Here is a 71,018-nt window from a genome sequence, read left to right as displayed (position 1 = left end):
CCATCTCTCCAGCCCCTCTGTGCCTCTTTTTACTCATCTATAAAGTGGGAGGAAGGACTATGTGAGTTACTAAATAAAAACCCTAGAACAGCGTCTGTCACACGGCAATGGCCAGCAGACGTGATTTGTAGAGCCAGGGAACCCTGGTAGCACAGTGATAGTGTAATCATCTTTGCTACTGCCCCACTGGGTGACAAGTATCACATCCTGTTCATGGGTCCATGACGTCTCCCAGACCTGACCAACTTCCACAGCTTCACAACTTTTCCTCACCCCTCACATCCTTTCTGGTCTCTCGGCCTCTTCTGCCTCCCTCCCTCTCATGGGCATTGAACACCAGGCCTCGGTGGGAGGGACCATTTCTTCCCACTCCCACAGGACTGCCAGTGGGTGAGAGGCTGAGCATTGCAGGCAATCTTCTCTGACTCAGAACCAGCACTTCAGCAAGGGCCAAGAACACTAACTTTGCTTGGTTTTGTCCCGAGCCCTGCCTGGGTTGGGATGGCCCTAGTGAGAGTACGTTGTACATCAGATCACTGGAGTGGTGCTTGGCCATTATATTGATTATCAGGCTGCCAGAGTTTAAGACCATAGTCTCCCTTCACAGACAACCTGCCAAAAGGTCTACAGCGAGGAAGAGATTGGGACGTGGGGGACAATCATGACCCCTCTCCCTTAAGTGCCAGTGTAAGAACCCAGCCTCTCTCTGCATCTCATAGAAAAGATAATGGATGCAGCAATGAGCTGATCTCGTTCTGGAAACTCAAGTGAAGGGCCCTGACAGGTAATGTGAAACTGGATAGGTCTGGATCCAGACCCCAGGGACATAGAAGAATGACCTGCCTGGGGAAGCCAGAGGGAGATTTCTGAGCCTTGCCTTGAGGAACCAGGAAGAAGGAAAGCACGTTCTAGAAGGAAGGCACATCCTTGTGCAGGCATAAACTCATGATGGGGCTCATTGGTGAGGGTAGTGCTGAATGATTAACATTTAGTATTGATTTATATTTTTGTAAAGCAGCGGTTACTCCCTAACCAGCTACATACCCAAATAACCACACAGAGGGGCTAGGGTTTATTTAATTGGCCTAGAGCATATTGATGCACAATAATTACTCCATCCTAAACCTCTAAGCTACTATAGCTTCCTCCCATTCAGATTTCCCACATTATACTTGTTTTTTAATCATAACCTGGGTTCGGCTCATTTCTCCTAATGTTTCCCAGTCCTATCATCATGTATCCATGCTCCTCTCTCCACCCGTTTTCCTTCCCTCACCAGACCAGGATGTCCCACCCTGTTCTCTGTATTGCTCAGCATTGGCTAGTTGGCTTTTATTGGCAATGCAGAGAAGAACAAATGGTGGCATGATTACACAAACTTAAGACAGGAGATGCCCTGTCTGGATTGAAACCAAATAGTGGGGTACAGGAATCAGCACTTGAATGAACAAAAATAAACTGTACACAGTCCATGAGAAGAACATTATGCCAAAAGGGATGTGTAGGGATTTACGCTCAGAGAGACAGAATCTCAAGTGTTCAGAGTACACAGGCTGGGGAGAGATGAAGCTATGAGGAGAGGAAACACCTGAGACATGAAAAGGCAGACGTGGATGGAGAGAGGGAGCTAAAGAAGAAGCCACCAAGCAATATGTGGGGTTGACGCAGCTGGGCTCCGAGGGCAGGAGTGGGAGTCTTGGTTGGAACTTCACCACTTGGCCTTTCTTTGCGGCCTCCCTTATCCTAAAATGGTGGCCTACTGTCTATTTTGAACTGCTGTGACAGAATGTCCCACACTTTGTCATTCACAGTATGCAGAGAGGCACTGGCTTTCAGTGCTGGAGGTTGTGAAGTCCAGGATCTAGGGCCACATCTGGCAGATGTCATCTCAAAGCAGATGGTATTGTGTGTGTGAGAGAGAGAGAGAGAAAGAGAGAGAGAGAGAGAGAGAGAGAGAGAGAGCGCAAAATCTCATGACCAACATTTCGGGGGGGGAGAGTTGAGACAGGGTTTCTCTGCGTAGCCTGGGCTGTCCTGGACTCACTTTGTAGATCAGGCTAGCCTCGAACTTACAGTGATCTGCCTGGCTCTGCCTCCCCAAGTGCTGGGATCAAAGGAGTGCACCACCATCTCATGACCAACACTTCTTAAGGGCCCCACTTCTCAATTCCATGACCATTAAATTTCAACGTGTGTTTTGGAGGAGGCAGACATTCAAACCACAGCAGCAAGGACTTAAATCAGTGAGCTTCATTGTAATGGTTCACCACATGAATACATTCAGATTTCTTGGAAGACAGCTTGGTAGATGCCTACACTCAGGGCTATTTTGTAGCAGAGATGACCAGTGAACACCAAACACTCAGAACTTCTCTCTTGGTGTCATTTTTGGATAGACTCTGGCTGCTGGAGAACCAGTTTTACAACGATCCAAGCCTTGAGATGGGGCCACGTGACCAAGTTCCATCCATTGGAATGTGGGTCGCTGGGATGGACGATACACCCCATCCTGGCTGAGAAAATCTCCTTTGGGACACACCACTCTGTCAAGTAACTCCTTTCTGCCAGCTTGTTCAATTCATTGCATGTCTTCCATCTGGCATGGAAGAGCTGGTGTTGCCAGAGATATTAATTGTCTGCTGTATAAAAGAGATTGGAGTCCCATTTTTTATTTTGATTGTGTGACCTTGACCTTGAACAAGACATTCAAACTTGCTGAGCCTAAAGAAGAGAAAGGGGATAAGCTTCCTCACAGGGCTACTGAGAACATTAGAGCATGCATCTGAGTGCTTTTAAAACTTACATAAGGATGGGTGATTTTCCCTTAAGATACAGGGCATTTAAAAGCATGCTCATGTGGTGCGCCTCATGGTAACAGTGAACCCCAGAGATCATTTTAAACGTGGATGGCCCAGCACTGGCCCAAATATGACTGGGTGATTGCCTCTGGACTTGAAGCATTCGCTTTCCCTGAATGGCCCCATATTGCTGTGTAATTGGCATCTGTGGATTCAACCAACCATGGCCTGAAAATATTTGGAGGAAAAAAAATTGCATCTGTACTGAATGTGTACAGATGTTTCTTTCATTACTCCCCAAACGAAACAGAGCAGCCACTATTCATACTGCGCTCACTGTGTGGGTAAATAACCTAGATCTCAGCCTCTTCAGCATAGGCTCCTCGCCCCTGAAGGGTTTGTGTAGCCAAGTGTGGGGGGGACATGAAAGAAACTAGCTCAAAAATCAAACATGTCATCCAGCCGAGCTCACCCAGACTCTTCTTCGCCCTCGGTTCTGAAGGATGCACACACACAACAGGCCGTGTGCATAGTCATTGCACATCACAGCACCCCCGAACGCTGCCTGGAGCACCTCAGCTCAGATCCCAGACTGCCACGTGCTGTGAGCCGCAGCGTTCCTACTGCGCAAAGCTCTCTGCTCCCGTAAACGCATGACGGCTTAATTAAAGACAACAGACACTTCTAGTATTTTTTTTCTGCTGTCATCCCTCAGCATGTTTTACATCAGATCAGTACTTCTCTGGATGGTATGCTGTTAAGGTATCTGGTTTTGAAAATTGCTGTTAGAGCTGCTGACTTGACTGTCATCTTAAAAAAACAAAAAGATCACCAAATTAATTTTGCCGTGGGATTAGACACAATTATGAACAGTTTCTGAAATGGCTCTGGTTACACTCCTACCATTTGTTGGACATGTTTATGTGCGGTGGTGTTCTCAGCACTGATGATCCTAAAATCAAAACATCAGTCAGCTCGGAGACACACGGGTGATGCCCTGTGCCCCTTCAGTGGCAAACAGGCAGCCAAGAGTCAATTCTTCATGTGAGTGGTTCTCAGTCTCCACAGTGCTGTGTCCCTTTAATACAGTTCCTCATGTCGTGGTGCTCCATTGCTACGTCGTGACTGTAATTCTGCTACTGTAATAAACTGTAATGTAAATACGCGCAGGACATACGACCCCTGTGGGGTCGAGACCCACTGCTTTGGGTAAAAATAAAGAGGCATGGGGCTGTAGAGGGGCTCGGCAGGTTGAAGACTGCTCCTGCAGAGGACCTGGGTTCAGTTCCCAGCACCCATGTCAGGCGGCTCACAACCACCTGTGTGAGCCTCTAGGTCCAGGAGGCCTGATGTCCTCTTCTGGCCTCCATGGCCATAAGTGCACATGTGCTGCACAGACACAGACACAGACACAGACAGAGAGATAGACAGATGGATGGATGGATGGATGGATGGATGGATGGATGGGTGGATACATACATACAGACATACACACATACATACATACATTTGTAGATAAGTGATAAACAAATATATGTGAAAAAATAAAAATAAACAAGCACATCCATGTCATTGGCATGTGAATTTGCTTCTGTCTTTAGCAAATAGTAAAATTATATGTATACCAATTTTTGAAAATAAATTTATTTATGATTTACTGACAGTAAACATTTGACCTGTCTACTTTTCTTTATTGGTCTGTGTGTACATGTAGTTGTGTTTGTGTGTGTATTTGCGTAAGTGTGTGTGTGTGTCATTGTGTGTGTGCATGTGCTCACCTGTTAAGGTCAGAGGACAAATCTATGAAGTCAGTTCTCTCCTTCAGACTTTACAGGGTTTCTGAACGTCAGGCCTTTAGCAGCTGAGCCATCTCATTAATTCATGTATACTTATTTTACATACGTATATACCCACTGTCCCCAAAAAAATTTTTCAGTAAAAAGGGTTAACGCAGTGGAATTTTTAGTCAGGTTTGGTGGAGCACGCCTGTAATCCCAGCACTCAGAGAGGCAGAGGCAGGTGGATCTCTGTGAGTTCAAGGCCAGCCTGGCCTACAGAGAGAGTCCAGGACAGCCAAGGCTGTACAGAGAAACCCTATCTTGAAAAACCAAAAAGAAAAAAAAAAAGGTAGAAAATGTTAAGAAGCCTTGATCCAGAAAGGATTTAAAAAAAAAAAAAAATACCAGAGACATGCATCTAGATTATATGCAAATGCTACACCATTTTATGTAGGGAACTTATATATCGATGAGTCTAGGGCCCTGTGGGGGTTGGGGGGAGTGCCGGTTGGATCTGGTCAACTTGACACAGACCTAGACATATCTGGGAAGCGAACATCTCAGCTGAGGAATTGCTTCTATCAGACTGGTCTTTAGGCATGTCTAGGGGGCGTTTAAAGTTTATTATTATTATTAATGATTGATGTGGGAGGGCCCAGAGCATGGTGGCTGGTAGCACTCTCAGGTAGATAGTCTTCAGTTGTCTAATAAAACAGGCTGAGCAAGCCTCAGGGAACAGCCTGTAAGACTGTAAGAGGCCTCCGTGGCCTCTGCTTCATTTAGTTCCTGCCACCAGATTCCTGCCTTTGACTTCACTAGGTAATGGACTTAACTCTTGCTTTCCCGAGGTGCTTTTGGTCATGGTATTCTGTCACAGAAATAGAAACCCTAACTGAGACAATGTGGTTCCCCATACGGATCAAGACATGATTATGTGGCACACATTTATTCAAACTTTGGGTCTGTGTGACACAAAGATTCAGCCATGATTGCCACAAACATCATGTTGCTGCCAGGGTGACCTGGAAGACCCTTGTCCTCCATCAGAACTCAGCTCCAGGGTGAGGTCCGAGAGACCGGTCCCTCTCTCATTGCCATGCTACAGGTTTTCTTGACCATGAGAGCCCTTAGTCTGTCATAGTCCACCTTTTCTATCAATCCTCTTGCTAAGCCTAAGGCACGTACTTGCAGGTGGACCTAGCTTGGCTTCACCTCCAGCTGGACGGAGCACGGTGTTTGACACCCATCAGGCCCTCAGAAGACGCTGCTAAATGAGTGACTCACAGCACCACTCACTCTGGACAGCGATGAGGATTATCTCACCTCCTACGGAAGAATCCGTTTCTCCTTGTTTTTGAGTCATATTTAAAGAGTCTGAACTATTCCCTTCGTTTCAATTGCATTAGCTAATTACTTCAGGGCTTAAGTTCTTTCTTGGACGTTTTCCACCTAAGATACAGTTGCTTTCCATAAATAATTTAGGTGCACAGTGCAGACCCCATTTAGGAGTTGATGAGAGGCAACCGATGCTTGGGAGCAGGATGGGGAGCAGATGAAAAGGAAAATATTCGCCGGGGGGGGGCTCTCAGCAAGACGGGGACCACGATCCTTCTCCCACACCAAAAGGATGCTCCCAAAGGTGATGGCGGCAGTCGTCCTGTGCCAGAGCCTTCCTGTACTGTGACCTTGGCATTCCTCCTATAGAGAGATGACACCTGTTTGTGCCTGCTCACCTTCGACCTGAGCGCCGTGTGCCTTCTTAGGCCAGCAGGAATGGCTCGGCACGATACAATCGTAACTTAGACTGCTCGGCATAAAACACCGAGGCTCCTCGCTTCCCATGGTCATCTGGTTTCCACTACCCATCTGTGCTTGCTTCCCATGGTCATCTGGTTTCCACTACCCACCTGTGCTTTTTATTGACTCAAGTTCAAGAGCAAGGCTGGATCTGCCTCTCGCTGGCCTCTGTGATCCGATCCTTTTGACCTCAATGATGTTATTTCCAGTGATGTTTTCCAAGTCCCCTGATAACTCTCCTTCTCCCCCCACTCCCTTTCCCTCTCTCTGCTCTCAAGTCAACGAGGTCCACAGTTCTCATTATTCATGGAACCCTATGCTTTGCTCACCCTCTAAACCAAAGTTCTGAACCTGTGGGTTGTAACCCCTTTAGGGGCTAGATCGACCCTTCCACAGGAGTCAGCTACCCTGCATAGCAGATACTTAAAATTATGAAGTAGCAATGAGATAATTTTTTGGTTGGGGGTCACCACAACATGAGGAACTGTATTAAAGAGCACAGCATTAGGAAGGCTGAGAATCACTGCTCTAAGCCTTTGGATGGTGCCCATGATTATGAAAAGTCTTCTCCTTGTTTTTCTACCTATTTCTATATTCTCTCACTGCCCACCATATTCGTTAAGGTTGGGCAGGGCTGGTTTCCCACTGGTGTCACTGAAATGGCTGAACTGAAGGTCCTCGTCCCTTTCTCAGCTGCTCTCGCACTCTGAGGAAAGTTCGTCAGTACTCTGTCATTCTGGGTGGTGAGCATCTACGATATCTCTGGGATTAGAGTCAGCTACATTTGTCAGTAAAACAAAGAAAGAGGGAAGGGACTTCAACAGGACAGAGATGTACTACTCTGGCGTAAAACAAATGAAAAAAGTGTTAGGGGGTGTCACGTCCAGAGAGCGCAGAGACCTTATAACGGCTCCATCGTATTGTCAGAAATGCACACTCCTAACCATGTTCAGCGGACATTTTCTCTTCTTAAGCTCAACTCTCACCCCCAAAGTAGATGCTGGAGCTCAAGCCACCATGTCAGCATTCCAAACCAGCGGCAGGAAAAGATGAGGACCATGGGATTACCTTCCTTGTGGAATTAGTTCCTTTCAATTTGCTCTTCCACAAGTTCTGAATAATACTGGAAGCCTGGACTTTGTCATGTGGCTCTATGTAGCAGCAAGGGAGTCTGAAAAACAGATAGTCTCTAGTTCATTAATGAAGAGGAGGGGAATGATCAATATAAAGGAGTCACCAAACACTTCTTGACTCTCTTAGCCCTCAGAGTTTAGGGACAACTGTCCCTAGGGATGTCTTACGTCACAGGTCATTCAGAATCACAGTTCAAATTCATTGTAAGGCACACCAGGCATCATGTAATGATATTAATATTTACCATTTACTGAGCCCTGCAATGTATCAGAGACCACTGAGAAGTTTATAACTTTATCTTATTTAACTATTATTATCCAGGATTTGCAAGCAAAGAAACTAAGGCCCAGGTACAGATTAAATACTTGCCCAAGACCGCAAAGCTGTCAGGCATAGAGCCAGATTTTACTCATGAACCTGAAATAGAACCCTGGACCGCCCACAGCACCCAACGCAGAGCTCAACAAGCAAAGACACTAACAATAAAAAGACCCTGGCATTGATCTGATGATTGACTCAACAGCCAGCTAAACCTGGGACTAAGTGAGGGACTTGTCAGAAGACCCAGCCTTCCCTCCATATACAGAGCCACAAGTCTAGAAGCAGGCAGAGCACTCACTGTGGCTCCCAAAGCCAGGGGCTCTGCTAAGCAAAACCTGGCTGAGTCCAGGGCTTCCACCTTCTGGGATCCCAGGCCCATGTGCCCACTGCTGGGTCTTTAGGCAAAGTCCTGCAGGAGACTTTAACAATCTAAAAATGACCCTGGACTCCTCCCTCCAACAAGCAAAGATGTCCCCTCCCATACTTGTTTATTGCTTATTTGGATTCTTTGGCTTTGGGTTGTTGTTGGTGGTGGTGGTTTGGGGTTTTTTGTTTTTTTCGAGACAGGGTTTCTCTGTGTGGCCTTGGCTGTCTTGGACTCTCTTTGTAGACCAGGCTGGCCCCAACCTCGCAAAGATCCACCTTCCTCTGCCTCCCTGAGTGCTGGGATTAAAGGCATGCATCCTCATGCCTGGCTTTCTTTGACTTTTTATTGTGCTTTATGGAGCAACTGAAATGTTAATGAAGCCATTTCCCACATTCCCGACAGATCCAGACCTGTTGCTGGGAGTGCAATGGATGCCCATGACCCTCACTGATGCTCCCACTGGTGTTATTGCTTTTAGCAATGCACTGTTCTCTGCTTCTTTTGTAACACTTCCTACAGATTTCAGTGCTGATCTTCAGGAGCTCTCTGTATAGAGTTTCTAGAAAAGCAAATTGGCCCCTACTCTTTGCTCCTAAAAGTTTGGGCGGGGGGGGGAGGGTGTGTTTCACTACTCTGACCACTTATTTAATATTTACTTATTAATCTCTGTCTCTTTTGTCTCTCTCGTCCTCCCTCTCTTTCTCCCTCCCTTCCCCCCACTGTGTGTGTGTGTGTGTGTGTGTGTTTAAATGTCGTGGTACATGTATGGAGGTCATAGGACAACTTATGAGAGTTGGTTCTCTTCTTCCACTATGTGCTAAGTCTAGTGGCAGGTGCCTTTACTCACCGAGCTGTCTTGCATGCCCTCCTCAATTTTTTGAGATGGATGGCTCAAGGTGTAGCTCAGGCTGGTCTGGCTAGCATCTTTCATTCTTCCTTCTCTGCCTCTCAAGTTCTGGAATTGCAGAGCCTCTGACCATGACTTAAAATAATTTTAATAAAATGATTTTAATTTTAGTCAGCCCATCACAATTGCACATATTTCAAGGTATGATTACATGCTGATACATTAGTATAAAATAGGATATTTGGCCTATATATCACCTCCAGACCAACATTTCTATAGAAATACTTTATCACAAAAAACTTTCAAATATATACGAAAGGATTAGTTTGTATCCTATGAAATGGTTGTTTTGGGAGCACCTCACCCGTGTCTATCATCACCCGTTTCCAATAAGAACCAGCCAGCACTGACCTTGGTTTATCTAACCCTTTACTTGCTCTCTCTCTCCCTGTCTCCACTATGGATTATTTGAAAGTTCATGCTGGCATCTGATTATTTCATCCATAAATATTTCAGTATGAATCCTTCAACAATCAGGCTGCTTTTAAATGATATCCCAATACCATCTTCACACTGCTCAAACATAAAAGTCACTCCCAACATCACTAACCATCTGGTCTGTTTCAAATATTGCTAGGACTCTTGGGAACGCTTTCTTTCTGGTTGAGGTAACTGTTCTGTAGTTTGTCACTGTGTAATGTTTCTTTGATGTTTCTGTTAACCTCTTGCTTTCCCTATGGCTTTATTTTTCATAACGGCCTTGAACTTCTGATTCTCCTGCCTCCGCCTTCTCAGTGCTGAGATTTCATGTGTGTATTGCTCTGTCTAGTCTTTTTTTATGCAGTGCTGGGGAGCAAACTCAGAGCTTCCTGACTACCACGCAAGTACTCTACCAACTGAGCTACATCCCCAGCCAGCTTCATCCCCGCCCTTGCTGCCTTTTTATTTTATTTTATTTTTCTTTTCACAGATAAAATCAGACCCCAGCCCTAGGATGTGATTTAAACACGTCAGCCTCTTCATATATTGTCTTCTATGTTCTGCCAACAAATTTTATAGCCGGGGTCACTTCAAGAGCCTTGGTGTGATTTGGGTTGGGTGCTTCAGCAGAGTGATCTTCCATCTGACGAGACAGGATTCCCAGTACCCTGTGATTGATAATCTGTCACTGATGATCACCACCTAGACTCATTGTACTCAAAATGGCTAGCAGACAGGTAGCACAACCAGCTACAGGACCAATCCTTTGCCGTTCCCCTTTTGTTATCCCTGGCTGTCCTGCTAGGGAGGCTTGGCCTGGGCTGTAATGTTGCATCCCCTCCCCCCTTCTCTCCCTCCTTCCCTCCTACACCCCTGTGGGAACATTCCCTACTAAGAGATGACTAGGGAATTAGAGCCTCCCTACCAGGGATGGCTAGGGAATTAGAGCCTTGAGTCTGGGCCTGGCCCTGCAGATGCCAGCCTCCGAGGTTGCTGGGTTGCTAGGATACGCAGTTCCCAGAGCCTTCTCAAGCTGCATCCTTTCAGAGCTGCGGCTCATGTACAAGATGGGCAGGGTGTGATGGGGGCGGGAGTGTTCTGTAAACAGACCTCTCAGGGGGTCCAGATCCCGCCTAGAACTGCATGGAGTCGGGGAAATGTCCCCCAGAAGCAGCTCTATCCAGGAATCAATTCTACCCCCGGGGTAAAAGCCACTCCTATGCATTTTTTATAGCCAAGCCCTCATTCTGTCCTCTGTTGCTACCTGAATTTCTTCTGGACATGCCTTTCTACTTCAGAAACAGTATGTGAGTGAGTGCAAGTCTTCTCCTGGGTCTCTGTACTATGGGCTCCGGGTCCCCATTAAAGCTTACTACAAGACTTAAGCAGCCTTTAGGACCCCCTACCCCTGCCCCCAAATGCCCAGGCTGACCTCTCACCGACATCCCCCCAGGCCTCAGGGCAGTTGACTGCCATCTGTTTCCCCAGTGGTCTGCCTGCTCCTCTGGGCACTCAGCCCCGTGTCTTGACTAGGTCTGTTTGAGTGCATGAGCGAAAATGCTCTTCTTGCCAGGCAGTGGTGGCTCCCGCCTTTAATCCCAGCACACAGGAGGAGGAGGAGGCAGGCGGACCTCGGTGAGTTTGAGATCAGCCTGGTCTACAGAGCTAGTTCTAGGATAGCCAAAGCTATCTTGTCTCAAAAAAAAAAAAAAAAAGAAAAGAAAAGAAGAAACAAAGGAAAGAAGGCAAGTGTGTGTCCTTCTTGCCCGCCTCTGCAGAAGGCTCGCTCACTGCCGCAAGAAGGCTCATTATGGGTAGCTTCTAAGTTCTTGCTGTGGGACCCTAGGTGAGCCTGCCGGTGGCACGCTGAATGAGCCAGCGATTTCTTCCACCAGGCAGCCCTTTGGAGCTGAGAAGCTTTCTCCGCTGTCTTCCAAGCATCTGCCAGACTTAGTAGGTTTGGCTCTTTGGCTCCCTGGAAGTCTCCCGAAGGCCTGAGACGCCCATTCTCCTGAGCCCCCAGACACCTGTTCCCCCACCCCCTCACAGAGCTAGCAAGCACCTCCAGGGGCCACACTGTAGGACTTGGGTCTTCGTGCCAGCATGCTCAGGTAGAGGGTACAGGAGAAACCTCAGGTTTCCTTAGGGGCGAGAGTTTGCATTCTTTCCCAGTGCTGAAGCCTTTAGGCTTTAGAAGAAAGGGGACAAGGAAATAATGGGGAAATCTGCAGCGCTCAAAGTTAAGGGATGGGAGAGCAGTGATATGCCAGCATCAGAAGCCACCATGGACCTGACAGGTGCAAGCTCCCCCTGGCTCATTCACCATCATCCCTACGGTGGGAGGAGAGCTAAAACTATTCCTCAAAATGGTCTATGACGACAAGACGGCTGGGGAGGCTCCCTAGAACCACCCACCGGGTTGGGGATTCGAACCAAGTACAAGGAAGGTCGGTAGCCTCCTTCCTTTCCCAGGCACGGGGGGGGGTTAAGGGCTATGCAGCCTGACTACTGGCTCAATCCTGTCTTTCCCTAAGGCCTGGAACGAGCAGAGCTTCCTCCCACCCATCTTCAAAGCGGATCGGGGCTGCATGGAGCTAGTCTCTCGACACAGGGTGAACTCCTGGATGAAGCTCCGCCCACGCTCTGATCTTTCATGAACCGTTATGATGATGCCCACTTCACCAAAGGAGCACAAGACAGACGAAGCTGGCTGCAGGCTCCCCAGCTGTGCGCTGTGTGGGTTACCCAAACCGGAAGGCCTGGACCAGGCAGTTTCTGTCGGGTGGTGCAATCTAGGAGGGGGCCAGAGCTGAGGAAACCGACGCCCGCCGACTCTCTGCCCAACCTAGGCGTTCCCTGGCTCCCTGCGAAGCCCCCGCATCTAGGAATCCTGAGATGCAAACAGGACGGGACTGAGGCTGCGATGTCGGCCAATGAAAGCCCGAAGTGGTGATGTCATGCTTAACTTCTATCGTCATTGGCTACTCTAGACACTCTTCGGTCGCCACAGCAGGCTTTGTAGCTGAGTGGGTTCGAGGTCTTGGGGGATAGCTGATCCAGGAGCCGGTGTCCCCTCTTTCAAGAAAGGCAGACTTGAGCTTTTACCAAGTTCACGGCTGCCGGGGGAGCCGAGAGAGAGAGAGAGAGAGAGAGAGAGAGAGAGAGAGAGAGAGAGAGAGAGAGAGAGAGAGAGAGAGAGAGAGATCTAAGCACCTCCACCTCATCACCTCCTGGGGCAAAGCAGCTCCTTGCCTGCAGGGAGAAACAAACCCTAGAAGAGCCCAAAGGAGACAGGCAGTCGCCCAGCCCCGCTGTCCAGAGGGAAGCTGAAATAAAGCTCGCCATTCCAATACCCACAACCCACAACAGCCCTCTGGGATAAGCACAGGCTCCCAAATGTCTGCAGGGCTTGGATTTGTCTTGGGGACCGCTGTACTTAAAAACAAACAAACAAACAAATATCATTCAAAAGGCATGGTGGTGCATTCCAGCACGCAAGAGGCAGAGGCAAGCAGATCTCTGTGAGTTCGAGGGCTCCGTGGTCTACTGCATGAGCTCCAGGACAGCCAGGGCTACACAGAGAAAGTCTGTCTAGAAAAGAACAAACAGACAAAAAAGTTCAAAGGGCTGTGGAGAGACAGGAGTAGGTTTCTTTCTCCTCGAGCTCCAAACGGGAGGGTTCTGGAAGGGACCGAAGTTGCAGGCTGGGAGACGCCCAACCCCCTCCCCCTCCCCTGTTTTGACGCTATCTGAAAGTCGCACTGCTTATTCAGGTTACAGATGGGGAAACTGAAGACCTGGCTCCTGACAGCCTGATACCAAGGCCAGTGTTCTTCAACCCAGACAGGTAGAAAACTGAGGGTGACAGAAACTGACCTAGGCTTGGGAAGCAGCAGGAGCAGGCTTGAGCTGGGGAGAGCTGGGAAGGGGAGGGGACTGGCCTGCCTTGCAAAGCCGCTTCTTCCTGAAGCCCCGGAGGTGCGGGAGGTGCTCGTGGGAGGCAGTCCACCTGGATACTCAGGGAGCATTTCCTAAGACAACCCCGACAACCCCCTCCTCTGCACACACAGAGCAACCAACATATATGCCTAAGACCACACCTCACCTTCCCAGTTCTCCTTGACGCAATGTCCTTTCCAGCTACATAGAACCTCTGAGGAGCCCCAGGTTCCTCACCACCAAAGAGGGGTGGCAGAGGTGGGAAGCTTGACTTCAGAAGGTGAGTGTTATGATGGGATGGATTCTAGGCCTGTGGTCTGAGCCCATGAACCTGCTGCATATTCGAGGGTGACTGTTTGCTCTCTGGCCTCCAGCTAAAGTCCGGCTGAAAAGTTCAGGGCCTAGTTCAGACCTCTCCAGAGAGAGAGGCACCTCTGTGCCTGATTCCATCCTTCCTAGGTCATCAAAGTCTACCTCAAGTCCCCACATTGGCTATTAGAAACGGAAGGAGTGGCTGATTTCAGATGGCCAACAATGCAACAGGAACACGGAAAACAGGAAGGAGGAACCCAAAGTCACATCTCTACAAGGCAATGGCCCAAAGAGGTGAGAAACAGGTTTCGGGGGTTTCCAGGAGTTCTTGGATTTCCTAACACAACACTCCCAGCCACCAGCAACCAACACAAAAGCCTAGCTAGGATCATCCCTGACTCATGCCTCGGCGCAGGCTCTCACTCTTGGCCTCATAGAATCCTGGCTCTCCAACGCGAGTCTGAGCGGCTGGGTTCCCGCTCAGCCCTGTTTGTATCCCTGCACAGGAACCGGGGTAACACCATCCACCGACAGAAACACCGGAACTCACCAGGGCTGCAGAATCAGCTTTTGATGGCAAAAAGAAGAAGAAAGGAAAGTAATAAACGCCCTTCCCCAGGTGAACTTGTTTGGTAATGAACTTGGCAGACATCCAGCCTGCAGTCTGGTCCCTGTCAGCCAAGCAATCAGACCTTCATTTAATTCATCACCTGACAGCCCGTCCAGCCAGCCAGAAACAGAAGCTTTAAACCAAAAATTCAGATGTTCATTCCCTGACCCCAAGCAGTCCCATAGTTTCAATCCTCAGTGTTTGGCTCTCCTTTCCCTTCGGCCTTCATCCAGCCCCATAGCAGTTGTCTGTTGCCAATCACAGTAGTGTTATACAGCAGGCCACACAGTGGTCTGTGGCTTAAGGGTGCTTTTTCTTTTGTGGCACATTTTCCTTCTGGCTGGTTTCACCCCTGTATCTGGCCAACCAGCAGATCAGGTGTGGGATAGGCTCTCTCCCGTGTCTAGGCCTTTGTTTCGACATCTGGAATGACTGGTCTCTGTCGTGTATATATTGTCTCTCATCCTTCAAGAGGCTAGCCCAGGCTTGCACACTCAGAAGAGACAGCCAGCTGAAAATTTGAGAGCCTCTTACCACTTGGGCTTGGGGGCTGCTCACTATTACTTCCACTGAAGTCAGCTGGCATGGCAAATACCAAGGCCATCCCAAGGCAAGAGGCTGGAAGGAGATACGTAGCTCCATTTCAGAAAGCATGGATTCAGAGAGGTGCTTGGTGGAGCCATTAAAGTAGTCGGAATATGGTAAACACTGTCTCAAGCTGCTGGTGTGTTTTCTGATCTGCATAAGGAATGATTATTTGTTATGGTGTGTGTTTGTGTGTGTGTGTGTGTGTGTGTGTGTGTGTGTGTGTGCTGGCTAAAGTCAGCTGATCTAGGCTGAGGTGGCAGGTCATTCTATAAGCCTTGAATGAGCTCACTCTAAGTCTGCAGCTGGCAGGCTTGGAGATTGTGCCTGTCTTTCATCCTCCACTGTTTACTAAGATGTCCTAAGTACGTCCCTACCACAGCAATATTAGAGATAACATACCTCCAACATATATGACCTGCTAAGGGCAGGACAGCTGCAAACATCCTTGGTACTCAGCTTGGATAAAGAGAACGCTCACAGTAACCATTCTATAGCAATTCTTGTTATGAAGATGTTTCTAGTTACCGTACCTGGGTGTGGAGACATTCTCCAGCCAGTCCCAAGATTGCTCCACAGCCATTCCCCATGGCACCCGCCCCTTGAGATGCCTTCCCTTTTCTGCCATCCTCCCTGCCACTTCTGATCTGTTGTAAAATACATCCTTCTTCAAGCTACCTCTTCAAGATGCTACTACTCAAGGTCTTTTTATTTGTTGAACCTTGTGAAATCATTCAATGCCTTGTGACAATGCAGCTTTCTAAAAATGTCTCCTCTGGTTGAGGCCACTGCACTCCATATACCAAAAAACATATCACCAACAGCAGTTCCAGTTTTTCAACGCTTTTCCTAATAGTGTGTGCAGACGGAGGGGAAGAGGGAGGATAAATTTCTGAGCTTATGTTTGTTTATAGCAACTTATCTTTCAGCTTTAAGTTGGCTGATACTTCCAATATTCTGCTTGGAAACCTCTTTGCCCAAGACCAGGGGTTCGTTAGATAGATGTTGTATTTCCCCAGTTACCATAGCCAACAATTCTACCGAATGATTTACCACTGTGTGACATGGGCTGCCATTTTTTCCCCTGGTCTCCTGTAGACATTTTCTTGCAATTTATTTTTTTAGCCTCTGCTGTAACTCATTCTACCATCCAGTTCCAAAACTCAATCACCATATGTTAGGTTTTATTATGACAGCACATCACTCCTAGGTATCAGCTTACTTATTGACCCACTGTTGCTACATGATAAAAATAATTATCTCAGTGTTTTACAAATAACAATCATTTGTTATTTCTGGCTTAACTTTAGCTCAGCCAACTCCTAGTTGATCTCCCCTGGTTTTGCTGGTAAGGCCTGGGTTAACTCGGCTGGAGATGGCTCTGTCCCCTATGTCCCTTCCTGCTTCTGGGCCCAGCAGGCTCTTCTTAAGTCTCCGCTGTAGTCATCTTTATTGCCCAAAGTGTGTGGCTTAGGCCAAAATGCAGAGCTGGTGGGTACATAACGCTGAGTGTGATAGTACATGCCTGCAATCCCGGTACTCACGAGGCTGAGGCAGAGGTATCTCAAGTTCAAGCCTGAACTACATAGTAAGACCCTGACTCAACACAAAACAAACAAAACACAACAAAGAGGGAGGAAAGGGCCTCTCCTCCATGATTACCAAGGAACTTCAGTTGCAGGGTACCCAGAGACTGCTGAGAAGGCAAACGTTTGCCCCTGCTCTTCTCTCTTCCTGTACCATTGGCCTCCACACCAGGGGAGCACCCTCACTTCTCAGGAGAAATCTGGTGCTCAGCGGTGAGGCCTCTTCCTCAGAGGCCACATTTGAACCTAGTCCTGCCTGAGCCCATGTCCGGTGCTTACTAAAGCCCATCACAGCAGTTCTCCAAATCTGCAGGTTCCATGCCCACAGACCCCACCCGTGGATTGAAAATACTTGGCAGGGCTTGGATGGTAGTGGCTCACACCTTTAGTCCCAGCCCTCAGGGAGGCAGAGGCAGGCAGATTTCTCTGAGTTTGAGACCAGCCTCATCTACAAAGCGAGTCCAGGACAGCCAAGACTACACAGAGAAACCCTGTCAACAAAACAAAACAAAAAGAAAAAGAAAATACCTTGCCAGGGAATGTTGTGCCTGTATTGGATATATAGACTTTTCCTTGTCATTATTGATTACACCGTATAAAACAAATACCTTTGCATTCTATCAGGTATCATTAACCTAGTGAGACTTTCAGGTATATGAGAAGGTGCGCACAGGTCACATGTCAATACAGCATCATTTTATATGTGGAACTTGAGCAGCTTCAGATTTTGTTATGGGGGAGGGGGGTTCCCGGCTTAATCACCCACAGATTCAACTATACATGAAATGGAAGACAAATCATTCCTGTGATGGTCATTTCCACGGGGTTCTCGAGGTGTAGATGTTAAAAGCACACTCTTGTTTGGGAGCAAACTGTGTGACTCCCAGACTGGAAGAAGGGAAGGGAGAACCGGACTTCAGTGGGAGCCCGCTGTGAGGCTGATTCAAGCAAGTTCGGCACTCAGCCTCAGATCTAGGGAGTCTGTTTGGCTCAGCAGGAAGCATAGCCCCCACCCATTGGATAGGCCTTGATAAGTAGCACGAAGACGCAGACCTGGGGAGTGGGGAAGGGGTTCTTAAAAGATGTGTTGAATGGCAGCACCACAGGAAGGAAAAAGGAGGAACCTGGGAGGTGGGGGAGGGGAGAGGAAGAAGCGTATCCATTTCCTTTCAGGAGGCTGGACGCGCTGCTTCTCAGGTCGTTGGGCGGTCTGACTGCCTGGGTTTCGAATCTAATCTTGACTTTGCCACTAACTTGTCCAGGCAAGTAAGGCTCTACGCCTTTCTGTGACTCGGTGTCCCCACTGGGAAAGCGCTATCGTGCCATTACGCAGCCCCCTAGCTGGGAGATCCGTGCAGTAGAGGTGAGCTCACTCGCATCACAGACGTTGCGAGGTCCGCGCGATGGCCATTCTGTTTGCATCACCGTGTCAAGGGAGCTGAGACTGCAGAGTGATGCCTTCCCTAGAGACACAGCCCAGATGTCCAGGTGGAGCCCTGATGCCGGAGACAGCTGAGCCCCATGCTGGGCTGTGTGCTCTGGTCCGGAGAGGCGCAGAGACTGCCAGGCTGGCCATGCTCCTGTTCTCTGAGTTTACAAGAACTGGAAAACTCAGGGAATGCAGGGCTGGCTGAGGGGGTCACCCTCTCAGCAAGCTCCTTTAGAGAATGGGACAAGGGCACACTCCTGTCTCCGAGTCCTGTGTTTGTTGGCATTCCACCTGGGGTATTCTGGGTGCCAGACCTTGGCCTCCGGGTCATGGTTTCTTCAGCTGGTCTAGGATGAGAGGTCAGTATGGGGGAAACTCACCAAACACCAGACCCCGCCCCAGCAGGTGCAACCCAAGCATTCTTGCTACATGCGTTCTCCAAACTCAGGTTCACCCTCTGTGCAGGAAGAGGCTGACAAGACTCCAACCACTACAGAACTCCCTGATCCCGCCACCCAGAGCTCAACCCCAGAGTAGGGTCCAATGGCCAGGTGATCTAGGAAGCCACTTTGCTCTTCTGCATAAGCAGACATCAGAATTCGATACAACCAAAGCCTCAGGTATCCAGTCTTGTTTTCGGAACCCCATAGGAAGACAGTTCACAATGACAGGAAAGGGTGAATGAGGCCAGGCTTTGAGACCCCGCCCTGGTATTTCTGGACATGAGTACCAGGGCAGCATCATGATGGCAGGTTAAGTGGTCAGAGGATGAGATGGGCTCACCTCACTGGCTAGCCCCTCTCCATCCCAGATACAGGAAGAACAAAGTAACTCCTCCTGACCCCTGGCTCACTGTACTGCTCCAGAAGCCACTAGCAGGATATGGCCCCAGGCTGGCTGTTCCCTCTAATCTCATGATCTCCAGGAAGGAAATCAGGTTAGCCTGGCAGGCTCATCTTTTACAGAGCTGCTTTTTTTTTCTTTTCGTTTAAGGATGGTTCTGTTGCCTTGGGTGACACCAGACTGCAACAGAGTTGCAAGGAGCCCTTTGCTTCTTAAACTTCTATCAAAAAAAAACAAAGAAGGGGGTCAAACACCCAGCGTTCAAATCTTAGCTCCGCCGCTGAGGCACTCCAAGCTTGTCATTTAGCCTCACTGTGCCTCTGCTTCCCCACCTGTGAAGAGGAGACAGTAATGCTCCATTTTAAGGTAAAGTAACAGTGCCAATGAAACTGTTGGGACGTTGTCTCCCGTGAGGTAACTCAGGTGCATTGAGAAATTTTCATTCAGAACATGGCTGCTCTGGCAGGAGATCATCTCCAAGGACCTTCTAGGTCTGTGTGATCCAGCTGGGATACAAACACGCCTTTAATCCAGGAGAGAGAGGCAAGCAGATCTGAGCTCAAGGTCAGCCTAGTGTAGAGCAAGTTTCAGGTAAAGAAAAGCCTAGGTCCAGGCCTGGTGGTATACACCTATAATCCCAAGCAATGAAGGTAAAGTTAGTTAGTAAAAGGAAGCACCGGTGTTTGAAAGTGACGTCTAATTCAGTGACAGAGAAAAATGACAAATCAGAGAAAGATTTGACAAAATAGGGTACAACCAACTCTTACGAGAAGAGAGAGGAAAGGGAAGCTGCTTATGGGCGATGCAGAGACAAGGAGGCAGTTTTCACTGGAGACTGTGATAGAGAGACGAGTCCCAGCGAGAAAACTCAGGTGAAGACCAAATGAGCCAGAGATTGAGAGAGGGAACCAGAAGATAAGAACACATCGCTGGAGTTAGTTGGAGGCCAAGCAGAACAATTCAGAGGCTGAGAGAAAAACCAGATTGAGTAAATCAGCTGGCAGAGAAATTTGAGCCAGAACAGCTGAGTTGAACGAGCCAGCCCAGAGCTCCGTAAGAACAAGCAAGGGTGAGCTTATTCAGCAGTAAGTCTCAGAGGCTGAAAACATTCTAGGCCTAGGTTAGAGTGTACAGAGGCTAGCAGCTTCCAGGACTAGGCCTAGGTTAACTGATGGAGGCAATAAGACTCGGAGACAACAACCGAAACAGTCAAATAAAAGTTCTTTTTATACACAGGCATTTTTTATGCACATCTAGAGGGCTTCCCTGTCTTCAGATCTGAGCTGTCTTCTTTGCTGGAGTCTGTGGTGTTCCCGGGAAAAGCGCTGGGCCATCCCAGAAGAGGCCAAGGGAGTCTATAAAGAGCAGTTCAGATTTTCCCCAGGACAGGGGCTAAGTCAGGCTCTTGTCTTCAAAATCACATCTCCTTTCTGAGCACTCTGACCCTAGAGCTGTCTTTCTAGAATGCCCAGTCTGTTAGGTTTTGGTTTTACTTTTTTGTTTTTGTTTTGTCTAACCTGACTTGCTCCCACACTCCAGCCTCTGCCAGCCCAACTTCTTCAGGCTTCAGGTAGCCGTGTTTCTTCCTCACTGCCTCCTCTCTCACCCCAGCAACACTTCTCACGCCCCTGGAGTGAGCCAGGATGTGATTGCCTTCTACATCATCACCTTCATCACCTCCACCTTCCATTTTCACATCTTTTCGCGGCACTCCCTTAGACGGTGTGAGGGAACCAATCCATGCCGCTGCTGGAAAGTACTGGACAGTGTTTCCAAGACTTTAAGCATCTGAAGCTGAGCTGAGTGAAGGCAGAGTGGCATAAATGAGCAGTTCTTCAGGAAGGAACAGGGAGTCTACTCTGGGACTTCCGGCTGCAAGAAACGCCACAATTTTATGCAATTTTTTTAAATGAACATACTTTAATCATACAGAGCAATGGGTTTTCATTATGACATATCTATCTGTATATATAAAATGTATCTTGGTCATATATTTACCCTTCTTTATTCTCTTATGTCCCCTCCCACTCTTGTAGATAGATCCCCTTCCTCTCCCACTTCTATTTTCACATCTTTTCTTGTGTCACCCAATGAATGTGACTGGAGTTGCTTATCTGAGCATCAGAAAAGGATATTTGCAGGGGGGGCCTTGACAACCTTTATGCCACTGAAGAGAAAATGCCTCCCCCTTCCCCAGCAACCATTAACTGCCAGGATCTCTACAGAGAGGCCCCCATGAGCTCAACCCCAGAGAGGGGTAGAGGCCTCATGAGCTCACCCCCATCCATAACAGAAGGCCATAGGACCAACCACGTGAAGGGCTTGTGCACGAAGTCACAGTTTTTATGTGATGTTTGTTTCAGCCTCAGGAGCAAGAACCTATGAAGAGAAAACCCAACTTTTCCTTGAAGAAGAAACCCAGAAGAGCATTGTTTTCACCAGCACAGTCTAAAAATGTTGTTCTGCAAGGCGAGGCTGCCTGCATACCTTCTGGGCTGACTTTAACGTCGTGGCCTAACTTCTATGTGGACGTACGTGCACAATGAGGTTTCTATCTCTGGAAGGATATATGTTCTACGGAGGTCCCATGAGACTCTAAGGTAGCTCAAGAATTTCCAGGCCTGGCAGCATCAGTGCTGTGATGTCTCAGTCAGCACAAGATGTTGCTCATGTCCTTAGAGATGCTGATAGCAAAAAAAAAACAAAACAAACAAACAAACAAAAAAACAAAACCTGCTACCACACCAGTCATATAAATGCACAGAACATCCAGTTACAGCCAAGACACAGTGTACACTAGTGATAATAGATCACCATGCTACTCATTTATGTATTTACTCTACTTTCTAATTATTTTAGAAGACTTTATTACTTATTAAAAAAAAATAGGAGGCAAGGATGTTGGTGCACATCTGCAATCCTAGCACTTGGGAAGCCGAGGCCAGCCTGGTCTACACAGCAAGTTCCAGAATAGCCGGGGCTACCCAGAGAAACTGCCTTGAAAAACCAAAAAAGAAAGAAAGAAAGGGAGGGAAAAAGGAAGATAGAGAAAGAAAGAAAGAAAGAAAGAAAGAAAGAAAGGAAGGAAGGAAGGAAGGAAGGAAGGAAGGAAGGAAGGAAGGAAGGAAGGAAAAACAAAAAATAGCAGCTTAGGGCTGGCGATGCCTCCGTGTCTAAAGGTGCTTCCAGAACTGATCTGCACCTGCATGACTTCTGGCCTCCACAAGCGCCCCATGTCATGTGCACGCCCTCTGAAATCAATACAATGAATTAATGAATAATCCTAATTTTCAAAAGAAGCAAACGTGCCGTCAGACCGAATGCCGCATTGCGCTGGCAGCAGTCTCTCACTTCGTGTTTACTGCATCTCCAGATTACATCATTGTCTCTTGGGCTTGGTTTAATTTCATGTTGTTTGTTCATCGTGGCCCTAGGAGCAATAGATTATAGACACACACACACACACACACACACACACACACACACACACACACTCACACCCTGAGAGGGGAGAAGAAAAGGACCAAAAGAGAGATGACATCATGAACATACACACACAGCCTAGATATATGGTAGCCTGTGACATTTACACAATGACGTGAGTTATATAACATGAAATTTCTCAGAACATGTCTTGTCATTAATACTCATGTGACCGTCAACTAAAGAAATTGAAAATGACTAGCCTATTGCCATTGTTTGGTTCTAGAAAGTACCTCAAAGTTCTGTGTGTCAAACCCTTGGTTGCTAACACTTTGGCCCTATTGAGCGTTGGAAATTTTAGGAAATGGGGCTGGTAAAAAGGGTGTTAGGTCACTGGGGACATAGCCTGGAATCAGTTCCTAAGACCTCACCTTTCCCTGTCCCTTTTGAAGTGTTCTTGGATTTCTGCTTCCTCAAAGTTGTCCCCAAAGCAACTAGTCGAAACCTCTGAGACAATGAACCGAAATAAGACTTTCCCCTTTTTGAGTTGAACATCTCGGGTATTTTTTCACAGTAAGGTTGACCAGCACAAGCAAAGCTGAAGGAAAGGGCGTGTGTCGTTTGGGGCTAGGGAGCAGCCACCTTGCAGCTTCTCTGTCCTGACGGCGCCTTCTTCGCTTTGGGGGAATCACTCCTCCGCCCTGTGGATAGGTTGCACGAGGCAGAGCGGTTGCAGATGCAGGGCTCCGGGGTGAGGCTCCTTGCCTGCAGCCTGTGAGCTTGGCTCACTCAGATGGACGGTCTCTTCTGTTCTCAGGAGGATACCCACAAGGGTGGCCACAGAGCTGGAATGGAGGTGACCGCCTTCGGCTCGCTACTGGGCCATGGAGCAAGAGTGCTGTCTCCCACCCCAGTCTGCAGCATCTAGTTACCATGACGTTATATGACAGCCAAACTCTTGTCAATGCCTGACCAGAGAGTCGCTGGAGCCCAGGAATTTGAGGCCAGCTGTGCATCAACTTAGTGAGACACCCCCATCTTGAAAAATTAAATAACAAGAAGGGACAGAATTATCTTCATAAATCGGGCATGGTGGTGCACTTTTAATCCCAACACTCGGGGAGGCAGAGGCAGGAGGATCTCAATGAGTTCAAGGCCAGCCTGGTCTGCAAAGTGAGTCCAGGACAGCCAAGGCTACACAGAGAAACCCAGTCTCAAAAAACAGCAACAACAAATTTATCTTCATTAAAAACCTGGAGTAAGACATGGTGGCTCACACCTTCATCCCAGCAATCTAGAGGCAGAGGCAGGTGGAGCTCTTGTGAGTTCAAGGCCAGCCTGGTCTATAGAGAGAGTTCCAGGACAGCCTGGGCTCTGTTAGACAGGAATACCCTGTCTTGAAAAACAAAACACAAATAAATAAATAAATGTGTGTGTGTGTGTGTGTGTGTGTATGTGTGTGGGGTAGTAAGGAGCATGGATGGGAAGGGCTAGGCAGCTGGTACCACCCCATCATTCTCCACTGACCTGAGTGGTTGGTCACGTGGGTGTCTCTGATTGCCACACTTATAATTACTGATGACTCTTTGTGTGGGAGCGGACACGTGTATGCCCACTGTTTAAAAAAAAAAAAAAAACTAATGAAAAGCCTCAGAGGCCAGAGGTCATTCCTCAGTTGTCCTCCCCTTTGATGTTTTTGTTCTTTCTTATGAAGCAGGGTTGACCCTAACCCTAACCCTAACCCTAACCCTAACCCTAACCCTAACCCTAATCAATATATATTGAAAAAAACTTTTAATTTATTTTATGTGTGTGTGAGAGAGAGACTGAGTGTTTGCGTGTACCACGTGTGTTCACGAGCTCACAAGCGTCGGAGGAGGGTGCTGAATGTGCAGGAGCTGGAGTTACAGGCGGTTGTAAGCCACCGTGTAAGCGCTCTTGTCCGCTGAGTCATCTCTCTAGTCCTAACAGAAGCGGCAGAGTTTAGAAAGCGAGGCACACCCAGAGCACAGTGTGGAGTTCTCCGAGGAGAGGCTCAGGAAGTAAGACCTGCCCGAGTGTGGGTGCAGGCTCGAGAGTCACCCCACCGTGTGTTTTGGAGACAGGATCTTGAGAGCTCTCGGAGTATTCTAGTCTGGCCAACCAGTGAGCTCCAGAGACCACCCGCCTTCCGTCTCCATCTCCTCAGAACTGGCATTATAAGCACACACGACCACACTAGGAGTTTTTGAACACGTGTTATGGGGCTCAAATGCAGGTTCACATGCTTGCACGCCGAATGTGTTTCCGACCTGCCCGCTCAGCCTATGACTCATAGTCCTTCATATTGTTTGTCTTTTCCATGCATCTGCTCTGATGATAATGAATGAAAATGGACAGCAGGTTTAAAGAGTCTTGTGTCCTATAAACTGCTGCCCACTGTTAAAAAAAAAATAAAAAAAAAAAAGCTAATGAAAAGCCTCAGCAGTCAGTCTGCAGAGGAAGCTGACCCAGACTTCCCTTGGTGGAGTTTATTATTTTCAATGTAAAAGGAGCCTCTTCAAAGCGCAGCCTTGATCCCTGGACCAACTCAGGCAGCCTCTCCACCAGTCCTCAGAACAGGAACATCTGACCTTTATAACCCTTTTAGGACTGACAGGAAGTTCCCCATCCCATGACAAGGAGCATGGAGGAGCCGGGTACCATAATTTGAGGGTGGCTTCCTGACTCTGCGTCCCAGACAGAGCTGCAAGGAGACATGGCCTGAGTTAGGCTATGGGATCTAGCCTGTTCTAACACCCACCTACTGGGGCTCATGAACAACCTCTCCCCACCTGTCTCTTTTCTTTGGGTTCATAATCCAGAGTGCACACGCTAGAAAAGATCCATCTTGCCCAGCCTCCAAAGTCCTGTCTTCAGCTTCTGGAGCATGTCAGGAATCAAGAGCCCACAGACCATTTCCTCTGCTTTTGGAATCCATCTGCGCCTGGGGAAAAAACAACAAACAAAACAAAACAAAACAAAAAACTGGCACCCACCCCCTCAGATGCCATCAGCCTCAATGCATTACAGGCTTCCCAGTGCTTTTTAAAACTGGGTGCACACTTTCCCCAGTTCACACCCCTGCCTCTGAGCACTCTCCGGCCACCCTCTCTCCTTAAGGACCAGGTGGGAAAGAACAGGCCTGCTGCAGGAGGAGTGAAAATTTCAGCTCTGACACTGCAGCTCCTTTGTCAGCTCCTCAGAACCTCAGCAGCTTCAGTCCCTTCTGCATAAACCGTCTCCAGCTTGGAGCCAACAGGAACTCTGCGAGCAGCCCGTGTTCTCGAGGCCGGTAATTTGCCAGACACTAATAGTGATTAAGCTACACCAGCCTCCCTTTGTCCCGGGAGAGGGGACCAGCTTATATTGGGGTAAATCAGAGGCCCAAGGCAGCCAAGGTGAGGGGCTGATCTCCGATGGACACCCGTGTCCTCCTGCCTTGCTCAGACCATGGCGCGATGGTGAGTCTCTGTCCTTTGTCCATTTCCCTCTCAGTTGTCTTCCAGAACAAGAAAAGGATCACAGTGGAAGACTGAAGTCCATGTTGCCAGCTTTCTTAGAAACTGCAAGCTTTTCCAAAGATGTTCAGACCCTTTCCCTCTAAGAACAGAAGGAAGAGGCCAGTGGACTTCTTGGACCTGGAATTTGTCCCCAGCCCAGGCATGAGACCATGGTGGATCCTACCTTGTGAAGGACAAGGCAGTTTAAAGAATGGATAACTTTGTTTCCCTTTGCCAGGGTTCATTGTTTGGCCCTGCAGGCAAATCCAGTCCATGCTGTGATCAGAAGAAAGAGGACCAGATGCAAAAATGTCAGGAAGGATCTGATGCCAGGGGCAAACTGGGGAGCTTGTCCAAAAGTTATCATGATATTTAAGATGGTAACAGGGCATTGTGCTAAGTGTAGGTCCTTCTGAGTTGGATGTCCGGTGAAATCTGCCCTGGGAGAAGGCATTCATTCATTCATTCAGCAAACAGTGAGGGCCTACTTTGTGCCACATTCAAGTCACACAGATGCCAAATAAATACCAAGTACATAGAGGTTTGGTAAACAGTGGGTGCTCAATAAGTGCTGCTGCTGTGTGTGACATATGCGTGTGTGTGTGTGTGTGTGAGCATAAATGTTCACATACAGGCATACATACCCGTGCACATGCACAAAGCATCGAGAGGAGGCCCTGCCCTCCTCTGTGGATCCCCTGATTCTCCCTTCCACACCAGGATACCACAGAGTCATGTAGACTGTGAGAAGGATGTTCCCTGAGACCCCTGTGGTTTGAAGAGAGCCAAGGCTAGCAAGGCAGCTCAGCAAGCTTCATGCTCATTTTTTGACCACTTGTTCCCGTAAGCCTCTGGTAGATTCTCAGAGTGGACGGAGATGGGCTGCTGGCTACTGCCTCTGCCTTAACCCCAAACCCACCAAGACCAGACTAAGCCAAGCCTGAAACACTGACGTGAAGGCAAGTCTTCACGTGGAGCGGTGCCTGGTCCCCTGAACTGTAGTTGTCATGTATGTAGACTGTCTGACTGTCTGTCTGTGATACTATCTCTTCTTTCTCACCCTGCCCCCACTTTAATCGGGCACTAATGTCATGGGTACAATCTCATGCAGTGCTGGAAAAGGGGAGGGGAGAATGACAGCCCTAAGAATGGCAGTTTGCCTCCAGTTCTTAGGCCTGTCCAAGGTCAGAAAACTTTAAACCAAGACTTCATTAGAAGGCCTGGGGTGACAAAAGGGAGATATCTAGTCCCAGCCATCTCCAGCCCGCAAGGAGACATGGGAGGAATTCACTCCCATCTATCTCTCCTCTCCCCTGTCCTCAGGACCCTCCACCACCTAGGAGAGGAGCCTTCAGGGAGCAGAGAGAGCCATCAGCTTTTTCCAAAGAAAAGAAAGTCACTTGTGGGGGGTGGGGGAGGGATGCAGCATAAATTCTAGGCCTCCTGTTTCTTCCGTTCTCTTATCACCAACACTCTTTGATTCTCCTGAAGTTTCCATCTTAATCTCAGAGAAGAAACATCAGGTTTGGTCCAAAGTTTCCAGTCCTGGGCTAGAGAACTGGCTCGGTGGGAAAAGGCCTTGCCTTGCAAGCACACCTGTCTGAGTCTGACCTTTGTGTTAGAACTCTGGTGCCATGTATCCATAAGATCAGTGATGGCTGGCTGGAGACCAGCAGGTCCCTGGGCTCTCCCTCTAGCCCATCAAGCCTACATGCCCAGCTCCAGGCTGATGAAAAACCCTGTTTCAAAAAACAAGATGGAGGAACTGGAAAGACGGCTCAGTGCTTAAGAGTGTATGCTGCTCTTACAAAGGACCTGAGTTAGACTGCCAGCACCCACTCAGCAGGGCTCACAACACCAGTAACTCCATCTCCAGGGGAGCCAATGCCTCTGGCCTCCAAGAGCATCTGTCAATGGGCACACACTCACACACAGACATACAGATAATTAAAGACGAATTTAAAAAGACCTCTACACTCAAGGTGCACACCACACACATGCTCACATTGCTTCTTGCCCTGTGTGGGCCTCTGGTGAGTCACTTTACTCGACCCTCTGACCCTCGATTCCCATCCGGGACAGGAAGACGGTTGCAGCCTTCCTCACTGTAACTTGGGAACAGTCTGTGGACTTTCTGTCTTTGTGTTCACGGAGACGCCCTCCGGCAGTCTGTGGGGACTTTCTGAGTTGACCGCTGTCCACAGCAGGGATGGAGGCGCAAAGGCCTCCGGTGCTGTTTCCCACAGAGAAGCCAGCCACTGATGGCTGCCACCTCCTGTTCCGAGGGAGAGAGAAGGGGGATAATGAGATAAAGGTCTGCCCTGCAGCTTGCACAAGTCCACCCCTTCCCACGTGATTCTGATTGATTGGATGAGGTGATGAAATTAGCAAGGAGGCAGCATCTCTGTATTCAGAACAGCCAGGCTCTGTTCTTCCTGATTACAATGGGGTGTGGGGGAGGGGATGAGAAAAGGAAGAGGTAGGGTCATAGAGACTGTGTCTAGAATATCAATAGGAAAAAAAAAAAAACAACTCAAAACTCCCTCTCATCAGTCTTACCACCTTCCTCTCCAGAGCCACAAAATCAACCTGAGAAAGGTGACAGGTAATTTGCATGGTGAAAAGGTGCAAATTAATATTAATTCAGTGTATGAAGAGGATCCAGGCCACCCCATCCCAGCTGCTGCCTTCCCTAATTTTTTTTTCTTTTCTTTCTTTTTATCTTTTTTTTTTTTTGTACATTTCTTTATTCAGTGTGGGAGGGTGTCATGCCTTGCCATGGGATGTTTGTGGAAGTCGAGGAGATAGCTAGCGGAAGTTGGTTCCCTAATTCCACCATGTGGGCCGCAGGGATGGAACTCAGGCTGTCAGGCTTGTTTGCCAGAGTGCTTAACTACAGTTCCACCTTGCCAGCCCTCCTAGATGTTTGTGAAACAGGATTAAGACCCAGGGTAAGAAATCGGGTAACCAATCATAGGCGGGGGTCTAAGTAGGACCCTCCTGTCTCTGCGGCTTGGCGGCTCCCCAGGGGTGGACCCAACGCCACATACCTTGCTAGAGCAAGAGGTAGACTCAGAACTATAGAAACCTGGTTTTAAGCTTGTGCAACTCAGACAGAAAGTTCTCCCGAGGCTCTGTGGGGTTCCTGGCATGTTTACCTCCAAGCGGTGAGTGCCAGGTCAATTGTCCCCTGACTTCCCCAAACAGGCACAAACCCACAGTGTACCACCCAAGTCCTTTTTGAGGGCAGGAACTGGATCTTCACAGCCAGACAATCTGGAACAGGTTATTGACACCCTCAAATCCTTGTTTTCCTCCGCTTCTTCATGGGAATGTTGGAAGAATAAATGGAAAATATGAAGAGCTAAGCACGATTTCTGGAACCAAAAAATGTGCTTAATAATAATAATAATAATAATCATTATTATTTTACTAATTTCTGTAATTGTTCCCATCCTTAGCACCCAACACAGTGCCGGACCCAAAAGAAAAAGGAAACCTAAATAAATAAAATTGAAGGAATGTTGCCACCATCAACCTTCCTGCCAAGTATTTACATCAGTCAGTTAATGTCACAGTGTGCTGAGTAACAAGCTGCCTCCAAACACAAAGAATTCACAAAGCCAACATCCATTCTTACTCAAAGGGCTACATGTCGGCAAAAGTGTGTCTCTTTCCCAAAGGTATACACTCTGAGGTCCATGATAAAAGACTGTAATGGCCAAAATTAACCTTTAAGTCCTACCTGCCCAAGGAACAGGTAACTTCTCCGAATGCTGGGAGTTGTAGTTTTTGGAAAATAGCAAAGGCTCATGGGAAAGTACGGTGACTTAGAGGTACTGCAACATCTGGCTGGGGCCATTCAGCTAAAAAATTCTAAGGAATGGTCCTGATCAAAGTCCATGCCTTGTTTCAGTATTTAATATTTAATAATGCTTACTCTAAACTTGGCCCAAAATGAACCAATTGGGCTTTTCTCCAGCAAAATTCAGCATTAACAGGACCGCCAGAGAAAGTGGCTATTATGGAGATGGCTCTAAGACAAAGGCCAGGAACCTGCACGCCAACACTTTCATGCTGTTGCTATTGGTCAAAGCGGGTCACGTGGTCGACCAGGCACAAACTCTCTGCACCTGTGAGGCTGTGGCAAGAACGTGGGTGTGGGCTGCAGGGCCAATCCACCCCATCTACCAAAAGCCCAGTCTCACAGGCGGCCTGGCAGAGGTCACTCCACCGCTGCCCTCCTCCAGACTGGACCTCCAGGTCCCCCCAAAGAGAGGTGTTTCCAGGAGGATCTTAGAGGGAGCGTGGATCTTTGGCGTAAAAGATGAAATCTATTTTGAAGCATTTTGCAAGTATAAAGCATAAAGCATAGACAAACAGTAGTTCCTCTGACTTGGCTGGCTGCCGAGGGGGGTATTTGCAAATCTGTCCTACAACGCATTCAGTTTTAAGAAGCAGAAAACTGAGCTGACAACGTGTTGTTGACGAGCAAATTCCAGGATCCGGAGGTAAGAAGAAAGCGTTCAAGCCCACGGACTATTTTCCCAGTGTAGACGGAGCCTCGGTTTCGTGTTAACGCCCCTTTCTGCCAGCACACCCCTCCCCCAACCTCGCTTCGCCAGGATGCTCGGGCAAACACTGCGGAGACGTGGAAGCTCCTGAGGCTCAGGGTGTCCCTGGGGCTTGGCTCTGTGGGGCATCCATCATCCAACTTTGGGTCTCGGGGGGGGGGGGGCGCAGCACGGTGCAGGAAGGAAGGGCAGAGGAAACAAAGCTGTGGGCCTGGGGCGTGGAGGGAAGTCGGGTTTTGCTCCCTTTTCGCAGCGTAGACTGTTTACTGCCGAGGCGGTGTTTTTCACGGAAATGGAGACCGGCAGAGGAAAAACGCCCTTGTGAAACATTTCCATGAATTTATGTTGTTCCTCTGGAGCGTCACAGGACTTCAAAGAGGTCTCTGGGGTTTGATACTGCCAGGGACACAAGGCTGGCCTGCTGTGAGCTGTTTAAGGTCCCTAGCTCCATGAGGTAACTGGCTTGCTGCTGCCTCATGGAGAACAGCAGCCAAGCGAGGTAACTGGTGCCTCAGGCTTCCAGGGCCTAAGGCAAGTGCACAAGCACACCCCACGCCCATTCAGACCCATCTCTCATCAAGAAGAACAAATACGGGAACACACAGTGGGTACAGGGCCATGAGACCCTGGGCAAGTCATTGAAAAATCCCTGAGGTTCAAGGTCATATTGGTACAGTGATAAAGCCTTGGACCCTGTAGGATTGTTGTGGGGACTCAATCAGAAAATGAGTATCATTTTGACCTGCGCCTGGGCATCCTCTGTCATGGCTTCCTGGCTGGAATGTTCCATGAAATAATAGTGCCAGGCCAGGTGTGGTGGTACTCAGGAGGCAGAGCTGGGCAGATCTCTGTGCGGTCAAGGCCAGATGGATTAGTTAGTGAGTTCCAGGCCATTCAGGACCCTATCTCGAAAAAAAAAAAAAAAATTAAAAAAAGAAAGAAAGGAAGAAAGGAAGGAAGGAAGGAAGGACAGAAGAAAGAAAGAAGGAAAGAAAGAAAAAGTTGCTGAATGAAGCCAGAGGCTGATCAATGGGGTACATGAGCCACTGAGGTGAGGGAGAATACAACCAGGATAGTCAGGGCAAATACACGGGGTAAGATGTCCAGGGAAGAGGAAGGGACTTGGAAGGAGTAAGGAGGTGCTGAAGTAAATACCACAGATGTAGGCCTGCAGTGCAGTCAGTTTCCAGTGCCTACAGGAATCTGGCTCCAGGACACCCTCCCACCCCACCCCCCATACTCGACACCCCAGTGCTCAAATATATATATAAAAAAAGGTTAGTCACTGTTTATAACATGTCTGTGCATTGGAACCATCTCTAGACGCCTTAATACCATATACCTTACAAATGATTGTTAGACGGGATTGTGTGGGGACACAGCAAGGAGAAAGGAGTATGTGTTTGGTTTCTCTGCGATTTGTGGTTGCTTCCCCCCTCCCACCCCTCTCCCAGTTTGCAGTTGGGTGATGCTGTTCAGAGGCCACCCCTTGCAGAACTCCAGCAAACAGCTTATTACTGATCACTTTCTCTGGTTGGGTCTCCTGCTACCTAAGCAGTAAAATAGGTCCAGTCCTGTCACCTGCAGCAGCCTCAGAGAAGGAGACTGGGGGGTGGGGGATGGGGGGTGTGGGTTGGGGCTGAAGTGACAGCTGAGCTCAAGAGAGGAGAACAGACTCCCAGCCTTCCGTCACCCCACCCCCACAGCTTCTTTCCTTTTAATATGGCAAAAAGCTCTCCCTCTTTTATTTATTTTTTGTTTATTTATTTCATCTGCAGTGGCATAGAGGATTTAGGTATCTTGCATTCCAAATGTTGATTCATGCTTTAGTTTAAAGCCATAAAATGCATTCCTAGGGCTTGGTGTTCTACAGAAAGCCCCAAATCCTGAATCCTCTCTGCAGCCAGGCCAAGTTCTCATCAGAATAATGCAGCACAATAGGATTTGTATGTGAGAGAGAGGAGTGGAAGAGAGAGGGGAGGGGGAAGGGAAATGGGGACAGGGCGTTGAGATATTAAATTCTCAGTCTTTTAAATTTTGGATGGTTTCCATGGAAACTGGTAAGTTTTCTTCTTTGCTCTCTCCAGTTTTCAGGAGACACTGAACTGAGGCAGCCCTCCTGGCTTATCGAGTAGCTTTGGATCAGAGTTTCAAGGTCCAGGCTTGGAGAAGGGGCAAGCCTCCTCTGGAGCTGCTTCCTGGGACTCTGTCCCCAAGGGGACAAAAGCTGGAGATTGAACAAGCCCCTCATTGATCCAAGCCCCCTTCTTTCCCACATCTGTCTGTGGACCTTCTGTGAAGCTGAAGGATGTGTGCTTGCCTGGGAGCTGCACTGAACTGTCGGAGTGCTGCAGGAGGCATCAGGGCAGGAGTGGAGAACTGGCTGCTCCTGCCTACAGTCTACTTGTTTTTTGGGATGCCTGCCTTGGATGCTCAGAGGGCCGGGTTGGACAGCTCCTCCTGGACCCTCACTGCCTTCTGGGTTCTCTCTTGGTTTACCCACTATGAATCTTCCATAGCAATAGAACTATGCAGTGTGTGTGTGTGTGTGTGTGTGTGGTGGCTGGGTTTCTTCACTTAGCATGATGTTTCCAAGGTTGTGTGTACTGTGCTTAACATCGTTCCTCTTCAGGGCTGATACTCCATTGTAGGGATGGACTTATCTTGTTCATCCTTTCATCTGCTGTGCGTTTGGGTTGCTTCCACCTTGTGGTCTGCCTTACTTGGTGGTCAGTGAAGCATGAGCCTCACCACGGCTCCATGGGTATGATGCCACACATGCCAAGGGAGAAAATGCACCATCTGGTACACTAAGGTCCTGGGACCTATTTCATTGTTTTGGGTTTGTTTTGTTTTATTTTGTTTTGTTTGAAGGGGGGTGCAATTCTAGAGTCCAGACACTGGGGTCCTCATTCTTACACTTGAGCCCTAGGATCCCCTCAACACAACCATCTTGTGGGGACCTCAGGGTTCAAGCTGGTGTTTTTCTTACCTGCAACACACAGTATTGAAAAACCCTTGCTGGGTGAAGGAAGCCATGCACCAGAAACACAGCCTGTGATAGTCCACTGCAATAAAATATTCTTAATGGGAAAATCCACAGCAAAGAGCCGATCATGGTGTCCACAGAAGATGGGAACTGACTGCTGACAAGCACAGGGTTTTCTCCCGAGTGGTGATGACAAGGTTTGGAATTCGATAGAGGTGGTGGCTGCTTAGCATGTGACACCACTGAGTCACACAGAATGTAGGAGTGATGGAAGAAATGACAGCAGCAACAACAATAACAACAAAAGGTTTCTAAACACACAACCACCAAAAACGAATTCAAAGTCGAAAGCTTGGGGAGGGATATTGAGACTGCTCACCGGGTAAAGACAAATAACTGTTTTGTAAAGGTGTAACAAATCTGAGGTGCTCCTGACAGAGCTCGCCCTGGCTGTCTCAGGGGACTCCGTTGTAGCCTTGTCTCTGAACATACCACGCGCACCGTTTACACCCTGCATGCCATTGTGCCATGCAGCACTAAACCAACACTTCCCCAAATGCCTCAGCTTAGAGTCCTCATTAGTGCATGAAATGGATTTTTTTGTGTGTGCACACAAAATATAAGATATTTTGGATAAAGGATATTTTGGATATTAAGGATAAAATGTCCTTATAAAAACAATGGCTTAATTATGAAAAATGAAGACATACAGTAGTTTCCTGCTGTCATTCCTTCAGCACATCGTGCTGATATCTTTTGATTGGATTGTATGAGAATGTTTGATTTGAAAAAAAAATTTAATTGCTGTTTGAGGCATTGACTTGAGTTCCATTACGACTCTTGGCTTGGGATTAGGACAGGGTTTCCCACAAATTCTGCAATTATCCTACATACCCTTCTTCTCTTTTGTGCTATGTACTTATGTGAAGTAGCATTTCTCAGCATTGACAATTCTTTTTTTCCCTTTCTTCTTTCTTTCCTTCCTTTCCTTCTTTTTAACAATTTATTCACTTTGTATCCCAGTTGAAGCCCCCTCCCTCTTCTCCTCCCAGTCCCACCCTCCTTCCCTCTTCCCTTTCATCCCCCTTCCCTATTCCACTGATAGGAGAGGTCCTCCTCCCCTTCTGTCTGACCCTAGCCTATCAGATCTCATCAGGACTGCCTGGATCCTCTTCCTCTGTGGCCTAGTAAGGCCACCCTGCCAGGGGAAGTTTATCAGAGAGCAGGCAACTGAATACCCATGCTCCTCTTACTAGGAAACCCACATGGAGACTGAGCCGCGGCGTTGACAGTTCTAAAATCAAATATTGCCCAATCCTGAGAAACATAAAAATGCTTTTAAAGATAGGAGCAGCAAAATACGTGCAGCAGTGGTGGTACACCCCTTTAATCCCAGCTCTCAGGAGGCAGAGGCAGGCAGATCTCTGGGTGTTTGAGATCTCCTAAATGCCTCTACCTCCTTTCAAACCCCATAACCCTAGGGAGGAGAAAAAGGTTAGTAGGGAGAGGGGATGTGGATTTCTTTAGGCTTAGTTCCTAGGGATGATTCTGCTCTTCATCATCAGGGTTCCAGCAGTCCAGCCAAACACCAAAAGCAAACAGCAGCAGTGGAAGGAATCAGCAGCAGCCTTCTAGAAGCACTCTCCAGCGTATTTCTCTCTAGGAACACCTGGAAGTGTTTTCTCTTTCTCTCTCAGCTCCTATTTATACCCTCTCAGAGTCCACAGAAGGATGTTTTCTGCTGCCCCCTCACACACACCCTAGGCAGTTTTCAGCTGATACAGAACGCTGTGTCCTCTCATGAGGCTGTTATCAGCTATGGATAAACAAAAAGCATTCCCGCATCCCACACTTGGGATTATAACAAAAACAGATTTACATAACATAACTGAGTTTTTAAAGGAACCAAAACTTCCACGACATGTGTGTGTATATGCCCTTGCACATTTGTATGGGTGCTTGTCTTGTAGGCCATAACATATTTGGAAGCCAGAGGACGGCTTGCAAGAGTCAATTCTCTCCTTCTACCATGTAGGTCCTGGGATTCAAAAATGATGTCTTCAGGCTTGTAGACAAGTACCTCTACCTTCTGAGTACACACGGGGATGATTGAGTATGTTTTTTAAATTCCTGTTTAACTTGTGATTATGTCCTTCTTTTGATTTTTAATTTTTTTACTAGCATGGACTGAGGTTTGTCTAATAATCTTTGTTAAATGAAATATCACAAATCAACTAGTATTGTCGGGTGATAATGATTAAACAATTTGGAATAGTGCAATAATAAAGGGGGAATCATAATGCCTGGAAGAAACATCAGCTGCAGTGATTTCAAGGGTGGCTCTCACTCCCTGTAATAACTGTCCTAATCTTTGATTTGTGTGTGTGTGCTAGAATTGAATCTGGGGCCTTGTACATACGAAGCTCCACCAGTAAGCTACATCCCTAGCCCAACTTCCTTGACATAAAAAATATATATTTATTATTGGCCCTATAATTATATTGTGGTGGTATTATTTAACCCACTGGTGTAAATAACAACACACAGACACCTGTTAGATTATAATCACCTATTTACATTGGGCTGGGCAGATATTTCTACCTACGCTATCTCAATAACCTCACCATCTTCTATCCCCCATCCAATGCCATCGCCTTAACCATTCCTCTCTCGGGTACCTTTCATCCATAATCCCAAGATATTTGCCTGTACTTTTATGGTGTTTTCTTCATCCACACCATCCTTGGAGCCCTTCCTCCCGGGCCATGTGGATCCTTCTCCACACTAACCCATCCTGGCATCCTCCTGCCTCCTCTCTTCCAGTCTCTCTCTCCTGTCCAGGAATAGGCTGTATAATCAGACAATCAGGTAGGCTTACACAACACAAAGATAGGTGTATTCAGGCAGTAATCAGATCTTGAGGACCAGTATTTAGCATCAAAATACAAGCTTCAGATCAACCTCCACACAACAGGCATGGTAGTACCAGCTTTTAATTCTAGCAGATCTCTTGAATTTGAGGCCCTCCTGGTCTACGCAGTGTTCCAGACAGGCCTGAGCTACAAAGTGAGACCCTGTCTCAAAAAAAGAAAAAAGTGTCAAAGTATATAGTTCTCTATTTGGGGTAAACAGTTCTTGGGTACATATTCTCATGGTTGGGCATCACCATCATCTACCTCAGATGTTCATCTTGCAAAACTGAAGCTCTAAAGCCATTCAACAGTAACTCCCCATTATCCTGACCATGGTGTGCGCATATTCTCCTTTCTGTGTCTATGAATTTGACTACTCATGAACCTCATACAAGTAGGACTATACAGCCTTTCTGTGGTTGGCGTATTTCACTTATCGTGATGTTTTCAAGATCATCCATGTCAGACCCTGTGCCAGAATGTCTTAAAGGTTAAATAACACTCTAGTGTGTGTGTACACACACAAACACACTCACACACATACACACACACCCAATACAAGTACACCATACATACACCACTCATTTTTCCTTCCACCCATTAATAGACACCTGCCTCCATAAAGATAGGAGTTTGATTGCTTTGAATAATATCCTATGAACATAAGTATGCAAATATCTACAGCAGTCCCTACTTTCAATTCTTGGGGGCATTTACTGAAGAGAGAAATTGCTAAATAATATTGTAATTCCACTTTCAATATTTGACAAAATGATATACTGTTTCTTACCATTTTTAATTGTCTTTGCTGTTTTTTTATTTGTTTCTGGGTTTTGATATGCAGACTTCTTTCATTTAATCTTAATCGTGTTGTAGGCTTTCATTAGGATTTCTTCATTGGATCATTCAGTCGGGTTGAATAATTTTGTTTCTACCAAACACCTGCAAAGCTCCTCAAACAATAGAGATGTGACTTCCAGGATTTTGAAATCCTCTCATATAGAGCTTTGAACATTATAGACATCAAACCTGAGGACAAATCACGAGACTACACTTCTCTCATTGTCATAGTCACTTCTCTATTGCCATAACAAACACCATGACTAAGACAATGTACAACTATTTAAATGGGGCACACAGCTCCAGAGGGTAGTAGAATCCACGGCCATTGTGGCAAAGAACTTGGCAGCAGGTAGGCAGGCAGGGCTCTGAAGAAGTAGCTTTAAGAACTTACCTATTATCTATGAGAGAGAGAGAGAACTGGGAATGATGTGGGCTTTTGAAACTCCAAAGCCTACCCCTAATGTTAACGCTTCCAACAAGACCACACCTTCTAATCCTTCCCAAATATTTCCATGAAACATATGAGCCTGGGGCCATTCTCACTTAAACCACAATCCACTTCCCAGCCCCATAGGATTTGGCTACATCACAATGCAAAACGAATTTAGTCCAACTTCAAAGCTCCTCCTCAGTCTTTCAGTCTCAAGACCGTTTAAAATTCCAAAGTCCAAAATCTTTTCTGAGACTCAAGGCAGATCTCTTCACTGTTACCCCCTGTAAAATAAAAAAGCAAATTACACACTCCCAGCATACAATGGTGCTGAATATACATTACATTCCAAAAAAGGAGGCATAGGGACATAATGAAGAAATAGTGGATTAAAGCAAGTCTAAAAGCCAGCAGGGCAAACTCCCAAATCCTGTAACTGCATGTCTGATATCAAAGGGCTTAGATGGCTTCCAGCTTTGCTGCCTGCAACACACTTCTCTCTCACAGCTGTTTCCACCCCCTGTCCGAAGCTCTTCCTGATAGAGATCCCATGATCCTGGCATCTCCAACATCTTGGGGCTTCCAGTGCAATTCAAGCTTTACCTTGACTCAATGGCCTCTCTAGATCTCTCTAGACTTCCCTGCCAACCCCCTGGCCTCAGTGGCTTTCCTTAACCCATCAAGAAAAAGTCCACAGCCACTTTTGCTCTGTATCCTTCATGACTGTAAAGCCAGAGCCAAGTGGCTAGTGCCGTCAACTTCATGCTGCCTGCTTAGGATAGAATCTGGCATAAGCTTTGATTTGTGGATGGTTTCCTTTTTGGAATAAGCTTTGCTTTGCTTTAGGAGCAGAATATTTCCAAGGCATTTCCTTTTTACAAGTTGAAAACTTAGCTGGGTGGGGTCTTGCCCAGAGAGCATCACTCCCTTTATTCCATTCCATTTCACATTGGGTCTTTCTTTAAACTTCCCATCTCTGGGCACAAGTCTCGGCTCCAAGGTTACATTCGCTGCTGTTTTTTGTTTTTGTTTTTTTTTTTTTTTTTTGTTTTTTTCTCTCCTCAAACTGAATTTTGTATTTCTTTTTGTTCTGCTTGCTCTTTTTCATTGTACATCTGCCTAAAAGTGATCATTGTTGACCAGGTGGCAATACTAGGCTGCCTTGAAGTCTCCTCTGCCAAGTCCAAAACTTTTCAGTTTAGCCTCAGGCAGATTCTTAGGACAAGGAAAAAGAAACAGCCCCATTCTTTGCCAAAGCTTCACAGAAATGATCTCTATCCCAGTTGTTAATATTGTTCTCCTCTGAAATCTCTTGAGCTGGGTCTCCATCATCCACACGTTCTCAGTACTACTCTTTCAAACCCTTACTAGTGTCTTAGTATTTCTTTTCCCTTCCTTTCTTTCTTTCTTCCTTCCTTCCTTCCTTCCTTCCTTCCTTCCTTCCTTCCTTCCTTTCTTTCCTTCTTTCTTTCTTTCTTAACAGATCTTGCCTCCAGTTTATTTGTAAAAACAGCATAGGACTCTGGTCATCTGTAAATAATGAATAGGTAGTATGGAGGTAGGTATGTCACACCAATCCATCTATCTTCACATTGGTGGAAGCCTTTCTTATGGGGCCTTCACAGGGGCATGGGCACCTTTGGGAGCCTGAGCTAGGGCTGAAGCCTGGGACTTAGTTGGAGCTGTGGCCTTTGCCTTAGTTTAAACCTTGGGCTTTGGTCATGTAGCTTCAAATGTGCTTCCCAAACTTGGGGTGAGTGATGAAAGCCAGATGGCTGAATTTGCAGCTGGAGCCCATAGGCTTCACAGGGCCTTGATGACCTCTGCTCATGCACTCATTGCCTTTGCGTTGTTTGCCTGCATCTTCTTCAGGTCTTTCTTGTTATGCTTCTTGGCAAAGCGCATATTCCTCAGGAACTTGGGCTCCACCCTCTTAAGAGATTTGTATCTTTGTGACCAGGGTTTCTTGATGTCATTTCTGTGCCATTTGCAGGACTGGTTGTGTGTGTGTGGTTCTTGGACTTGACCATGTCTGTACAGTAACCTGTGGCTCCCACAGAGTCAGGAACCAGAGAGCAGTTTGTTTGTTTGTTTGTTTGTTTGTTTTTGTCATGAAACACTATGACCAAAAAGCAAGTTGAGGAGGAAAGGGTTTATTCAGCTTACACTTCCATATTGCTGTTCCTGAAGGAAGTCAGGACAGGAACTCAAACAGGACAGGATCCTGTAGGCAGGAGCTGATGCAGAGGCCATTGAGGGGTGCTGCTTACTGGCTTGCTCCTTATGGTTTGCTCAGCCTACTTTCTTATAGAACCCAGGACTCCCAGCCCAGGAATGGCATTGTTAGGGTCTGGAATACACTGGAAAAAAAAATGACACCAGACTTGAGGAGCATGCAAGCAACAAAGGGCGTTTATTCTACAGAAGTCCAGCATGCTGGGGTCACCACCTTTACAACATGGCAGCGACCCTTGGGGGCGCTCAAAGGCCCCTTTTAAAGCCAGAAAGGGGAATTCTGATTGTGGCTGTGTGACCTTGATTGGGATTGGCTGGTGCCTATGAAGGCTACGTGACTCTGGTCAGGACTTAGGTGCTTTTCAAAGTTAAGCAACCTTATCTTCCCCAGGCCAGATGTCTTGGCTGTTTCTGATTGGTTGCCCTTTTTCTGTGTTTTTTTTCCCCCTGTAACTATTAGGCCTGTTCTGTCTAGCAACAAAATGAAGACTGTCATAGAGAGCTGGTCAGGCTGATTGAGCCATGCTCTCTCAGCACCACACACAATGGTCTGGCTTCTCCCCCACTGATCACTAATTAAGAAAGTGCCTTAAATCTGGATCTCATGGAGGCATTTGCTCAACTGAGGTTCTTTCCTTTCTGATGACTCTAGTTCATGTCAAGTTGACACACAAAATCAGCCATCAAATCCAGCTTATAGCTTTCAACCACTTTCCTAGTTCAAAGTCCCAAAGCCATCTTCATTTCTCAAAAACAGACAAACAAACAAAAAAACTCACCATGGTCAGGCCTATCACAACAATCTGCCTCTCCCTTGTACCAACTTAGTCACTTTTCTCTCGTTATGACAAAACACCATGACCAACTTAAAAAAAGAAAGCTTGGGATACAATCAGGATGCAGTAAAGTGAATGAGTAAGTTTAACAAATAAATAAAAATTTAAAAAGAAAGCCTTTAATTGGCACTCTTACTTCCAGAGGGTAGTAGAGTCCATGAACATCATGGCCGGGAGCATGGCCGCAGACAAGCAGACTGGCATGGCTATGGGGCAATATCTGGGAGCTTAGCTCTGATCCATAAGCACGAGGCAGAGAGAGGACTAACTGGGCATGGCATGGGCTGTTGAAACCTTGGAGTCAGTCTCCAGTGATACACCCCCTCCAACCAGGCCACACCCTCTGAGCCTTCTCAAATAGTTACATCAAACATATGAGCCTATGGGGGCCTCTCTCACTCAAGCTACCGCACTCGCTCTCTTCCCTTCTTCATCAGCTGGATCTTCCACTAGAAAAAGAAATGGATAAGGAAGTACATGATGAATTCTCAAAATGGTTGCAGGTTGCAGGCTGACTGCAAAGACCCAGGAGTGTTTGGAAAGCTGAGGTAAAGTATTTACCTTGTTTGAACAGCTGTGCTCTGACCAAGTTTCTTCCCTTCAAAGCAGAAGAGCTCACTATGATTAAGCCGACTCTTGGCTCATTGCCTACTTCTGGGCTTTCCACAAGCTGTTTGACCTTGACTTGGAATCCGAAGATCTTGACTATTGAAGGGTATCAGTGATTTTTTTTTTTTTTTTTTAGCTGAAGATTCAAGACTTTGGCAGAGAAGACAGGCAATGAGACACAAGCAGATGGCTTCACTTCCCATGGTGCTAGAGAAGTTTGGGACTCATCCAGCCACACTAGAGAATCACTTCAGGCTTGGAGCTTTGAGCATCTCTCAAGAATTAGTCAATGTCTGACAGAACCGCAGGAGCCTTCAGAGAGGAGGAGGCAGAAGAGGCTGGTCTCTGCCCAGGGGTAGAACTGAATGAATATCTACAGAGAATGGAGAAGCCTAACCGCCAACCTCCTCCATTAGGACTTAGTATCCTCTTCAGATACTACCAAACCCCATGCACCCCAAATGCTGCAGACATCTACATATGAACCTACTGAAAAAATGCCTGGCCTGGTGGTGGAAGTTGAGCAGCTCTCTCCATAAGCCTGGCAGAGTAGGTACCAGAATACTAAACTCTCAACACTTTCACTATTATATCCTAGAAACCAACATGAGCCAGATCAAAACAAGGCACCTGTCAATCTCCCCCTTGTGTTTGATGGTTACGCTAGCTGTTGTGCCAGAAAACTCTGCCATCTCATTTACTCTCACAGTCACACTGAGAGGAAAATGTGTTCCTGCTTCTCAGATGGGCACACTAGAACCCAGAAGTGGCACTTGCCAAAAGTTCTATCTCTGAAGAAGACAGGCCACGAATACAGAACATAGGAGAAATGTCACAGCACCTTAGTTCCTTAGTGAAAAAACAAAAACCAGTGTGTGAGGCTCAGTGGGTAAGGCATGTATTGTCCAACCTTTGCACCTCAAAACCACGCAGTGGAGGGAGAGAACCCACTCCCACACAGCCACATGTGTGCCATTACACACACACAACTGTGCAAAAGGAACTCTTACTAACCTGTTTCAATCGTTTCAGAGGATTACAGCCTCTGTCCACTAACCTAGGCCTAGTCCTGGAAGCTCCTAGCCTCTGTACAATCTAATGTCGGCCTAGACTAATTTCGGCCTCTGAGACTCACTGCTTAATAAGCTCCCCCTTTCTTGTTCTCACTGAGCTCTGGGCTGGCTGGTCCAACTCAGCTGTTCTAGCCCAAACTCCTCCAGATAACTTATTCACTCTGGCTTCTCTCTTGACCTCTTAATTGCTCTGCTTGGCTTCAAACTAACTCCAGCAATCTTTTCTAACCTTTTGGCTCCTTCTCATTCTCCGGCTCATTCTTTCTTCACCTGTGTCTAGCTTGTTTTCTCATTCAACCTCTCTCTGTAAAATTCTCCCAGTAAAACTGCTTCCTCTCTCTCTCTGCATTGTCCCTTAAATGTCTTCCCTTTCCTTTCTCTTCTGAAAGTTGGTGTATCCTGTTCTGTCAAATCTGATTCATCACTTTTTCTGCCATGCAATTAGACATCACTTTCAAACATGGGTGCTTACTTCTACAAACTAACTTTACCTTCGTTGTTTGAGATTAAAAGCATGTGCCACCATGCCTGGACCTAAGCTTTTTTTTACTCAAAACTTGCTCTACACCAGGCTGGCTTTGAACTCAGATCTGCTTTCCTCTGTCTTCTGGATTAAAGGCGTGTTTGTATTCCAGCTGGATCACAGACCAAGAAGGTCTTTGGATGTGATTTCCTGCCTTGTTCTGAATTAAAATTCTTCTACATAACTGTAAACATTTTTTTAAAGGTATGTGAATCAGAAAGCAAGATCTGTCCCTGTAGAGACAGGATTAGATGTCCAGAGTGAGCCCCATAGAGTCACAGCAGGACCAATGAGTGGGAAGGAAGGGCAAGTCAATTCCAATCTAGTACCAACTAAGAAAAGTCATGTGCCAAATGGCCTTCATTAGGAGGCCAAGCTCTACCAAACTAACACAGCCAGCTCCTAAATATTAAATCATTTAAGTAGATGTAGAAATCTGCACTCTACAAAGTGAAAAAGAGGATAGAACATGGTGAATATGGAACTTCATTTACATATGCAGTATAGACATAGCCAAGGAGACAGAAAGTAGGTTAGAACTTACTGGGTGCTGGGGCTAGGGAGTGTCTGCCAGTAGAAAAGCCTTTTTCAGATGGATGATGAAAATGTCCAGATATTAGGTTGTTGTAGTAAATTAAAAATAGAGTGTTGGTCTAGGTCCTGTCCATGCACGGTCCTTGGTTGGTACATTGGTCTCTGCAGGTCTCCCTGAACCAGATATTTTGGCTCTGTTGGTCTCTTTGTGGAGCTCCTGTCCCCTCCAGGTCTTTCTAGCTCCCACTTCTTTCCTAAGATTCCCTGCACTCTTCCCAAAGTTTGGCTAAGGGTCTCAGCATCTGCTTTGATACCCTGCTGGGCAGAGTCTTTCAGAGGCCTCTGTGGTAGGTTCCAACCAACGACCATCATAGAGAGGACCTAGATCCCCTGCAGATGTAGACCACAGGCAGCTCAGTCTTCATGTGGGTTTCCTAGTAAGGGGAACAGAGACTGTCTCTGACATAGACTCAGTGACAGGCTCTCTGATCACCTCCCCATGAGTGAGGAGCAGCCTTACCAGGCCACAGAGGAAGACAATGCAGCCAGTCCTGATGAGACCTGATGGGCTAGGGTCAGATACTAGGTGAGGAGGACCTCCCCTAGCAGTGGACTAGGGGAGGAGCATAGGGGGAGAAAAGGAAGGGAGGGTATGACTGGGAGGAGGCTACAGCTGGGATACAAAGTGAATAAATTATAATAAATAATAAATCAATAAAAATAGTGTTGGGCTATGTTTATTATTAGCCCTAAGATTATCACAGTGGTATTATTTAACCTGCTATCACAAATAACAAGACACAGACACCTGTTAGGTTTATAATTGCCTTATTTACCTTGGCCAGGCAGATATTTTCCTTGCACTGCCTTAATATGCTCACCATCCATTTCCCATCCAATACATCTACCTTAATCCTCCTCATCCTTTCTACCTTCCTTACATAATCCCACGGTACTTGCTTGTATTCTTCATCTGAGCCTTTTTACACCATCATTGGAGTCCTTCCTCCAGGCCCATGTGATCTCTTCTCTAGGCTAACTCATCATGGCGTCCTTCATTCTCTCCTCCTGCCCATCTGTTCCCCATGATTCTCCCAGGAACCTTAGCCATGCCTACTGCATTCTTCTCTGCCCAGTATAGACTGTTTAACCAACCAATCAGATATATCTTAGGCAGGTTTACAAAACAAAGATAGGTGTAAACAGATCTTAAGGGCCAGTAACATGCATCAGACTAACCTCCAACATTAGGGGATAGGAGTTCATCTCTATAAGAGAGCACTGGGGAAAAAAAAAAAAAGATACCCTAAAGCCAGGTAGTGTTGACTACATCAATAACCATGTAAGCTATATGAATCATATCTCAAGACAAGACACAAGTAGAAAATTATAACATATAGACAACTGTATATACAAAAGACTATTGTACTTAATTATTTTTAAAACTGCCGAAGATTCTATGATGGTCATGGTGTTGACTGTTGTCAGGGATCAAGGAGCACATGGGAAATGGGCCTCTGGGCATTCCTGTTGGGGACTGTCTGGTGTTAATTAAATTGGAAGGACACACCCACTGTGGGTCATTCCCTGTGCTGGGATTTTAGACTGTGTAAATGGAGAACAGAAGCTGAGCACCAGCATGCATTTATAACCATGGGACCAGCTGCTTCAAGTTCCTACCCATGATGGACTGTACCCTTGAACTGTGAGCTAAAACAAGCCCTTTCTCCCTTAAGCTGCTTCTGTCAAGGTATTTTATCACAGCAGCTGGAAACCAAGACAACTCCCAATATGTAAACTGTATCTCTGAATCTATCAGGCCAAAAAAGATTGTGGAAGGAAATGCAAAGTGATCACCTAGAGTTTGTGAAGTAGTTGGTGGTTTGGTAACATAGTTTGGAGAGAAGTCTATGGTAGCCCAGGCTTGGCCTCAAACTCGATAGGAAGGACGGCAAGGATAGCCCTGTCTCTCGAGCCTCATGTTTCTGCCTCCCAAGAGCCGTGATCATCTGAGTACTTTTAGAGTGTAAGGGAAGATCACCTAATGATAAGTTCCTTGTCATTGGAAACCCCCAAAGTTTGAAAACCATCGGATGTACACATGTCATGTTAGCAGGAAATTTGACTTACCAAGTACTTTAAGGCATTAGCCTTTGTGTGAATGGATGTGTAGTGGCACACAGGTGAAGGTCAGAGGACAAATTTCAGAGGTCAAACTCAGGTTGCCTGGCTCCACGTGGCAAGGAACTTTACTGAGAGCCATTTCATCAGGCCCCCATTTTGGTGTGCGTGCGCATGTGTGTGCACACATGTGAGCGCAGGAGGCCAGATGTTAACCTCTTGTCTTCATCAGTCATTCTCTAAGCAGGGTCTTTCACAGAACCCAGAGGTCACTGACTTGAAGCTGGTTGACCAGCAGGCTCTAAGAACCCACGTGTCTGCCTCTCCTGGGTTACTGCACAGCTGCACCTGGCTTTATACATGGGTGCCAGGAAGCCAAACTCAGGTCCTCGTGCCTGGAATAAGCCATCTTGCCAAGAGTCTTTTTTATAAAGTTCTCGGTTTATTTAAGAACTTTATTTTTTATTTTATTTATTTTTTGGTTGTTTGTTTCTCTAGACAGGGTTTCTCTGTGTAGTCTTAGCTGTCCTGGACTTGCTTTGTAGACTAGGCTAGCTTTGAACTCAGAGATCTGCCTGCCTCTGACTCCTGGAATTAAAGGCATGTGCCACCTATTTTATTTCTATTTCATTTTTAGTTATGTGTGTGGGACACCAACTGGCCCACCTACGCATATGGCTCTGATAGGCCTTGGTCTTTTCTCCCATTCCCTCTGCCTTGCTAAAAACCTTTAGACTACATTCCGCAGCTAGCCCCCAAGCCTGTTCTTTTATATGGCTACTTCCTCCTCTGGAGGCTGACTACCAAGGTCCAGCTACCGAAGTACTTAAGTCCAGTCCCCTTTGACTACCGTAGCTAACATGTCCAATTAAAATTAAACATCTCATGCCAACACGAGGTTTCCCCTTGTGTTAGCCTAACACATAGGTTTCCTAGGCGCCATGTCTGTCTCCTCTCTATCCAGATGCAAGTCTCTTGTCCTGTTTCCCTCTGGGACAAATGTTCCTGGGCCCCCCTTCCCTTCCCCATCTTCCTCTATCTCCTGTCCTTGTCTCTTATCGCCTGCCCTGTCCCCCTGGAGCAAATAAATCTTTGTGCTAAGAACTTTGTCTTGGGCTGCTGAGTCAATACTTTTCCTTTCAGTGTGTATGGGTACCTGAAGGTGGGTACCCACAGAAGCCAGAGACATCAGATCCCCTGTAGCTGTAGTGGCATGGGTGTTGGGAATCGCACTCGGGTCCTCTGCAAGAGCAGTGTGTTCTTAACAGCCAGTTCTCCTGCACTCTCTCTGTTACTGTTTTTGTGTTTTTCAGACAGGGTCCCACTGTAGCCCAGGCTAGCCTCAAACCAGCTATGTATCTGGACTGTAACTCCTGAACTTCCTGCCCCTACCTTCTGTGTGCTGGGATTACAGTCAAGTGCCACAATTCAATACGGATACTTTTCAGTGCTTCCTCACACATGTTAAGCATGTGTCCCACAGTGCCGTCTGCTTCCCCATTTCCTTTTAATAATTTGCTGTTAAATCTTGGTGCTGAAGATAACCTGCCTGGTGAAAGAAAACCTACGTTTATTTCTATTGTAGTCACAAAGTAACTGTAAAGAAATACTGCAGTTTACTGAGCGTACTAAAACTTAGAAAACTAGTCTGAAAGCAAACTACGTTTCTAAAAAATCAAGACAGATTATGTTCTAATAAAATCCTCAGGAACTGATGGGGACTGGGGGAGGGGCTGTGAAATGGCTCAACTGGTAAAATATGCTTCCTGAGCAAGCCGGCAGCCTGTTTGCAACCCTGGAACCCACATACAGAAAGAGAAAACCAGCTAACTCCCCAAGTTGTCCCCTGATCTCTGCTTGGGTGCACTGTAGCATGTGCATGCGTGTGCACACACATGAGCACACGGTTATTAAAGATTACCAAAGGAAGCCGGGTTTGCTCTCTGGTTCTTTAATGTTAAGATGCGGCATTTGAAATACTATCTGAATGTGCCAATTCACACTCACCCCAAAGGTTGCTGACACACAGAATGAGTAATTTTTAAAAGGGGAACTGCCACCGCCCCCACCCCCGGGCCCCAAGTTCAGAGACTGTCAACAAGATGGGAAACTGGCCAAGGCAGCTTCAGGACTGTCAGTGCTGGGGCTTAGCTCTGCAGTGTGAGTTGGCTCCTCCCACTCCCCCACAGAAAAGCAGGGAGCTATAAAAAGCTTTGTTTTCTTCCCTCCCAAATCAGTTCAGTTCAGATGGGAAATGTGAATGTGCTTGGTTTTCTGCTGTTGTTTTCCTGCTCCAACCACTGACAAACTTCTTATAGGCACAAGTGGCAGCTTCCTGTTTCTGTCTCCCAGGACTTGATGGATGCTGACCAGAGCACTCTACCAACTGAGCTACGGCTCCACCCGCCTACCTAAAAATTTCATCCCAAAATGTTTTCAGGTTTTTTTTTATGACAGGATCTCACTATGTAGCCTGGGCTAGCTTAGAACTCCAGGCTGGCCTTAATCTCAAAGAGATCCTTCTGCCTCTGCTTCCCTACACCCAGCTTAAAAATAGATTTCTCAAGGTCAAAGTGTTATTAATCTGCCAAGAGTTTGGGTAACGCCCAAACCATTTAACACTGGAGTAGAGTGCTTTGGGCTATCTGTTGTCTCTGCTATCCCCAGCCCCACATACTCACCTGCTGCACAGTCCAGGGGGATTCTACTTGAGGGAAGGCTGGAAGCTATGAGAGCTAAGAACCTACACAGTTCGCAGTTAAGAGATGAAAGGCTGCAGAAATGTTTATTGAATACAGTGCCAGGTTTATAAATAAAACTTATTTACAATTTCCATAGAGTTGGTCCCCCATCAGAGAGGTGGTTAAATCCCCAAACAGTTTATCTCAAGATTTACAGAACATTCAAGTACATCTCCTTTTCAGACAGCCACAGTGAAGGGTGACTTCAGTAGCAGGACTACCACCATCTTTGCTATAGGTGTTTAGTGAACATTGTAGTAGGTCTAGGAGAACACGCATCCCTGCCTTCTTATTCAGAGGGATAGATAGCAAAGAATTTGTCTCCTACAGGACAACTTCAAGGGGTATTAAAAAGAAAAGCAGGTGACTGCTGGCTGAGGGGGTCAGTTGAGACACATCATTATAAATCTCGTTGCTGCCAAAGAGAAGTCTACGTAGGACATACAATAAATCATTCAAATGGTTAAGATACTTGAACCAGGAGTTGATCTAACCAAATTTACATTCTTCATTCGAGAAGAAGTTCCCAGGATGCTGAGGGGCGAATGACAGATGCTATCCCTCTTGTGTGACAGTTAACGCTAGGCCTACTGGACAGCCATTCATTACAATATGGTTACAAGGTGGACATGCACTTATAAAGAGAATATAAAAATATGTACAATAGCTCATCTTCAACGTGTTTTAAGTTTCTCAAAGACACCAATTAAAGTGTGCAAAGATTTGTCAAAAAATCAGAAAAAGCCTTCCCTGGCAACAGCACATTAAAGCCCATCTGAGCTATCAAGAGGTTTGCCTTGCTCAACAGCTCCCCCCAACAGACGGAGAACACACTATGAAGGTGTGCCAAGGACTCAGCAGTTTCTTAGGGCAAGTCTCAGGCTAAAGCAGGATGCCAGTTTTAACTAGTCACTTTATATATATATATATAAATATATGTATATATTTATAGAGTAGTTATAAGTGAGAGACAGTTTACAGGAAAGTGCTATCCAACTTCAGAGGTACTGCCTTGACACCCCACTCTTTCCCCCTTACAAACTCAGACTGCCAACACCAAGCTCTGGGCTGGTTGTGCCCCGGGATCCAAGAAGGCCGAGGAGGTGGGGGGACTCTGCCTCCTGCAGCTCTGAACCTCAGCTTACATTCCTTGAGGGTCTCTGGTTCCCACACAGGATTCCTGGCCACACAAGAATCCTGTTTCAAAGGTAGCCTTTTGGGACAGGCTATGGGGCTGCTAATGTGGAGTCTACTCAGCTTCTACAAAGACTTGGTAGAAGGTAAAAGATAGGAGGCAAGTTTAAAAAAAGTTAAGTCACCTCCAACCCCCTTTGAAACTACCAAGAGGTTACAGACCACAAGCCTGAGACTGGGTCAGCCACTGGGCAATTCAATCCACTCACAAGACACACCTACTGCCATTCACTTCCTTCACCTGGAACCCTCAGTTCTCTTACCAGAAGGGAATCCCCAATTCTTAGGAATACCTAGTGATTCAGAAGTCAATTTACAGTGCATCAACCTTCTGCCAGCCACCCAGTCCAAGGACGAGCAGAAGCGCTCAGGCAAGGTCTCCCTCTCCACTGCTCTGACCCAACCCCTGGCGGAAAAGAATTCCAAGGAGCTATAAAACGCCAGGAGGACAGGGAGCAGGAGAGGGAGAAGCCAAGGGTCTACGTATTAGCCCCGAATGCACCCATCTGGCTGCCGAGGGCTTCTCGTCACCTTGCTAGAGGCCTGCCACTGTGCCCTGCCACCACCCCCGCACTCGGAAATCAAAGCTCCTGGGCCAATCAGATACAACCAGTTAACACCCTGAAAAATGTACAAGGCCCTTGTTTCACAGATGAGCTCTGTACTAAATGCAACACGCTTCTAAGGGGGTGGGGGCTTTTAAAATAGACCCGTTCCGGCACGTCTTGAGTTTTGGTTACAGGGTTATAATTAGAAATGAAATCCACTCTGGGACATATAGCTTTGTTTTGTTGCTTTCAAGTCAGTCTTAAGCAGCAGTTCTAGTTATGGGGAGAAGAAGCAGTCAACTTAATAAAAAAAAAAGGTATAGAGACTAAAGTTAAGTATAATCATCAATGTTCAAACCGAATCAAAGGTGACTGCTAGGGTCTTTGACCGGACTGCTTCCATCGTTCAGTGAGCATTGAATTACACAGATAATAAATCATGTCTCCTGCACAGATGGCCTCATGTACTTACAAAGGGTCGGCAGCAGCACAGAGGAGATGCATGCTTCGGAACAGGCTTTTGCTCACCGAGGGCTCTACTTTGCCTGAACAGATCAACGGACTGTGATTTGCGCACGCACACACAGAAAACGTTAACTAGACTTACATGGTCATAGATGATGAACTCAGTATCTGCCAGGTGTCAGGAGCTGATGCTACAGAATCTGGGCGGGAAATCCAGTTCACACTGGATGATGGCTGCTTGCATGTACGCTGACCTCCCCTCCGACTGCCTTGTCCTTGTCCCCTTCAGGTCTCAGCTTTACAAAGCATTTAACACCACTTTTAAGTTAATGGTCTTTTTATTGGAAAAAAAAAAAAAAATAAAAGACTAGCATTTACAACTTGGAATGGACGTAAATTATAATTTCCTGAACAGCAATGTTGATGGTTGTGCTCAAGTCCACAGACACAGCCTGCTCTGCTGGCTCCGAGTCATGGTTCACAAGGTGTTAAAACAAGAGTCCAAAGATGCTCCCTTGGTAAACATTTCTTATTAAAAATTTGTGTGATTTGGTGACAGCCTTGATGTTCATTTCACTCTAACACAATGCACACAGCACTAAACCACCATACTTGGGCATGCCACCAGGGTGTCATTGTCACTGTGGGATTGGAGCACTTGAAGTACAAGAGGTCCATCCTACTTCTGGGGCTCTGTCTCAAAGGTTAGCCTTCACCCATTTTCTGCACATTATCCTGAGGTAAACCAATTTTAAATGTTTGCAGTAAACTGGCTACTGACAATTTATCGGAACAGATTGGACTAGAACCCATCTGACAAGATTTTGAATTTGTTTTTTCCATTTTTCAGTTTTAATACAAATGCCTGACTGTGCTAAATCGTCAAGCTGCATGCATGAGAAACTGGCCAGCCCAAACAGTGTATTAATCATTAGCAAATGGAACTTTAAGGACTCCACTAAGTGCTTCCTTATAAGGTAGTACGAGTATTTATACTGTAAAACTGATGTGGGGGCTTGATCTTTAGGGGCAGGACCACCAACCAATACATGCAGATTTTTGTGTGTGGACAGAAGGTACTTTTGACATTCAGTTTTGCTAGATAGAAACAGAATGAATAAATGAACTTTTTTCTTTTCTCTTTTTTTTTTTTGTAAGAGGTAAGTAAAAGATTTCAATTTGATTCTTCTAGAGGGGGAAAAGTAGTTGAAAGTAGGTCTTCATTTTGCAGTCATCATCTGTACGAATTCTGAAAAGACAAATAATCATAACGTTTGATTATCTTCAAAAGAAGCTGTCATGAACACATCTACTGTGTACAATAAACTGGAAACCAGCCACAGCAACTGCTAACCTGATGCACACAGACCTGAAGGCTACTGAAAACCAGGCTCAAGAATTAGCCTTTACCTTCATAGTTGACTTGTCCGTCGCCATCAATATCTGCTTCTCTGATCATTTCATCTACTTCTTCATCTGTTAGTTTTTCTCCTAAGTTTGTCATGACGTGGCGCAGTTCTGCTGCACTGATGTAACCATTTCCATCCTGTGAACAAGAGGGATTGTTACAAGGTAATGGTGGATAGAGGTTCTAGGAGAACAAGCAGCTCTGAGTGAACTCACACTCTTCCCAGAGTTATTGCCAACTCTGCTCTCATCAACATCCCTCCCACCTCCAGTTCCCACCAGTCACCAAACACAGAATGCACAGAGGGTTTTTCAAAAGCAGACAGACACAGAACATAACAAAGACAGGACAGTCAATTCAGCACTTCTCTCTGCTGGGCCTTGCCTCAGCCAAGCCTGCAACTGTCACTCACAGGAGTCAGGCAAGCAGTTCAGATACTAAGGCCAGCTCTGACCACCAACAAGTACAACTTTCAGCAGTGACAACGCAGAGGGCCATGTTATGTACCTCCCCAAGGCAAGTGTGCAAGATTACCTTGTCAAAGACTCGGAATGCCTCACGGATTTCTTCTTCGCTATCTGTATCTTTCATTTTTCTAGCCATCATGGTCAAGAACTCTGGGAAGTCAATGGTGCCATTCCCTTTAATTAAAGAAAAAAAGCTCATGTAGGAGATCACACTGACACTCCTGTGCAGTGATAATCTTAGAGCCACTATAGAGAATATTCAGGCATCTTGTAGGAGTCAAGTGATAACTAGAATGATTAACTATTGTTTTTCTTAGGTTGACCTTCTATAGCCAAAATGCTCAAATAACCAGAGCAATGTGACTCAAGCTACTAGACAGCGCTTGCATAGTACAGACAGGGGCAAAGGAAGCTGCACATCTGGATTTACAACCGTGAAAAAAACAGACTATGCAGATCAAAGGAAGAGGAAGCATGCAGTTGCCTGTCCAGGGAGAACAGCCAGGCCTAATCAATAATGTCCCAGTGATGTACAAAATGCTTTAGGGAAAAAAAATTGAGAGCCAAAAAAACAGCCTCCCAAGTCTTGTCTAGGTACCCTTCCAGCCCTACTACGCAGGCTAGCTAGCCACATCCCTCCACCACATAGCTATTTTTGTTGTGGTAGCGGGAATTGAACTCAGGGCCTCATATGCTAAACATGCACTCTTACTCCCAAACCCCCAATTCAGCGTCTTCATTTCCCATGGAGGGAAAAGCTTAGAAGCCATTTTCAGTTTAGGATCATTAATGTGAGGAATCCACACTCAACAGCCAGCATTCCAAATGACTCCTCTAAAGCTAAGGGATAAATATTCCCAAAGACAAATCCCAGATTAACACTAGCTTGAATTATATAAAAATAAGATTAGAAAAAAAAATATCAATAGTTATTTACAATTCATTTTCACTGGAACATTTAAAAACAAATAACGCCCAAGGCTGGTTGTAGTCAGATGGCTTAGTGCCTTTGGTTCAATCCCCACATGGCATAACAATGTAGGCGAACACAACATCAAAGATCCTGAAAAGTCTTTGAGGATATTTATGTAAAACAAAACAAACAACTAAGTGCTACCTATATGCATGTGAAGATACAACTTCTCCCACTGTGTTCCAAATAATCTGACAGTCAAACATCCTCTCCCTACCAAGCCTGGCTTCCCAGGATTTACACAACAGGAAAGGCCATGCTCCCATATGTTGAACAACTAGACAGAATCATGGACTATTTTTTCTAAGGCAGCATTGAGGATGAGAATAATCTTTAGAGGTATTTCAACGGGCACAGAAAACCCAAGTCTATCACAACACTTTACGGTGCCACATCTTTTCTCAATGACTTACCTCACAGCATCTGTCTAGAAAGCACAGCTTAGATCCATGTTGTATCTTCTTTGATCCTTTAAAATTAGTATCTACACTCTTAGGACACACATTCCTGGACCATTGTGTCTTTTCAACTAGGGGAGAGCATACCTCCACACCAGTTCACTGACAAAAGGGAGCAATAAGATCTGCTGTCTATAGCTGTCATCTACAGGATGGACAGCTAACTGTCATGGGGAGCTGCTGGATTTTTCCAGCCCTGAACCTTACACAGCTTTCGACACCACTCAGTCTTGTGCTGATGTTGAGGGCTGCTCCCTCCATCTACTGCCCTCAGGTTCTTCCTCCTCTTCTTTAAAAAACAAGGTCTCTGACTTGGTGCAGCTTTAGGGGTCAGCTCCTGGCAAGACTGGAGCTGTAGGTCCCAGTAAACAAACAAACAAACAAACAAAAAACAAAAAAACAACAGCAATCCAATCCAGGCAATGCTCTAGACAGAGGCACAGTGAACTGAACAGCAAGCCCACAGTGGTATTGTTGTTGTTTTTTTCTCCGAGACAGGGTTTCTGTGTAGCCCTGGCTATCCTGGAACTCGCTCTGTAGATGAGATCTGCTTGCTTCTGCCTCTCAAGTGCTGGGATTAAAGGTGTCCACCACCACCTGGCGTCACTGTCTTCTATTTTAATGCCAGGAGGCTGTGATGCAACCAGAGAAAGAACTCCGCACATTTGCTTTGCCCCAGGGACCTTAAAAGCATTCTGTAACAAGTCTGAACTTAGATTATACCACACTGGCGCTCGCTCACAGTTCTAAAGCCCTTACCGTCAGCATCCACTTCGTTGATCATATCCTGCAATTCAGCTTCTGTTGGGTTCTGACCCAGTGACCTCATGACAGTTCCAAGTTCCTTTGTTGTGATGGTGCCATCACCATCTTTATCGAATAGAGAGAAAGCTTCCTTGAATTCTGAAAAGAGAAGTTTATTCTTTAGAATCAGTGCTTTTTCATCCACCACAGTGGTGATACACACTTCCCTAGGGCTTGCCAAAACAAGCTTACCAAGTTATCAGAAACCACCTGGCCTTTATCTGCTGAAATAATGACCACAATAGACCTGTTGGTCTGGCCATCACACAGTAACCCAGAGAGCAAACACTATCCTAGTGACCACCTCAATAAAGCCACAATATCCTATTTTTTTAAAAAAGCGAGCTTGCACATACTTAAAACAGGTTGTTAAATGCAATCTGAGACGGCTGATTCACCAGTTACAGTAAAGTCCCTTCATGTTACACTTTTATAGCCATACAAACTTGTTTCATGGCAACATGGTCACTAGAAACCTTCCCAGGTAGACAGCACAGTCTTTCTCTGTCACATTCAGGATATGTTTCAGAACTCTTAAAAAGAAGATTTATTTACTTATTCAAGGCGTATGAGTGCTTGCCAGGATCCCCAAATTTACATATGTATGCCACATTTATGCCTGGTGTCTGTAGAAGTCAGAATCAGATCCCCCGGAACTAGAGTTACAGACCACATTGATCTGGGAACCTAACCTGGACCCTCTGCAAAGAACAACAAGTGCTCTTCTCAATGAGCCATCTCTCTAGAAACCACCTTCAAACATTAAGGCAGGAATATTAAAAAGGTAAGGCTGCTGGGCATGGTGGCATTCTGGAGGCAAACACAGATCTCTGTGAGCTCAAAGCCAGCTGCCTGGTCTACATAGCAAGTTCCAGAATAGCCAGAGTTACATGGTGAGACCCCATCTCAAAAAAAGGGTTTCCATGTATCTTAGGCTATCAAGCAAAAGCTTTCCTGATACGTTTCTAGAAGACCTGTGGCCTAAAAACTATACCATTTCAGAGTAGCAGATTCGGTGGCTCCTGTTCTATGCACAGCTGTGCACACCCAAGTATGACGGGCAGAGGCCATTTCATGTCACCTCTAAACTACATGACGCCTCACTGTTTCTGTTTAAGAATTCTTAGAAAACCACACAGACAAGAGAAGGGAGGGGCTACAGAAGACACAAAACCAAGCCAGACCCTAGTTCCAGTTTCCTGGGGACTCCCCAGAATCTTCAACTTACCAGCAATCTGTTCTTCAGTCAGCTGATCAGCCTACATGGAGAAAGAAAAGATCACAATTCACTCTAGGCAAATTTGGTTGATAGTAACCTAGCTTTCCTAATACACTTTAAAATTGTGGTTTTTTTCAAATCAGTATTTAAAAACAAATGTTTAGAAATCACTAGCACTGCTGTTCAGTGAAAGCTACTACAATCAAGGGAAACTGTTTAGGCTAGCTTAACAATAGAGGGGGACAAAGAAGTGACAGCATCTGCTGGCTTCATTTCTTTGGCCTGCGGCTTGCAGTAAGTGCTGCCATGAAACCAGTCAGTCGTAATGTGGGAAACAGCGCCTCTTGTGGTTAAAGTACCCATAGCACCAGCTGCAGCAGCAGCAGCAGCAGGCGGAGAAGGAAGAGCGCCACCTACTGCGACATGAACACTGCAGCCGTTGGTTCCATCCAAGAGACCCAACCCAACGCCACTGACAAGGCAGCCAGGACCAGGATCCTGTCCAGGGGCAGGCTTTTAGTGCACCTTGCGCAAAGCTTTGGGCCCTCCAAAATCTCTACACTGGCGTTACATAATGGTATTGGGTTGGATTAACAGGCTTTTATACCCATTTCATGAGAATCAATTAAGTGGAAAAAATATACAGTAATGGGTTACCCACCCCAGTTTCATCTCTATGTAATAATGCTTTCCAATCATTTAAATTAGGCAGTTATTTGCTAAAAGCCTACCATTTACAATAGTTAATGCCTTTTGGTCATATTATCCTATGATTCTGAAGCTAGGAAAAAAACCGAATCCTAGGACTGTTACAAAACTGCAAAAATAAAGCACACAGAAAACACAATTATGAAGCGATGATATCTCTTTCCTCGTGTACAGGAATAACTTTTTATTTGCTAGTATTAACCCTGCCCACTGTAAGATTTACCGAAAAGCTGCTTATCGCCAATATTTGATATTTCCCATGTTCTAGGTACTAAGTGGCCACAAAGGTAATTTTCACTTGCACTATTTAATCTCTGTACCCCTCACCTGTGCCTCTGGCTGGGGGAACTCAAGATTAATGAGAATGAGTACATATACATATATGTATATATATATATATATATATGAAGCTAGTTACAAAAGAAAACTGACGGCACTGGAGTTTTTCCATGGAAACTCTCCTTATATATTGATTTAGGGAAGAAAGAACTACTAGGTAAAATCTTGAGTGTCTTCCCTTCTCTCCAGTCCTGGAAGCTACTTTTAAGGCAAACGGAGACACGATGATTTATGTAATGCCGAGCCCTGTCAGTCTTGCACGACAGGAAGCACTGCCACGCCTCACAGAAGAAACTGTCGGCTAACCAGGGAGAGTGTTCCGCCTCCTCGAAAAATTCTGACTAGAGGCCTGTCAAGCGCATCTGTCTTCAGGACGACGACTCCCCACCACCCCCAAGTCATTCGGGCCTTGGGTCAAAGGCGCTCCAGAACCTGCCAGGAACGATCTAGCCGCCCTGCCAGGGCAGAAGGTGCTGCTGGTGATGTCACTCTGCCTGTCGGGCGAGAAGGGGGCCATGGCACACGCACCCTGCCAGCCCGCATAAGTCGTATCTGGCGATCCAGAGGCGGTTGAGAAAGCGGAAACGTGCAGATGGGCATCTCCCTGCCGCCCGGGGAGTGGCGTGAGACAAGGGGCACGCCGGACGAGGGGCCGAACCGGAGTGCGACCCAAAAGGGGTCCCAGGGCGGTGGTGCTGCCCATCCCCGGCACCTCCCACCGCTCCCGCTCCCCCAGGCACTGAGCCTGTCGCCTCCTCCTCCCCAGCAGAAACTTTGCGTCTCTAATGGAAACCGAGGAGCGCGCCAACTCTCTCCTCCCCCGCCCCGCCGCCCCAATTAGCGCGGGCCGAGCACCTCCCGCGGGAAGGGGGCCTCCCCGTGGACCCGGGCGATCGCGCCCGTCCCGCTCGCTCGGCGCCAGGGCCGCGGTTGCACGGCCCAGCCACGCGCGCGGCCACCCCGCGGGGCCCCGCCCGAGCGCAGGGCGGCCGCTTCCGCCCTCTCCGCCCCCCGGCCTTCGCCTTCCTGCCCCCAACCCCACCCTTCCCCGGCTCCTTCCTTCCCAGCTCACGCCCGCGCCGCGCCCCCCGGGAGGAAGGAGGGGACCCGCAGCCGAGGGAGGGCGCCCGATGGGGTTGGCCAGGGGGTCTGAGGGAGGCTGAGCGCACCCCGGAGCCTGCGGCCCAAGCCCTGTACGGCGCCGGCCCGCCCCGACCCATTCATTCTCCGCGGCCGGGGACTGGCTATCGGGACACCGCGGCCTGCCCCGCCCCGCGGGCCCGGGCCGAGGCGCTGCAGGCAGCCCGGGTGCGGCGCGCTGGATGCAGTGGGTGCGGGGCTGAGGGAGGGGGTGGATGCGGAAGGCCCCGGTGCAGCTGTGGCAGCGGCTCCCAGCCCGCGCACAGCCCACTGTGGAGTCCAGCCCCAGAGGCGTCCAGAACTCCAGAGGAGGATCCCTGGCAGCCAAAGCGGAGATGCAAACCCGAAATGCATCCTTAACCGCAGCTGCTGCGTAACCACCCGGGGAAGGGGTTGGGGGGGGTGGCCTCAGCCAGGAAAACGGGGAGACCCGCGACTCAACTACAAATGTGTTATAGAGAGCCGGGGCAGCTGCTACGTCTGCGACTGCCTGTCCCAACCTACCATGGTGCGAGCGAGGGAAGAGCGGAGCAGGCGAGGGTAGCTGCACCAGCGCAGGGGCTGCGACCGCCGAGGTGCCTCCGCTGCTGCTGCTAACGCGCTACCTGCGTTGTGCGCCGAGCCTCAGCCGCCGCCCGACTGCGAGTAACGGCACCGCGAACGCGAGACTCCCAGCGCCACTGCCGTAGCGCGAGCCTGTGCGCCGCGCTATATATACGGTGCGCGGTATCCCTCCGCCGCGGCAGCACCGCCTCGCGCAGGGCGGCGCTGCGGCAGCCGGACCTCGCCGCGAGGCCCCGCCCCCCAGGCGCGCCCGGCGCGCCGAGCCCACTGCGCGGGCAGGGGTCACTCGCGGGGAGCCCGGGACCCGGGCGAGGGTGCTGGCGTGTTGCAGCGAGGCTGCTCTAGAGCCGGGGTGACTGGGTAGCGAGACCTGAGGGCCGCGCCTCGGCCTCCCAGCCGAGTGCGGGTCAGCCAGCCCCGCTCTACCTGTGTGCCCCCCTCCCACCACTCCCGATGGGCTGCGGGGTCGCAGAGCCACCGTCGTCCTGGTCCTCACGGGCTCCTTGGTGCCTGGAGGAGCTGCGGGAGGTCTGGGAGCTGAGGACAGCCGCGGGGGGGGGGGGGGGATCAACCTCACAGTTGCTGAGGCAAGGGGACTGTGTTGAGGACGAGGTGGTTGGCCTTGGAGAAGAAATCGGTCGGATGTTACTTTTCTCATTTTGGAGAACTGTCCGAGACGTAGTTAGAAGCTCGGATGCTAGGTCTGTGTCGTGTTTACATGCTCAACCAGTCCAGTTTTCTTGTTTTTTTTTTTTTTTTTTTTTTTTATACCCACTAAATTTTTAAAAGATGCTTGCAGATTTGTTCCCTGCTGGGTTTGTTCCTTTTTTCCTGTGGCAAATTCTGTCCATCCTGCTCCTAAAATGAATGCAGTGAGCAGCTTTTGTAGACCATAAAACCCATGCTTTGAGTTTTTCCGAATTGTCCAGGTCCTGAAAATCCGTAAATTCATATACAAAAAGAAAGGGAAAGATATTCAGAATCCCTCCGATTACAGCTGGAACTCGCACGGCCAATTGACTCTAGTAGGGAGCTAGACTATCTTAATTACAATCTTAATTATAGTCCTTAAACAATGTTTTAATCTTCAAATTTACTATTCTCTATTCCTCTGTAAACTAGGGTGGGGGTAGGGACGACAAAAACTGTTTCTGGTCTTAATTTGGAGCCTGAGGTTTAAAAAAAAAAACCTTAACAAAATGCTGCAGTTTCTTTTCTTGCCAAGACAGACACAGAATTTGATCTTTTGTTTGCAAGGCCAGGGCAAGTTGCAGGTTGTTTATTCCTTCAGACATTGTGGCGAGAATATGTGATTAGCAAGATCTGCTAGGAAACACTTGTTTTTTGTTTTTTGTTTTTTTTTGTTTTTTGTTGTTGTTTTTGTTTTCTGGTTTTGGCAAGAGTTTTTAGATAGGTGTTTTAAAAGAATCGAAACTGTTCCTGCACATTGCAAATGCCAGAGGACTTCCTTCTTAGGATCATCTCAGACAGGACGTCAGCAACTATGGGACTGTGCTTAATTGTGTCCCTATAGGCTTTGGCGTTCTTACTATATTATAGTATTTTTATGTGGCTTTTTTAAGTTGCTGACCTCTTCATAAATTAGGAAGCTAATTCGCTGGGAAGTGAACATTTAGTGGACCTGAATTGTCAGCCAGAGAACCTGGCCTAGGAAACAGGCAGATCTTTAACATTGTATCTTTAAATTTTTAGATACAGAGTTTCTGGAATGCTGCAGAAACCTGCTGTTTAAGTAGAAGCTGTAGCAGCAAGCCAGGGAAGGGTGCTGCCTCCCATCTGCAAAGGGCTTCAAAAACACTTACAGACATATACATAATATCCCTCGTCTGTTCTCAAAGAAGAGACCGATAGGAAGTCACGTGAAAGCATGTTCAATAATCTAATGAATGATAGGTCTGCATAGCCAAGCTCATTATTATCACTGGTTGATTACTAAAGGAATTTGGGATTTTTTTTTCTGTCAGACTTTTCCTAAGGTAGTTAGCTAAATGCATTTTAGCATTTGGTATGCAATGATAGAGGAGAAATGATGGCCTGAAATGAAAATATGTTTAATTATTGAGGATCCATTTGTTTCTGGTAGTCTTCAATCTCTTACAATTATTTTGGTTACATACCTACAATCTATGGTTTTGCAAAATCAGTCAAATATTTTCCTATTTCACTGAACAAAATGCTTTGAAACTTTTTCATGACTTTACTTGCTAAGCACCACTCATCTTAGAATTATTTTAATCATCATAGAACAATTTTCTGTTTGTTCATTTTGCAAAGGAGTGCTCTTTTGGAATTCTTTTAACATATCAAAGCTCATCTTAGCTTTCAAGTGTAGTGGGTTTGTAATGAGGTCATGCTTTACACAGTTTTATGGCTAGTTTCACACACTGAAATATAAGAAGGTCAAGTGCCTTGCCCAGGATCTTCCTGTGAGTCGGTGATTGGGCATAAACTAGAGCGTGAGTCTTTGCTCAGGGCTCTAATATTAGATTGTATATTAGTGAACTCACTATCTGAAAATTTAAAGATACAATGTTAAAGATCTGCCTGTTTCATAGGTGAGGTTCTCTGGCTGACAACTTAGGTCCACGGAGTGTTACTTCCCAGTGAATTAACTTCCTAATTTATGAAGAGGTAGGCAACTTTTAAAAGCCACGTAAAAGTACCATAATCTACTGAGAACCCGAAAGACTATAGGAACATTCTGTGATACTTGAAGACAAGAGTTCTATATGGAATCACTTAAATCAAATAATACTAAATAGAAGAGCGGTAGAAAGAACGCAGCCCCAGGCCAGGGATCTCCACTGCCATGTGCCAAGCCTCAGCTTCTCCCCATGACCCCTTCAATCCAGCTCCCACGCTGCCAAAACCAGTACCACGTAGGAGACTCTTAAACATTGCCAAGCTTGGCTGCCAGCTTGAGACACAGCCTTGGCCCCTCTGGACCACAGCTTCCCCGTGCTGACACTAAGAAAATACCTCCAGAAGGTTTTTTGCCTCAGCAATGCTGGTGTCTTCTTAATCACAGATGATTTTTGTGTTCCAGATGAGCAGTACCCATCGTCCAAGTAAAGCAAGGGTTTCACTTCCACAAATTCTTTTTTTTTTTTTAACTTTAGGTTTATTTATTTTACTTTATACGTGTGCACCAGGTGCTTGCCTGTTGGATTCCCTGTAACTGGGTTCACAGATGGTTGTGAGCCACCTTGTGAGTGCTGGGAATTGAACCCAGGTCCTCTTCAAGAGCAACAAGTACTCTTAACTGTGAAGCCATCTCTCTAGTCCTTCCACAGATTCTTAATTCGAATATACCGTGGGAATGACCCCTGTGGCATCTCTGAGCGACTCTCGGACTTCCCTCTGGCCATGGTCATCTGCATCTATCTTAGCATTATCTTCCAAGTTCTTACTGAAGAGCCCATTAAACCTGAGCATGCAACAGCTTTTCCAGCTCCAAATTCCAAATGCTCCAAATACCAGCTCCAGTTCCAAATGCTTCCACACCTTCTCAGAAGCCAACATGGTCAGATTCATCAAAGGAAGATCCCTCTCTTAGGTACCAATTTCTGTTCTAGTTTGTGTTCTGTTGCTGCAATAAACACCATGATCAACATCAACCTGGGAAAGGGAAGGGTTTACTTTAGTTTACAGGTTTTATATAGTCCATTAATGAAGCTCTAAGGCAGGAGCTTGAAACAGAAACCAGTGAAAGAATGCTGGTTACTGGTGTTCTTCCTCACCTCCAGCTAGCTAAGAGCTCAGCCGAGGTTCCTATACCGCCAGGCCCATCTGCCTAGGGACAGCACCACCCACAGTAGGCTGAAACCCCACATCAATGAGCAATTAAGAAAATGCCTCGCAGACATGGCCACAGATCAACTTGATTTGGGCAATTCTTCAGTTGAGATTCTGTCTTCCCAAGTGACTCTAGTTTTTATCAAGTGGATGGCTGAAGTTAACTGGGACAGCACCCTTTTGCCCACAGCCATGGATATGCGACACAAGTTGGAATCAGGGATACAGAGCCAGAACACAGAGAGATAACTGGACCTCATTATCTCTGTGCTTTGACCCACTGAACTCGCAAACAGCCAGTGGTTATAGAGACAAAGGAACTAAGCGTGTGGATTGAGAGGGTAAAATGCCCAGTGGGATAAGATTGTAGTTTTATGTTTCAGTTGTTTATCTTGAACCCAAACTCTTTTAAAAAGAGGAAAAGAAGTGTCTGATGTACCATGTAATGTAGCTCTCCCCCCCCCCTTTTAGGCTTTTTTGAGAGTCTTGCTATGCAGCTCAGGCTATGAAATCCAGACTGCTCTTGAACTTTCCATCCTGCCTCTGCCTCTGGAATGCTGGGATTATAAGGGTACATGCTTGAAATCATATTGTTTTGGAAATAATTAAGCAACCGTTTTCTTTATTCAAAAGCCAAATGCAAAATTACCCTTAATCAGTATTCAGATCATAGTCAGCAACTTGCCATTTCTACCAAATACACTATGGGTGGGGTCCCACCATAGCCCAGATTTATGACAATAGGCTTTCAGCAATTATTTAGTCAGGGGAGGGCTGTGTGACCACAGGCAACTGGCATGGCAGGTTTTCTTGGGTGACTGTTTGCCTAAAGAGCAGAGCTAATGATTGGTCACCAAGGCCTCAAAGGGCATAAAACTGAACTGTAACGTTAAATTAAACAAAGTGATGCTGATTGCAGAATACATGAAAGAAATGGTCTCATCAGTTCCAGAAGAGTTAAAACCCTCTAAGTAAGAGCTAGGGAGATGGCACAGTGGGTGAGGGGGCTTATTGTACAAGCCTGAGATATAATCCCCGGCAGCCACAGAAAAAGCCAGGCCTGGCTTCATGTGCCTGCAATCCTAGCATTGAAAGGCAGAGACAGACAGACCCTGAGATGTCACTAGCAAATCAGCCAGCCAGGCAGGCAGCCCTTCACAGCTTCCAGCTCAGGGAGAAACCCTGTGTGGAGGCACTAAGGGAGAGGGTGAGAGAGGAAGATGTCTGACTCCTTCTTCGTCTTCCCGTGTTCCACACAGATGTGTGGGCCCTCGCAAGCCTTCACAATACACACACATAAAAAATATTAAACATAAAGGGTCTAGTTACGTAATAGCGAGGTTTGGTTTTCATTCACAGCCTTTGTCCTTTCTTCCATTACAGCAGCCTCTCAACACGTGCAGCTATTTAAATCATGTAATTTAAAGAGAGTCCCTCAGTTTTGCTAGCAATAAATAATCCCATACAAATGGTGGTTATTGTATTGGACAGTGAAGAATACTTCCATCACTGAAGAAACTTCTGTTGGGTGATATCATTCTAAAGATTTTTAGAAAGTAAAGATGCATCCATGTGTGCCTAGATCAGTGATCCTGAAGCCTGCAGCCTTTTAGATATCACATCCATGATTCTTTGCTTAGCACAGTGACACACAGGTGTCCGGGTTAGTTTTAACATGTCACACCCCTGCTTAACGACTTCAATGACTTCTTTCCATTCAAACCTCCTCAACAATCATAGTTCTAGAAGTTACCATCTTTTACACTTTGAACTCACAATAGTCTTGGTTCAGCGAATGTCAACAGATTATTGATTTAGTATGTAACGCAGTCGCTTCTGGAACTAGAAAGGACACGAGAAGAGGCAATTAAATGGGACAAAGCAAAGAAAGTCTCTTGTTTTATTGATGATCTACCACCAAAATCACTCTTTCCTAATTTGGTAGCACCCCCCCATGGCCCCCAAAACATGCCCAACTGTCCCTGCTTTGACTCTGACCCATGCCCTCTGCTGCCCTAATGGGTACCCGAATGGCCGATCCATCTTTGTCAGCAGGCCTCTCTAAGCAGTTACATAAGTAGATCCATTCCCTGCTTTTTATAATGAAGGAAGTAGGACCAAAGGCAAATTGGACTTTGAAAACACTATCTATCTGCCCAAATCTAATGGAGAGGCTTCAGGAGATTTATTTATCCTAAGTAGAGATTCTGAGCCATAGACCACTAAACCGATTCTAGGCGTCACAATAGCATAGCTGACTTCTGTGGTCCATGAAAAGAAGCAGGTTTTCAACTGTACAACTGTTCGGCTTCAACCCCTTCCTTTTCACACCCTCTTCTACACATCCTAATGATATGCAGAAATTCTGCCCCATTCCAGTGACAGGCCACTTAGAGCTTTGTTTCATTCTGTTCTGACAGAGAGACAGCTATTTCCCAAGCAAAGGAGAAGGCTGGAAAGTGGCACTGTCTAGTTTACAGGGTTGCTTGCTTCCTTCACTTCACAGATGCAGCCCCTGAAGCCGGGAAACTGGTAGGACAGCAGCACGCCGCGGGCTTGGCATGAGGGTTACGTGAGAGGGAAGACACGTGTCGGATCAGTTTGCAAACAATAGGCTCCAGAGACAGATTTTGATAGTTGAAAGATCAGCCTGTCAAATACAGCAGAGAAGGTCTGAAGTCAGTTCAGAACCAAGATGAAGGAGCTGCGGGGAGTCTGCCTCGAGATCAGCAGTAGAATGAAGGAGGTCTCCCTTCACTTAGCACCCTCAGCAGGCCTGTTCCAGGGTCAGAGGCCCTGAGCTGCCTAGCTCCCCACAGTGTCACCACGCTTAAGGCGTGCCTGGGTCACCTATGTCTCCCAAAGTCCAAGAGATATGTGACCGGAGAGAACTGATTTATGGGCTCATGTTTCAGGGCTCCAGCTGGGGACCTGGTCACATACAGTTCCGGGATAGCACCTGTTTCACAGCAAGCTGGAAACCTAAGAAAAACTCACAACTGGAGTATCCGTGAAAACCTCATTGTGTGAACGGTCTAGCGATCGCTTCCAACAGGAGCATTTCCAAAGTTCAGACCCTAAAGAAAGATAGGAGAGAAAAGAGAAAAGCTGCACAAAAGTATTCAGGACTGGGTCTCTACTTTATGGTTTGCATATGCATTGCAACTGTGTTCTGGCTGGCAGGACTGCAGCCCCCCCACCAAGCCATTCCTACCTTCTAAACTCCTGCTAGATTAGGGCGTCGGGGTGCTACAAAAGCTAGGAAAGGAGCACTTTGATCTGGAAAAGGGCACAGTGTGCTAAACAAGTCCAGCCATACCTGTTTGAACCACCTGGAAAAAAAATTTAAGACACCAGCTACAAGTTGCAAAATGAGAAACAAAAACACAATCGGGAACTTTTGATCCTCCCATTTTTACGCCTCAGCGCTGGAGTTGCCAGTGTGCACCACCATGGCTGGTTTGAACCAAGAGCCTCATGAACATGAGGCAGGCATTCTGTCAACTGAGTCCCAGCTCCCAACCCCCATTCTTTTCTTTCTCCTTCTCCTCCTGTCCCTACACCCCCAGTATCTTTATGTAGCTCAGGCTGATCCCAAGCTTATCATCCCCCTGCCTCAGTTTCTTAAGCGCTGGGAACATGGGTGCATGACACCATGCCCTGTTTTTGATTATTATTTATTAGCAGTTTGCCCTACTCTAAAACACACTTCAGAATTTTATGCAAAATGTTAATTGTGTAGCTACATTCCTTTGTTAACCACCTCAAAACAAAACAAAAACAAACAAACAACAAAAACAAAAAAACTTCTCTGTATTCTTCTAGGATTGAGGGGAAGAAATAGAGCCACTCTGAAGAAGACAGAAGTAAAGAAACCATAAGGCTTAACACAGCGTCAGCAACTTAGATGAAGGTCAAAGATTTTAAACCAGCAGTATAGATAAGGCCTAGCTGGGAGAACAGTTCTGCACAGCCAGTCCTTAGGTGAAATAACAAAGTCCAAAGCCAAGTCAAATCTCGGGCTTTTCCACAGTCACAGGTAGGCCCTGAGAATGATAACATCGCAGGCTTTCCTTATTACTGCGGCTCTTTGATTACAAAGTTTCTAGAGGTTAAAAGTCAAAGGAAGGAGCAGGGCAGCTTAATCCTAAAGCCTGCTCTGTCCTCTCAGGAGTCGGTTTCCTTTTCAGGAAAATGGGAAAGTCAGGCCAGGTAGCCTTTCTGTGATTCCGTCTGGATGTGGAATTTCGTGCTTCTAAATATTTCGCTTGTGGAGTTTGAGGAGCGTGTGTAGACCTCCCTAAGACTCAGAAGACTGGTGGAGATGACGCTGTCAGATTGAGGTCATGCTGCGTTTCGCTCAGTCGTTTTGTCCTTTTCCAAATGTTAGCAAATCAGAGTATAGAATGACATGTGTATGAAATACTCAGTCCAGAGTAGGCCACGTCTACTGACAAGTGGTCCTGATACCTATTCCTCCAAATTACCAAAAAGAAGGAAAGGAAAAAGAGATGATAAAAGCTGTGAGAGGATATTGACTTTTCACAAAAGACCAGAGAAGCAGTAATAGAGGGAGAAAGCCAACAATTTGTTTGAATGACTCATATGGGTTTTTAAGAATGTTTCTTGTAAATCAAAATTTTTTTTAATGTAATACATACCAAAGAGGGTTTGGAAATCAACCCTGATTTTTAAGATCTATGATTGTTTCATAATGATATTTCCTCAATTAAAAAAATGGAGATCACTCAAGAAGAGAAATTTTAACCTTACATTACAGATGTTCCATGGATATTATTAGTTTCTGGCCTCTGCCTCCCCAGTTAGTTGATCCTTTTTTTTCAAACCCATCAGATCAATTCTAGACTCTCCCACCACTGACCTGGAATGGAATAAAACCATTCCTTCACTCCTTCAGTAGACCTTCACTGGGTTCGAAAGCAAAAGCACATTTTCTAAGGATGGAGAATATAAGCAGGTATCAAAGAGGCCGCATCCTGAAGGAGTTCACAGCTCAATGAGACAATTTGCTGATCCTGGGGACAAACCCCAGCAACCTTCCCTTGTACTAGAACTGAAGTAATATGCTATGAAAATATTTCATATTCAGGTAAACCAGTGACAGGCTTTATAGAAGATCTAAGTTCTTTGTAAATGTGAGCCCTCCCTTCAGAAATATTTTGAAGACTAAATTTGAAAAGAAATTTAAAAGCAGCTTTGAAAAGTTGATAGTACTGTAAACGGGAACGGTTCTAAACATGACACAATTAGGTTATGGTTCAATGTCTTCATAGCAGAACCAAATATTAGGAGGCAATCTGCAAGTCATCTAATCTGATCTTTTCATTCTAGAGGACAGAGGTTTCAGGATCACAGGGATTTACCCAGGAATTCCTAACTTGTTAGTAGCACTCTTAGACCGCTAACATCAGGGTCTGGTTTGAAACAAACAAGTCATAGAAGACACTTCCCACTCCAGAGACACGGCAAAAAGCAATGTGATGTATTGTTTCTGCGGGCAGATATTTCTGTGTGGAGAGAGCCAGCCACATGTGAGTGCCAAGTCATTTGCCCACTTGGTAAACATTTTGGGAGAGGTTACTAAAGGCCTGCAAGGAGAAAAATCACAGCCTTTTCTCCTTTCCGAACAAGTCTTTGGGTTTAAGAACAGCAAGGAACAACTGACAAGTACAGCTTTAGAGCAAAGAACAAGTTTCACTAGAAGGCAATGCAGACACCTGCAGGAATGTCAGAGAGGCCCGTGACAGCGTAATCTTTGAAAGAACGATAGTTGCAGGGAAAAAAAAAATCATATTCTTGTGTCAAAATCACAGACGTTCCGAGTTAAGCGCCAATTTTTAAGAAATCTACAAGATTCTTCTTCTCAGCTGGATTCCTATAAGCAGTGATTATAATAATCAAGTGCATCTCTTCCCTGCAGGTCCCCTTGATGTCCTGGGCTGCGGAGTTACAGCAGCGTCACAGCTCTAGAAGAGTGAGCCGTACCTGTAGCTGAAAGGCAGCTAGGTCTCGTCCTGGGCTCCGCTTCTCAGATTGCTATGGGTTAAGGCGCGACAGTGTTTTTCACCGTGCCTAGGCGATATATGGTCAAAGAGCTGGACACCGGATTCTTTTTATCAACCCCTCACTTCTAGATCCTCGGGGAAGGCCAGCCTTGGTGGGGGGGAGATGGTGCGAGAGGGGGCGACACGTAGGGGCCCTGGTCCCTTCTAGAAGCACAAGTGCCCATGGGGGTGCCTCTCCAAGGATGGGGGCGTTGAGCCCTGCGCTGCTAAACAAGGATTTTAGGAGGTGGGGAACTGTTCTCCTTTCTTGTTGGCAACTGTTTTCACTAACGGGCCTGGCGACAGCCAAAAAAAAAAAAAAAAAAAAGCGCCACCTGCGAGGATGGGGGACCAGAAAGGGTCGCTCCAGATCTTCCCTTTCAAGGGACACACAGGACACAGCACAGGGACTTGGTGTTATTCTTAGGTCAAGTGTGCTTCTCTGAGGGTCCAAAGCCCACTAAGCCGGGAGGGAGAGCGAGCCGGACTCCCGCCTCAACCCTGCAGGGCGGGGCGGGGCGCGGCGCGGGCACTATATCTCTCCGCGGAGGAGCACGCGTCCCTGCCGAGGCCACACGCGCCTCCCAGCGCGCTCTGTAGCCGGCTGCCTAGCTGGCGCTGCTGAGGTTTCCTTCCCCCCGTTGAGTTTGACAAGGGCTCTCTGATTGGCCAGAAGGACCCTGCAGTGGTTGGCCCGGAAGAGTCACGCTGCCTGATTGGCCGCTCCGCACCTGCAATGCGTCAAGCCGCGGCGGGCGTGGAGGGCTCCGCGTGAGTGGCCCTGGTTGGCGGGGCAACCCGCGGATTTCCGGAGGGAGCGGCTCCGCCTATGGCCGCCATCTTTACTAGGGGCAAGGCGCCGCCGGCCGGGGCTCCAGCTTTGCGCGGCTTTGAGCGGTCCAAGAGGGCTCTGCGGGAAAAGTTTGGGTTCTCCGCTTAATCTCTCTTGGCTGCGGGTTTTCCCTGAACTGGTCCCAGGGATGTGGGTGGAGAGGCCTCCAGGGCAGGGTTGGCCACCCGGGTAGCGGGGCGCCCGAGGAGCGTGTTTTGTTTTTTTATGTCGCCCTAATAAAGCTGCTCGGTTTGCGTCCTGGGCACCCATGGATACATTTCGATTCCGTTTCTGCAAGCAGAAGGGAGACTCGCTGTTGACGTATCTTGCTGGGGCTTCTGGAAAGCTCGCCCGAATACGTCATTCTTTTTGCTCCCGCTGTGCGCGAGCCCGCGGGCTCCTGCTGCATTTTGGTTTATTATAGCAGTGCGCCAAACGGCCGCGCGTTAAACTACTCCGCTCCAGAGACAGCGTCCTGTAGGGGCAAAGCAGGTTCCCCGCCACGCGTGTCACAAAGATGAGGTTTTGATCGCATTGTTTGCCGTTCTAGGGCAAATGTTTACGTCTGCGTGCACCCGGTTTTCACCCCTCTGGGGTGAAATTTAGTTATCCAAAGAAGTTCAGGACTTAGCCTCCTTTTTGTGGTGAAAGAATGAAAAAAAAAAAATGATGTTCCTAGTTGGATTAGAAATCTGGGAAACGGAAAAAAGGTCACGGTTATTTTAGTTCAGTGGGTGGTGATATCTGGGTTTTATTTGAGCTGCGTAGGTGCACATTCGGTGGATCCTAGATATCCAAAGGTGAATTCTGGAACGCCTTGGTGTGGGTGTTGCCATGGCTACAGGGAGCCGGGAGTCAATGAATTGTGAGCCCAATAAAGCTGACAAGACCTGGCCTCTCTGTTGCCGGAATCTTTGGTAATTGACTGTCCTGGTTTGTGTATCCAGGTTTTCAAAAACTCCTGTACCCTGCCAGGATTCCTGGATTGATCAACTCTGTTTGCATGGGTGTGTCCGTTTATCTTTGGCTAACAGGGTTACACTCACCGATTTTCCGATTAGATGATGCATTCTAGAAGCAGGGTTTTTTTTTTTTTTTTTTTTTTAAACCACTGGGCATACATTCTGATTTGCAAGTTATTGCTATTCGTAATCTGAACAATTGTTGACCCAGTTGAGAGCCTATCAGAATAATGCCCAGAGCTGAGTTGATGGACATTGCAAAAGAAAGAAACTCGAAGCTTTGCATAATCTCCATAGAGCAACAACCACTCCTGTCTCTAACATACAGTGTTTCAGTGTTTGGCAGTTGGTGCTAGAAGGCTTCGTGCTGCTTGAAGTAGACCAGAGAAGCCTCCAGAGCCTGGATTCCTTCAGTGATTTTGTGTGTGTGGTGGTGGTGGGGGATTATCTCACACAATTCTGAGGACTGCTTGATCTGTAAATGTGGCCGGACTGCAAGCTGTAAAATCCCATCGGTACAATGCCGTGCAAGTACTAAAACTGTACTCTTTGACCTTCAGAGAGGACGGCTGACCATCCACCTCATGGAAAGACCAAATAAACTCAGATCTAAAATAAACCTCAAATAAGATTCTTTAAGATTTTTTTTTTACGTGTCTGAGTGTTTTGTCTGCTTATATATGTATAATGTGTGTGCCTGAAGGCCAGAGAGGGCTCCAGATCCCCTGGATCTGAAATTACAGACATTTGTGACCTACCATATAGGCGCTAGGAATCGAACTGGGACCTCTGGAAGCGGACCCAGTTAAGAGCACTTGCTCTTAACCCATGAGCCATCTCCCCAGCCCCAACATTATTTTTTTTTA

General features: G+C 46.8%; 1 protein-coding gene and 1 long non-coding RNA gene across 2 annotated transcripts; both read right to left on the bottom strand.

Moving 5' to 3' along the window:
- Positions 1-48,207: 48,207 nt before the first annotated feature.
- Calm1 (calmodulin 1) lies at positions 48,208-58,619 on the bottom strand. The gene is made up of 6 exons (XM_021657929.2): positions 58,418-58,619; positions 55,736-55,766; positions 54,463-54,606; positions 52,340-52,446; positions 51,808-51,943; positions 48,208-51,646 (listed from the first exon to the last, which is right to left on the bottom strand). The coding sequence occupies exons 1-6, from the start codon at positions 58,418-58,420 to the stop codon at positions 51,618-51,620; spliced, it is 450 nt and encodes a 149-aa protein (XP_021513604.1). The 5' UTR covers positions 58,421-58,619; the 3' UTR covers positions 48,208-51,617.
- A 5,555-nt stretch (positions 58,620-64,174) lies between these two features.
- Positions 64,175-68,856, bottom strand: LOC132655457 (uncharacterized). Its single transcript, XR_009593267.1, has 3 exons — positions 68,300-68,856; positions 65,291-65,370; positions 64,175-64,943 (listed from the first exon to the last, which is right to left on the bottom strand). It is a non-coding gene; the product is annotated as an uncharacterized LOC132655457 (long non-coding RNA).
- Positions 68,857-71,018: the final 2,162 nt, after the last annotated feature.

The sequence above is a fragment of the Meriones unguiculatus genome, chromosome 7, assembly GCF_030254825.1.
Source record: "Meriones unguiculatus strain TT.TT164.6M chromosome 7, Bangor_MerUng_6.1, whole genome shotgun sequence".
Classification (NCBI taxonomy): Eukaryota; Metazoa; Chordata; class Mammalia; order Rodentia; family Muridae; genus Meriones; species Meriones unguiculatus.
The sequence above is the reverse complement of the archived record's forward strand: the minus strand, read 5'-3'. Positions and strand labels throughout refer to the sequence as shown.

Coding starts and splice junctions, on each gene's coding strand:
- Calm1 (XM_021657929.2), bottom strand. Junction 51,944..52,339: donor CATTCCGAGTCTTTGACAAG/GTAATCTTGCAC, acceptor TCTTGTTCACAG/GATGGAAATGGTTACATCAG. Junction 51,647..51,807: donor CGGACAAGTCAACTATGAAG/GTAAAGGCTAAT, acceptor TTGTCTTTTCAG/AATTCGTACAGATGATGACT.